Source organism: Sardina pilchardus, chromosome 19 (genome assembly GCF_963854185.1).
Source record: "Sardina pilchardus chromosome 19, fSarPil1.1, whole genome shotgun sequence".
Lineage (NCBI taxonomy): Eukaryota > Metazoa > Chordata > Actinopteri > Clupeiformes > Clupeidae > Sardina > Sardina pilchardus.
Genome location: NC_085012.1, coordinates 11,000,210 through 11,071,678, shown reverse-complemented (window position 1 = coordinate 11,071,678; position 71,469 = coordinate 11,000,210). Strand labels below are relative to the sequence as shown.

The 71,469-nt window shown below is 41.8% G+C and overlaps 4 protein-coding genes and 1 long non-coding RNA gene across 7 annotated transcripts in view; 3 read left to right on the top strand and 2 right to left on the bottom strand.

Annotated features, from left to right (window-relative positions):
• Window positions 1–9,323, top strand: part of ppp1r16a (protein phosphatase 1, regulatory subunit 16A) — a 17,366-nt gene extending 8,043 nt beyond the window's left edge. Inside the window, exons 3-11 of the mRNA XM_062521589.1 lie at window positions 1,300–1,370; window positions 2,851–2,996; window positions 3,496–3,599; window positions 3,755–3,879; window positions 3,985–4,110; window positions 4,397–4,472; window positions 5,315–5,444; window positions 6,175–6,337; window positions 6,597–9,323. Coding sequence (XP_062377573.1) covers window positions 1,300–1,370; window positions 2,851–2,996; window positions 3,496–3,599; window positions 3,755–3,879; window positions 3,985–4,110; window positions 4,397–4,472; window positions 5,315–5,444; window positions 6,175–6,337; window positions 6,597–7,097 — 1,442 coding nt within the window. The 3' untranslated portion in view covers window positions 7,098–9,323. The remainder of the gene's footprint in view (window positions 1–1,299; window positions 1,371–2,850; window positions 2,997–3,495; window positions 3,600–3,754; window positions 3,880–3,984; window positions 4,111–4,396; window positions 4,473–5,314; window positions 5,445–6,174; window positions 6,338–6,596) is intronic.
• A 1,539-nt stretch (window positions 9,324–10,862) lies between these two features.
• Window positions 10,863–23,954, top strand: si:ch211-217a12.1 (alanine aminotransferase 2-like). 2 transcript variants are annotated; one of them, XM_062521089.1, is made up of 12 exons: window positions 10,863–10,939; window positions 13,098–13,290; window positions 17,212–17,301; window positions 17,449–17,557; window positions 19,070–19,200; window positions 20,134–20,377; window positions 20,473–20,552; window positions 20,662–20,798; window positions 20,934–21,108; window positions 21,216–21,371; window positions 21,500–21,612; window positions 22,836–23,954. In XM_062521089.1, the coding sequence occupies exons 2-12, from the start codon at window positions 13,153–13,155 to the stop codon at window positions 22,924–22,926; spliced, it is 1,464 nt and encodes a 487-aa protein (XP_062377073.1). In that variant the 5' UTR covers window positions 10,863–10,939; window positions 13,098–13,152; the 3' UTR covers window positions 22,927–23,954. The 2 variants fall into 2 exon arrangements, with proteins under 2 accessions (XP_062377073.1, XP_062377072.1); XM_062521088.1 differs by lacking the exon at window positions 10,863–10,939 and adding an exon at window positions 12,412–12,538.
• A 23,578-nt stretch (window positions 23,955–47,532) lies between these two features.
• LOC134065899 (uncharacterized) lies at window positions 47,533–47,894 on the top strand. The gene is made up of 3 exons (XR_009936339.1): window positions 47,533–47,594; window positions 47,684–47,743; window positions 47,842–47,894. It is a non-coding gene; the product is annotated as an uncharacterized LOC134065899 (long non-coding RNA).
• A 2,850-nt stretch (window positions 47,895–50,744) lies between these two features.
• On the bottom strand, window positions 50,745–63,814 carry LOC134065898 (glycogenin-1-like). Of its 2 annotated transcripts, none has more exons than XM_062521015.1 (7): window positions 63,660–63,814; window positions 61,679–61,814; window positions 60,655–60,829; window positions 59,918–60,080; window positions 54,735–54,861; window positions 53,518–53,731; window positions 50,745–51,807 (listed from the first exon to the last, which is right to left on the bottom strand). In XM_062521015.1, the coding sequence occupies exons 1-7, from the start codon at window positions 63,664–63,666 to the stop codon at window positions 51,646–51,648; spliced, it is 984 nt and encodes a 327-aa protein (XP_062376999.1). In that variant the 5' UTR covers window positions 63,667–63,814; the 3' UTR covers window positions 50,745–51,645. The 2 variants fall into 2 exon arrangements, with proteins under 2 accessions (XP_062376999.1, XP_062377000.1); XM_062521016.1 differs by having other exon boundaries at window positions 50,745–51,780.
• A 3,431-nt stretch (window positions 63,815–67,245) lies between these two features.
• Window positions 67,246–71,469, bottom strand: part of LOC134065999 (carboxypeptidase B-like) — a 4,579-nt gene continuing 355 nt past the window's right edge. The window contains exons 3-11 of the mRNA XM_062521156.1: window positions 70,518–70,642; window positions 69,962–70,064; window positions 69,686–69,787; window positions 69,406–69,510; window positions 68,919–69,029; window positions 68,737–68,824; window positions 68,302–68,504; window positions 67,996–68,080; window positions 67,246–67,484 (exon numbers count right to left, since the gene is read on the bottom strand). Coding sequence (XP_062377140.1) covers window positions 67,297–67,484; window positions 67,996–68,080; window positions 68,302–68,504; window positions 68,737–68,824; window positions 68,919–69,029; window positions 69,406–69,510; window positions 69,686–69,787; window positions 69,962–70,064; window positions 70,518–70,642 — 1,110 coding nt within the window. The 3' untranslated portion in view covers window positions 67,246–67,296. The remainder of the gene's footprint in view (window positions 67,485–67,995; window positions 68,081–68,301; window positions 68,505–68,736; window positions 68,825–68,918; window positions 69,030–69,405; window positions 69,511–69,685; window positions 69,788–69,961; window positions 70,065–70,517; window positions 70,643–71,469) is intronic.

Below are 71,469 nucleotides of genomic sequence, written 5' to 3'. Positions count from 1 at the left end.
AATGTTGACCAAGAAAAATACTGTCAGTGGTACAGTTTAGGCGATTGTTAGTTCAGCTCTGAAGCCAATCAGATTACAGCCCTCCTCGCCATGCTCCAGAAGTATCATGTTGATTGGCTCGGATTGTTTATGGCCCAGTCAGACCATTGCTTATTTACAGAGAAGGTAGTCTAAGAACACTGTAAGAGGGTTTAGACTGTGAACACATGGAACTGCACAGCTAGAGGACCACAATGAGCCCGTTTGCTGAATTTGGCTGAATTTTGTACGGGATTATAATCCTAGAGCACACCTTTAATTGCAGTCCAAAATCCAAGGATGGAAACGGCCAATAAAATGTCATAAATGTAGCATTATTATCAATTTGATATGTTTGCTTTTTATATTAGCTTTATTCAAAAGTATATTAGTTTATATTAGTTTGCCTTTAAGGCCATTTTTGAGTTGATTCAACAGAGTGCTTTACTTTGGGAAAGAAATGCTATTTCAAACTCCCCCTCAGCTCTCTTCTGAGCCAGAATAGCCTCCCTAATACAGATCAGGGGGGTATCTCAAGTATGTGACTAAGTTAACCCAGAGGAAGTGGTAAACCTCCTAATAGAAGCTGTGACTCACCTAGCAAAAACAAGCCAAAATGCTCTACTTTTTTAGATGTTTAACTATGGTTTTACTACACTATGTACCCAGGTTTGTCACTATAGCACGTTCTTCAAATACCACCCAGTGCATCTGGACTTCAGACAAAACACTTGATAACAAACACACACGAAATAACAAACGTAGAAAGATACCGCTGAAAGGCATTCAAGGTCATGTCATTGAAATAAAACAAAAAGTTTAAACATTACACACATCTTGTTAAATGAGCAAGGAGCAGCAATAGAAAGATGGCATTTGACATGTATCTAATAAAAATGTTTTCATCATGACCTAGCAAAGCTCTGTGGAAGCAGAATCCAAGGTACATATCTGTTGAAGACTTTTTCATCGCCCTCCCACTGGTTGAACTATGAAAAGCCTTTGCTCTCCCTGACATTGGACATCTATCAAGCTTGGTGTTAACAACACACAGTCGTTTTATAAACAGGCTTCACACTGGAAGGAAATAACTCATATTTCAGGCTGCATAGTTTTTATATCTAATCAGGCCTGACCTACGTTCTCTATGGTTGTTCTAAAAAGCAGCTTAGTAGTAGAACATGATTCGCCATAATGGCAGAGCTAATGAATGTGATTAGCCGCTAATGATGGTTAATAATTACGTTTCTTTCTTTTCTTTCTCTTTTCTTTTTACCTCAGTGAGGGAACTGCTGAAAAATGGAGTCAGTCCAGACCTCGTCAATGAGGATGGACTCACCGCATTGCACCAGGTATGTGCATAAACACACTTATAATGTTACCGTTAACACACTGCACATAGCTTTACTATAGACCAAAGCACTTGCTTAGCAGCATACCACAGTAACTGTCTACACAGCATATGTTGTATACTGACTGTTTATACTGCACTACCTGTATACTGTTGTTCACATTGCATTTTGACTTAGTTTTCAGGGTTTTTTAGATGCCAACTGCATTTCGTTGTCTCTGTACTGTGCTGTATTCTGCACAATGACCATAAAGTTGAATCTAATCTAATCTAATCTAATCTGCACGCATACATACATGTTCTCTAAGAGTGCAAGACTTCTTCTGAAGTTACATATCCTTCCACTCTCTCATATGCTCTCTCATATCAGATAGTGTGTGGATATGCAGTTGCATTATGAAATTGCAACTGAGAGTTAGTGGTTTTCACAGCTTCAGATGAGAGCATCTCGGAAGAGCAGGTCTTATTCCTATTTGAGTCAGATGGTAGTCTACCTCTGGGGCCCCAGGCTGTGAGCTAGTCACTACTAGAGTACATGTAGGTCTGCACAGTAGTTTTCCCTGAAAGAACAACTGAGGTGATGGAAGAAGTGGAGTGAGAGGGCAGAGCAAAATGAACACTGGACATGTGAAAACTCCCACAGTGGCTTCTTTATTCACAGCTTCGCTCCCTCCCTTCCCTGTGCAGTCCAACATATGAGGGCTTACTGTACCTACACTGTTCCCCTCAAGAAATGTAATCATTCAGAAAGCACACCATTCATTTGCTTAAGTTTGTACAGCAGTCTCACACAAATATATACACATACCTCATCTTGGTATTGCGTCTGAGCTGCAAGTGGCCCTGTTCATGAAATGAAAACACTTGTGTTGACACACCCCTGTATACACACATAGCCTCTGTGTGTTGTGGCTAGCATAATGCTAACGCTTTATAATAAACAAAACTTGACTTACAAATCCCAAGTGGGAGTTCCTTTGAAGTGCGCTCACTCCTGTCTGTGTGGGTTTGTGTATGCTCTTTCTGTCCAGAAAAAAATGGACAGGGTGTTTACCTAGCTGAAGGGTGGGACCTATGCAAATACTATTTTTGATTTTACTCACGACTAGTACAACTGGATCTCCACATTGACTCGAAGGGATTATGTTTGTTTGGTTCTTAAGTTATTTGTAAACCAGACCAAGAAGCCAAAGGTATTAAAGAAATTGAATAGATTTGACTGCTTTGAGAATTCAGTTGGGAGTGACTTTACCGACAGGCTATTGCAAAAATAAACACGTAGGCTGAAAGCTTTGGAAGCTTTCTTTTTATCCCACGTGAATATCCCATTACACAGAATAATAGTTCTCGCATTTGCATTGGCATTATTTCATGACCACCAACTTTCTCAATCACAGTAATGCTGGTTGGAATGTCTTACAGTACCTGGGTAAAAAATACATTTCGTAATCGAAAACATGTTTGTCTGTATGTTTCTGCAGTGTTGCATAGATGACTTTGAGGACATTGTGCGCTGTCTGCTGGAGGCAGGCGCCACTGTGAACGCCTCTGACAGTGAGCTGTGGACCCCACTACACGCTGCTGCCACCTGTGGACACACTGGGCTGGTGCAGCTGCTAGTGCAGTCGTGAGTGACTCTTCTTCTTCCTCTCTCACTGTCTCTCTTTCTTTCTTTCTTTCTTTCTTTCTCTCTTTCTCACTCACTCACTCACTCACTCACACACTCACTCACTCACACACTCACACACTCACACACTCACACACTCTCTCTCTCTCTCTCTCTCTCTACTGGCTCTCCGTAATTTTCATTATTGCAGAGAAATTACAGAGAACAAACTGTATTATGGAAGAGGAACGTGGGCCCCTTTGCTTTACCAATTGCATACCCACATGTCTCTCTTAGGCATACTGGAGTCTCAGTCAGTATTTGGTGCACAGTTCCACAATCTAAATTTTTGTTCCTTCGAGATTTCACCTTCCCCACAGATGTGTTAGTGGCTTTCACTGTCCTTTTCTAAGTATTGACACTCTTTTGTGTGTGTGTGTGTGTGTGTGTGTGCGTCTATCTCACTGTGTGTGTGTGTGTGTGTGTGTGTGTGTGTGTGTGTGTGCCTGGCTTCTCTCAGTGGGGCGGATGTGCTGGCAGTGAATGCTGACGGCAATATGCCTTATGACCTCTGTGAGGATGAAGCCACGCTGGAACTCATAGAGATGGTCATGGCAGAGCAAGGCAAGTCCATTTTTTAAACGTACTTTAAGCTCTCGAGCTATATAACCAAATCAGTCTTTTGCCAGAAATGGCAGGGGTAAGATCATTCATCTTAAGCATGAGGTGGCTCACTTTTTGTTATTTGTGCTTTCTGTGCAACTGTTCCCTCTTCTCAGGCATCACACAGGAGCGAATAGATGAGTGCCGTGGGGCGAAGGAGAAGGAGATGCTGGTGGATGTCCAGGCTGTGATAGACGGCGGAGGAGATCGGACCTCAAGGGACGAGCATGGGGCCACACTGGTATGCCCTTTGACAGAATCGAGTGTGACATGACTTACTTCATTTGTAAAAGCGCTGGGTTTTCGGGAATGTGTTTTGCATTAATTATCCCTCCATGGTGTTTAGTTGCATATTGCAGCGGCCAATGGATATGTGTCTGTAGGGGAGCTTCTACTGGAGCACAGGTTCCCTATGGAGGAGAAGGACAACGACGGCTGGACGCCACTCCATGCTGCCGCCTGCTGGGGACAGGTGAGCATTGCAACACATTCCCACAATTCGGCATGTGTTGTCTATCTTCTATTTGTTTTAATTTGACTGAACATTGAATAAAACAAGATAACAACAATAATAATAATAATACATGTTATTTAAAGGCACCTTTCTTGGCACTCAAGGGCACCATACATACTGTACATAAAACATAAAATAAACAAAAACAAAGAACTGACAACTGAAGATGACACTCGATCTGCCATTATGTCATACGAATCATGAAACAGAAGTAAACTGTGATGTTCCCGTAATTGTGTTTCAGCTTCAGATGGTGGAGCTGCTAGTGGCTCACGGGGCCAACCTGAGCGCCAAATCGGTTCTGGAGGAGACGCCCATAGGTACGAGCATCTCAGTAGAGGAGCACAGATATTTGCTAAATGATTTATTATTATGCCCGGTGAAAACACAAACTATCCCTCCCTCTTATGCTCTATCTACTACAGAAAGCACGTTTTTCACAATGCTTAAAGCTTTCTAATCTATACAAGGTGTTTTCAAGCAAAACATTGTTTGAAGAAAATGCCTTGATTTTGTGGCTAACGCACACTTCCAGTTAGGGCAGTGTTACTCTCTCAAAATCATACCACATACGGTATTTGTTCCAACTGTTCACTAAAGCTTCTGATCCTAATTAGCACAACTATTTAGCGAGTAAATCAGCTGATCATTAATATCACTTGAACAGGCAGGAGGAATACAGTATATGGCAGAATTATAGAGTTTGCTCACTCAACTCTGTAGGGGAGAGGTTATGATAAGAGAACTCATTGCATCAGCAGCGCCCCTTTTATGTCATATTTGTTATTACCGTATGTTCAGAAATAGTTTTCTACAAGGAGTTTCCAAACAAATTTCCAGGCAGATTTTCATTTACAGGGTCTTTACCTGTCTACAGCACCTTCATGATTTATTTTTGCAGATTGGTTTTCTGTTGTAATGATTGGTATGTGTTTGTGGGCAGGTTTTGTATCATTTCATTAACGTGTTCATACAAGTTTAGCGTGAATAAGAATTGGTTGTTTAGTTTAGAGATGACTGGTTTGGCTCTGCAAGCATGTCTTGATTTATTTGATTGCCTGAGGAAAGGACTACGGGTGCGGTTAGGTTTAGATTTGCCTTTCAGATTTGTGGATGGCACTGTGTTCATGCCAACGATGTTTGTCTCTGCTATGCTATGCAGACGTTTGTGCAGACGAGGAGGTGAGGGCCAAGATGCTGGAGCTGAAGAACAAGCACGACGCCATCATGAAGAGTCAGGATCGACACAAGGGCACCCTGCAGAGACGGGCCTCCAGCGCCAGCAGCAGAGGGTAAGACAGCGGGGGTGCCTCTCATTCGGCCTTTTATACATCCTCCCTTCCTCCTCGGGCCTCGATCCTCACTGATCTACATAAAGAATGATGGGGCGGCAACAATGGGATAGTCTATGCAGTGTTAGTTATAGATCAGTGGGAACGCCCCTCGAGGATCGAGCATCGAGGATCGAGGAGAGTGTTTGAGAGCCACCCAGGGACAGGGCGAGAAGCAGCGGACATCCTGGGTTCAAAGTAAAAGTCCTGCCAAGTATTTGATCCAACCATTTAGTAAACAAGTTCATCCTGAATAGCAGCCAGGAAGATCAGATAATTAGTGATACCACCTGTGTTATGTGCACAGGTAGGAAGAATATATGTCAATACTTTTGCTTTCTGGAACCGCGATGTCTGCCTCTGGAGAGAAGCTACAACATGTATTTTTGTACAACCTGATATACATTATTTATTGCATACATGCCAATCAATTCCATAAGAGACCATGTTAATGTGCCTCCGTGTGAATGTATATATTATTTATGGGAATTTATATACAAGCTAATATTTTAGTTAAATTGTTGCATATGGCAAGCAATTCCATTGGAGACACTGTTATTGTGTCAGAGTGCCAGTGCTGTACATGTTTACAAACCTGCATGGTCTAGCCATGTCACCCATATGTGCAGTGCTTTATAAGTTGTCGTTTTCCTTTGCTCATTGGTTTGTTATTGTTTTTGTGTGGGAGCAGAAAGGTTGTGCGGCGCGTGAGCGTGAACGAGCGGTCAAGTCTGTACCGGCGGGAGCACCGTAAAGAGGCCATAGTGTGGCAGGAGAGGGGGCGGCAGCCCGAACCTCCAGACGACGACGAGGACAGACAGACCGACGCTGAGCTCAACATGCACCCAGCGATGGTGAGGCAAAAAAACACATACAGCTTTACTTAGAAACCAATTCGATACAGATTCAAGCATTTAGATACCGAAACACTTATTGTCTAACTGTAACAATATACACACACACACACACACACACACACACACACAGACAAACACACAGTCACACACAAACAACATCTACACACCTCTTCCAGTCCAATCATGGCCAGTGTGACACTATCCTAAGGGAATCTGTTCTCACTTTTTATGTGATCTCCGTGTGCTTCTGATCCAGGCCTCAAGTTCAGCTGCAGGCCAGGAAGTTAGCCAAGGGGACCGGCTTGTAGATCCCGGGGTGCTTGGGAACGGAGGAGCTGCCACCTCCCTGCTTGGGGAGTTCCGCGTAGGGGGCCGCATGGACCGCAGTGCGTCCTACCAGCTGACCCCGCCGTCGGCCGCCAGTCTGGCCGAGGGCGAGGGAGCGGACAGCATGACCCGGGAGAAGTCCCACCACACGCTGGCCGAACTCAAGCGGCAGCGGGCGGCCGCCAAGCTCCACAAACACCCCGCGCCGCCTCCGCCTTTGCTCCCGCCCGCCGAGGAGGAGCCCGCCAGCCCCGCCTCTCTCGACCCCACGACGCCAGACGCTCCGGAAGGCGCGGTGCCTCAGGACGAAGCGATCTCACCCAACACTGTGTACTTCACGCCGGCCAGCGGGGACCCACCCCTCCTCAAACTGCGAGCGCCGGAGGAGGAAGCGCCCAATACCAAGGAGCCCTGCTGCGGCCTCATGTAGAGAGAAGGGACATGAACGAGACCTCGGCACGCACGCACGCACACGTCCAGTGAAAGCTCTGGAACATTTTCGGTTAATTTTGTTAAATTGATGTGGCACTGTCGCGCAGCATCATGGACGCACAACACACACACACTTTACACTCCTCACGCGCAGCATGCCCACACATGCACTCGTGCCCAAATAAACATAGAGCATCACTACTGTAAAAGCAAAACCCATAATCCCATGGCAAACATGGACATATGCAGTGATGTCTTTTTTTTTTTTTTTTTTTTTTAAAGACACTTGCACAGCGTATGGAATATTGGAGGTGACAAATGAAGACTGTCTTTATGGGATTATACATGGGAAGCGCACTTGAAACAAAGGAAAGCTTACGAAACTGCATAGTTGCACGTCAGAGGTTGGGGAATAATGGAATTACATGGAGGATTTGTTTTCTTTTCATGCCATTTCAACTGTGTTGTTTGTTTTATGGGATTTTGATCCCAAAGTTCATCCAAGCCTTAAAGACTTTTATTCCCCAACATAAACCTTATTGAATGATGTTGATCACTCTAAAGGCTACAAGGCCCAGGGCAGCTTATGCAGGGCCAGCATACACCGTCTCACTACCAATTACATCAAGAGCCTAACAGTGAATCTAGCCTGAGGCTCGAGTCCAAGGGTCGCTCCAGATGAGTAAACCTACGGTATACGCCCTACGTGAACAGGAAATCCGAGATGTCAGAGATCCCAGAAAAACCTTCCACACAGGACACTGGAGACATTTTGCACTTTACTGTGTTAAATTGAAGAATGCTATGTTGCAGAATAGTGTTTTTAAATAATATTTTCCATGTGTGGCTTTAATTGCAAAACAGACAATCATATATTATTACACTTGGTTTGCTTGTGCACTTATGCACATGGCAAGGGGTCCTTTTTCAGTTGCTATTTTGATTTTGGTGATATAATTAATATGAGTGAAAATGTACAATTTATAGGGTTAAACGTGATCTTTAATTAATGGAAGGTTTTTTACTCACAATATTTCTCTGTATAAGTGCTTTCCAAGATTTTGGCCCAACCCAAAAGTTTGTCAAATGTTTTCCTATGTCTAGATTATTTCAAATGATTGGTAATGACTTGTATGTGTACAGCTGGTGAATTGATTTGGTAAAAATGTTGATTGTAATTTTTCTTTTTTTCTAAAATGAGATCATGCCTGATTTAAAAGCTCCGTTTATAATTTATTTATTTAATTTATTTAGAAGTGAAACTGAACACTCCAGTTGTAAGGTGGGCACAGAGCTATGAGGCATCACTGTACGCCTTACTCGTTTGAATTTACATTGCCATGTACTTGATGTGCTCAGATGATGTCATATGGACTGTATCTCTCCGCGTCTGGTTCCCTCTCGAACCAGGCGGCAAGAATGGGTCTCGGATTTCAGATATAAAATGCTATTTTGAGAACTCCACTTCAGATTGCATAGAGCACTGAAGCTACCTTTACAGGTAAATTGTACTTTTCATGAAGCATTGTGGTTATTGATAAAAGGAAATGATTTTCAAATGATTCTACCAATCCACTTGAGTTGGTGTAGCATTTGTGGTGTTCAAGAAAGTGAATCATACCCAGAAGGTACTAATCCCACCCTCTTATTCAGTTTTGGTTTACTGTAATTATTGGTATAGTCATATTGATATACATATCTACCATAACATATCTACAATATATCATTGTGAGCAAAAACACAATGGCCATATGGAATAACAGATCTATTGTTCAAAAAATGAAATGTGAAAATGCTTTTTCACATGTATTTTAGAAGTGTGCTTATAATTATGTGAGAAGTAGCATACAGTACGTCTTGAACATTTTCAATTTGATCATAACATTTCTTTAATGAGCACCAAGCGTCAACATTTCTAATAGCTTACCACAGTGACCTGCAGTACATGAACACAATAAAGGCTTGAGAAATTAATTTGATCATGTGTTTGTTTGCAGGTTAATATTTAGTTTTCTTTTATTAAAAAATGTAGTTTATGATCCCAATCTTTTTCGACCATGTAAACCATGGTGTGGTGAATCATGCCTTGACTCCATGGTATGATACCCGTGACAGAAGCCCATGGAACATTATGTGACCTTAAACCGCATAAATAACCCATTTTTTCAGATTTGTGAATATGCAGCCATACATCCTGTTCGACTCAGACACCTCCTTAAAACAAATCTCCTTAGGTTAATTGAACTTTTCTTGTAATTTTGGCATTAAAAAGCACTATTAGTGGAGATGTTGGTGGATGGATAAACCCTTTGTGTAAAGAGAATGGTTGCCATTTTTATGTATGTTTTTTTTTTTTTAATGGTTATTTGAAACACACTTCATGAGATGCACATTCCTCTGTTACCAAAGAGGTTGGAAACATAGATCCCTCTAGTGGGGACGTTAAGCAACTGTCATGCTCTAATTGGTACACTGCCAAGGTCTTATTGGAAATTATGAATTACACCTTCAACTTCACCTACAGTTACAGTTGAATAAGAAAAATATATAACCACTCCCTTACAATGTGTGAATTATAACTGGATCTATATTTGGAACCAGACAGATTTATACCTTGAACTTAATTTGAGACATCTGTTTGCAAGACGGAAAAAAAAAACACTTGACAGTCATGCAGTCACGTTATACTGTACTTAACACATATAACATTCTTTTTTGTTTGGCCAGCGTGTATTGAAGAACAGGACATTAAATACTTGTTATTTTTAGGTGCTCCCTCTGAAGGCTTATGTCCTCTATGACCTCTGCCCCTCCCTGGACTACAGTATGCTGATTATGAAAGGTCAGTTGTCCTCATGCTTGTAGAAACTGTTGAAACATGAATGAGAGACAGGGGCTTAGAGACTGAAGAATGACTTTACTAACTGTTATTATTAAATTTGTCATTACAACCTAAAAAGTGAAGTCCTATTTTTGTGTTTTTTAATTGTAATTATTTCACTTTTTTTTAAATGTACAGTAGCCTAGTAATTAGTAACAAGTATTAATAGAAATCAATCAATCAAAATCACTTTTGCACAATTGCAAATTATTTTTTATGCAACAGGAACCTGTCACGAGTCAACTGGCATTTGGACATTTTAGACAGACATGACGTGGAACAGCACAAGATGAACTGCGTAGGAAGCGGACTTGAGAACGCACATGACATGTTAAGGGTCCCCCTACATGGGCAAGGATCAGGTATCCCCCTCGAGTGTTCCCTCAAGGCACACTACTTTCCTTGGCCTTGTCCTCTCTGTCTGACTTCAGATGGCTGCCCAGATATCTCTTCCTTGACAAGCTAACACACTGGGTGCCTCTCATTTGGTCTTTTATACAACCTCCCTTCCTTCCTCGATCCTCGCCCTCACTGATATAGATAAAGAATGATGGGGCGGCAACAATGGGATGGTCTATCCAGTTATAGATCAGTGGGAACGAGCCTTGAGGACCGAGCAGCGAGGAGAGAGTTTGAGAGCCACCCAGTGTCTCAGGATCAGCTGCCAATTGAGTTCTACTGGTATGGACAGTGGCCAGAGTAGAATAACAGGTTGCTGAACCAACAGTCAAAGGGCACAAGGAGGGTTCACTCCCTGCTCCGAGACATATAGTTCAAAAGAAGAGGGGGGGCTGAGAAGTTGTGGCGTGGTGGAGTGATGCAACCAGTGCGCTCCTGGAATACCAAATACCGCATAACTGGGCTTCTTAAAACAGAGCAGTGAGTGACAGTGGTAGACTGTGAGAGGCAAAGACACAATCAGTAAGGACTCCGCTTCCATTATAATAACATCCTGGAAGGTAATGTCCTCTGCATTTATACTTTACAGACTGGTAAAGCTAGTTCACCCAGATTATTTACAAAAATGTTCCAGATTGGTGGTATTTTGTATAGTCTGCTATGTGTAGGCATGTAAGAACAGTGACACAACTGATGAAGCTATTAATTTAAAGCGATGCGTGTGACAAAAAGCTTGTAAAAGGGTTTAAGAATATGTATAACCACATGTATTGCAATGCTGTGGGCATTTGTGTGAGAATATTTACTATATTGAGATCTCAGCCAGTCTAAACCTGTTTTCCTGAAAGGGCTGTAGTGTCTTTTGGCTTTTTAGGGAGGGGGAGGGTGGTTGTGCAAGTGTGCTCTGACTGTAACCCTATCTGCCTCCACAGCTGAGGATAGACTAAATAGCCATGTTGTCCCCTTGGAAGATTCTATCTGATATATTTGTCAAAACTGAATTATAGACATTCTTATTCTGTGACCACTTCTCGAGGTGTTTCTTGAAGTTCTTGAAGCATTTTTGGACATTATCTACGGGACGATGCATGATGTGTAGAATCCCAAATTCTGAAAAAGGGAAAGTAGGCTAGCTATTGTCACTGTCATAGATTGGTATCCAGCTGATAGAATAACAATTTTGCAGTGCATGCTCTGAGTTGACACAAAGAATTTCTTCAAAAAGAATTTGTCAATGAAGTGGTTCTTTATGCTGTGATACAGCATTAGTATGAAGAGTAGGCCTAAAGCATTTTAGTAATAAACAAAACAGTTGCATGGTAGACTAGTTGTTTCTTATCAGGCTTATTTCAATATTTATATAAATGTGGACATAGGCAAGCTGGTGTATGGGCAGGCCACATATTATGTTTTTGAGTCCAACAATTTGTTAATGATGACGTCACATCTATCATGCTCTCTCTAGACACAGTTGATAGAGGAATATTTGAGGTTCAGTGTTAACTTAATTCTTAATACTGATTGCCTGCCAAGCAATTAATAAAGACATGACTTTCAGATATGCAGTATCTTCAAGGTAGGTATTTTCTTATGTTTTTATTTTTTTCTTGTGTGCAAATGATTGTGCAAATGTATGCTATTCAAAAGCAGTTGAACTAGCTTATTTTAGCGAGAGAGTTAACATTAGCTAGCATGTCTGCTGTTTGCCAGCATTTTCCAGTTTAGACAAGATAACGTTAGCCAGACATGATGGTAAGATGAACACAGTTGTTTCACTTTACTGTTAACTATATGGAAGTGACAAGTTACATGTATTTTGTCTATCTATCTATCTATCTTTCTTTCTTTCTTTCTTTCTTTCTTTCTTTTTAAAAGAAGTAACTATTGCTGTACAATTGTAGTAGTGACCTAATTTGACATAACATTAACGTTAGCATCTAGATGATGAACAAAAGTTACTAAGTGGGAGGGGCATCAGGACATTATCTGTCGTATGTTAGCCAGTGAGGGCAAGAGAGAGGAGAGGGGAAAGAAAAGTGAGCCAACTACAAGTTTTAGGACATAACAACAACAACATCGCCAAGAGCAGTGTGACTGTGTGCAGACATCCTGCAGTGGACCTGAGACAGCTGCGTGTAACCATCCTATAAAACATTTTGGTATGTTGTTCTCGTGATTCGGAATAAGAAGGAATAACGGTGGCATTAATAACTTAATCATTGGTATTGGTTTGTCTAACGTTAACGTTATTCAAACTATCATAGCTTGCTAACGTTACTTATTTGTTGTTAACAGCTAGTCCAATTTTAAGAGATCGTGTATCTTAACGTGACTTTACTTCACGTTATCTAGCTAACTAACTTTATTTAGCATCAGGCACTTTGTTGTCGCTGCTTTCATAAAGGCTGACTTACTGTAGAACTGCTTTTGCGATTCAATTTTGGCTAGTTCACGGAAACAAGTAGACTGTGGGTTCCTTACAGTAATGTTAACGTTCGCGCACGAGCAAATATCCTGAACAAATACCTACTAAACATGTTAAACTAAAGTTGAATCTGACATTATAAATGCTTTTGCAAAGCATTTGCAGGATACACGTGTGCATCATTGGTGTGTGTGGATACGAAAAGAGTACGCCTGGAGCTCATTGGCAGACCCACTTTTAACAGTAAAGTTAACTTTCTCTTCCCCCATTCCTTCCTTTTACACTTATTTTAGACTTTGGAGCACAGCCACGACTCTTTTAAAGCCACAAGATATTGTCACTCGGAAAATGACGGAGAACGGCATCTTGCACCCGGAGAGGGTGCTCACCCTGGACACCATGAATCCCAACGTGAAGCGGGTTGAATATGCAGTCCGGGGCCCCATTGTGCAGCGGGCTGTGCAGATTGAGAAGGAACTGAAAGAGGTAACTAAGCGTGGTGTTTTTGTGATATGGCATTATCATTGTGCTGGCTTCAGTGTATTAAGTTGTTAGTACACCTTGTGACTCTTGGAATTTGAGAGAGGACATGATGATTCATGTTGGACCTCCTGTCTTGAAATGTCCACAAACAACTAGACCTATCTCAGAGTAGCCTAATACACAAGCATGTCTTTCCAGATAACTGTACGGTCCATAAATCTTGAACTTGGTCCAGGAATATCCTGCCGCTATATGACTGGCACCCGATGCCTAGTTGCCTACTTCTTGTCTGACTCATATTATTCATTTGTTTTTCTGCTGTGACAATATTTGCTCACTCTCTCAGTTGATTTGTAGCTTCCCCAAATTTCCATGTTTTACTGTAACTAACTGCCACCAAGCAGAGAGTTGCAGAATACAACTATGTAGACTTTGAAGACACCGTTGCCGTATGAGCCACTGCAGACTCTCATAGTTCTGTCATGCTTCTGGCTGAACCACATGTCAGCTGTCAGCCAATCCATTCCTCTAGGCATCCAAGGCAGGTATTTACTTGTCATTGCTAGCCACTTCCATTCTCTCTCCCTCCAAGTAATTATCTTGGAAAATGATTGCTAACTTATTGTGCTTCACAGCTGACCTTACAAAATGCGTTTTTTTTGGTGAGTGATTCTAAAGGGACTCAACTGGGTCTCACAACTAGTGTTTTGACAGACCACGGCTGTAGTGGTAGCCTAATTATCCCTTACGACCAAACTGTTTTTCCTTTCCTGAAGAGGTAGAGACAGAAACCTGGTCAAGTTAGGATCATTCTTCCTCAGTATGATATAGTTGATCCTCTTCATTCATTTCAGTGCCGTCAGAGAAATTATATAATGATCATCAAAGTCATTTGTTTGAGAATGAAAGTGCGAGACGTGATAGCAGACAAATGCTTTTTAATACGGTTGAATGCAGTAGTTAAGTGCTGCTGAACAAGAGCAGACTCGACAATGGCAGCTTTTATAACCCAGGCCACGTTCCCCACTGTCTAACTGTTCTGCAGAAACTGAGCTGATGCAACACATGTTTCTGTTTGATAACGGGTGTGCCTCTGTAGTGTGCGCAGCTGAGTGTGTTTGTGTGTTTGCGCATGCATGTGTACCTTTCACACTCTGTATTACGTTGTTCTCTGTGATGTTCGACAAAGACTTCTCTGTTAGAAGAAGAACCCCAAGTCCTTTCTGACTGGCAGTGTTAGCCCCCCCCCCCCCCCCCCCCCCCCCCACACACACAGACACAGACACACACACACAGACGCACACCATGTTTTTCATAACGTACGCTATAGTTTGTGCTCTATGGCGTCTCTGAAGGGTTTGGTGCTCCTAAATGAGAGAAGCAGTAGCCTAGTAATTGCATTTCAGGTTACATAATCCAATAGAAGCAGCTTCAAAGGATCCCTTTGTCGTTGCTTGTCCTCTCCTCGCCTGCTGGGAACCCTGTCCTCTCTCCTATTAAGAGCCTTTTTGAGGCAGTTTGAGTGATAAACATGGCATCCCATAAGACAGGGACGAGCTGAATCTGTCCATAGGCCTGTGTACTTTAATCAATTCATTTGACTAATCATCAGTTATGACCGCCAATGATTATGAAAACGGCAATTGAAATGTAGCATTTTGTTGTGTTCCATTTGGTAACATTGCTTTCATGTTGTCTTGAGTTATATAAATCCTTGAATGCTTGGAAATAATTTTTGATATAGACTTGAGGTTTGAACAAAATCTGAGAGGGTGCAGCAACAACACTATCTGATTTAACACAGAATGACGCATTGCAATTCAGAGTATTGCATTTCTATTTAATTCACTGTTAAGTTAAGAAATTGGATCTCAGTATTGACCAAAATAATCATGATTAGGATTTTTGCCACAATCGAGCAGCCCTACCTGTCGACTTAAACAAGTGACACCATAGTAGATGGCATGCATTTTAGTTTTACCCTTGAAAGACAAACTCTAGTTGACTTCTGGCCTTATAAAAGTATGGTGCACTGGACATTTGAAGTGAGGCTGGAAGTTCATCTGATAAGTCATGTCATCAGTCTGTCATAACGCGGAGGTCGCGCTGGGTGAATTGGCAGCTGTGCCATGCAGGGGTGATTTGATTAAATTCCAGGCAGAACAGGCATGCCTGTGACTGTTGTGACCAAGACTGGGCAGATGGCACTATACCAAAACGGGATTTAATTTAGTTTGATATGAGACCTGCGTAGAAAATGGAAGTGTAGTGCAGTGGTAAGCAAGCAGAAAAACATCAGGGCTATCTGTAAGGATGCGTGTGTGCTCCGATTAAGACTGGCATTCGGCGAAACGTCAGTCTTTCTTTATGTTGGCACTTGAAATAAAATCAAATTTGAAGATTTATCATCTGTGTTACTCCGGTGAACTCCTCTCTCCCTTTCTTCCTCTCCCGTTGACGCACCAGGTAGTTTATCATAGAAGTGCGGAGGAACACTTTTCAATGCGTGAGTAATCTTTCAGCTATTAAAACTATTAGCACTGACCTTCTCTCTTAAGTCTGTCTCTATCCCTGTGTGTTGTCGTCTTACACAAATTGGTATTTAAATGCATCAGTGGTCACTGTGCTTAAATGTGGAGACTGTGGCCCTGTGCCAGGGCTACCAGTGTGTCCACATTTGAGCTTCTAGAGGCCAGGGGGACTGGGAGCACAATGCTGTTAATGAAAAGGGAGGCTGTGTGTGTGTGTGTGTGTGTGTGTGTGTGTGTGTGTGTGTGTGTGTGTGTGTGTGTGTGTGTGTGTGTGTGTGTGTGTGTGTGTGTGTGTGTGTGTGTGTGTGTGTGTGTGTGTGTGTGTGTGTGTGTGTGTGTGTGTGTGTGTGTGTGTGTGTGTGTGTGTGTGGATCATGCATGAACAGTACAAAATGAGATTGCCGATTCACCAGCCTCTCAAGTCATATTTGATTGTAGTAAGTTGTACGTTTTGATTGTAAGTCATATTTGATTTATCTTTGGCCTTGCTAAGATTAGATCTCGTTAAGACTATCAGCAGATGCTTCCTCTAGTGTGAATCAACACGAATCATCATAATATGAGCTGTGGTTGCTATAGCAGAGGACTCAGAGGTCAGAGAAGAAAGTTAAAGTTGTACCTCTCTATGACGCTGCTCAGTAGATGCGATGACATCCTAGCACAGCATACGCGTTTTGACTGGACAGTCTGCACACACCCCGGAGACATTGGCCAATGGTGGCACAGCAGAGAAGAGTCACTGTGGTCTGAGGGGCAAAAATGCGCTTGCTGTTTTGACAAATTGTGGGGAGAGAGGGATTAGATACTCACCTCATCTCCCTTTCCATAACATCCTGGGTTAGGAATTAACAGACCGTGTCTTGCATAGTGGTTGTACATTGTGAGGTTGATTAAAAGTGGTTATGTTGTTAAAGTTTATTGTTCTGTTAGTGTTTCACTATGGTCAGAATTTTTAACGGCACTACTGTCTGGAAATATAATGTACTGGTAATAATCACAGATAAACTGCTGAGTTATTGGGAGAATCTGTGAAAGTAGGCTACATCACTACATGCAAATGTGTAATGTAAAGCAAGAGGTTTGTCTTTACATTGTTTGCTTGGTGGCATTTGACTGGCCTGTTGGAATCTCTGCACACTGGGTAGATGGGAAAGAACTTCTGCTCAAAAATACATTTGGAGACCTAAAACGCCCCAATTCTGAACTGGGCTCTGGATCCTGAATCTCCCTCCAGTGCTAAATAGGCTGCAATGTTTGAAGATTGACGTGAAACCTGTTTTTTGTCCATTACTTCTGCCTTCCTTTTCTTATACTATTTCTGGTCAATAGTGCTTTGTTTTCCTTTGTATGGTAAACATGTGTCCGAGAGTATCTTGTCATAATTTGTCCTCAGGGAGTCAAGAAGCCATTTACGGAAGTGATCAGAGCCAACATCGGGGACTGCCATGCCATGGGTCAACGGCCAATCACTTTCCTTAGACAGGTGTGTGTGAACATCTAGGTACAATTCAAAAGCAGTCACACTGCTGTCATGCTCTTATGTATGCAAAATATTGTGTAAATAAATGTCATGCATGCAATATATACATTCTAGTCATGTTTACACTATGTTTTAACCCTATCTTGTCAGGTCTTAGCACTGTGCACGTATCCTGAACTTCTGGAGGATAACAAGTTCCCAGAGGATGTCAAAAGCAGGGCACAGCGCATTCTGCAAGCCTGTGGAGGGGGTAGCATAGGTGAGTTGGTCTCCTACTCTCTGACATCTGTATTTGCCCCATACATTTAACAGGATATCAGACATTGGGTGCGAGTTTAACGGTGTATTTTTGCATTCGCACTGTGGTCAGAGCGAAGTCAGACACACAAAGTGGGCAGAATCAGGCCTAAGTTAATCAATAACAGATAGATAGAAAGATCTAAATGTAACACTGGTTGCACGTGATTGATTTATTAAATTTCACTTCACCGTTTCAGAGTCCTCGCCTTGACAAAGCTTCCCACTACCTTTTGACTGTAATAAGACAGCCAGTCTGACATGGGTTAATTTTGCAGATCATTGCAGCATTTTTCAGAGTTAAGGCAGCGTTAAATGCCATCAATTCCACTCAGAAGGGCAGCAGAGGTGAAGTCGGTGCAACTCAAGTATCTGATACATGTGTACCCTCTGTTAACTAGGTCACGTTTATATAGCACATTATCATACAGTGGCCATTCAATGCGCTGATTGCTTGAAGGCTTTGCATGGTAACTGTCTACATGGTTCTACTAGCGTCTACTAACAGTAGTGGACACTAGTAGAAATGAGAGAGGTGATGAGTATATGAAATGGAAACATGATTCTCTCAAGTCTCAGGTCTTCCGTCAGCTCCAGAAATGACCCATTTCTTCTTTATGTTGCTGTTGTGCTAATGAGCACTGCTCCTTCGCTAATATAAGCAATGCAGTTTTGTCACACAGCAGGACTATCCACCAAAGCTATTGCATGTGCATTGTGCACACTGCAAAAAATGAAATCTAACCAAGTGTAATTATCTTATATCTTATATATCTATTTGGTATTGTTTTAAGTAGGAAAATACTTACCTAGCACTCTCTCAAAAGATAGTTTCACTTAATTTAAGAAGACTTTGACTTATTTTAAGGAGTCTTATCAAGATAAATTCACTTACTGCATGGACAGATAATTTTGCTTGCTTTAAGACAAATAAGACAAATTTACTCACTGCATGGACAGATCATTTTGCTTATTTTCAGGAAGAATTGACTTAAAATAAGTCAATTAAGTCAAATGATTTCAAAAGAAAGCACTAGGTAAGTGTATTTGTACTGAAAACAATACCAACTAGTTTATTTACCTTGGTATAAGATTAAAACACTTAGTTTGCTAGAAGCAGTTTTTTGCAGTGCACATAATGTAATGGTGAAATTGTCACCAACACCGACCAGATGTGAACCAACTAACCTCCATCTTTAAAATGTATATGTAAATCAGGTTTCTCGGCCAAGTATACTTCCGTATACAATGAATTTGGTCTCTGTTCACTAATTCACGGATGGGATAAATGCACACAGAGCACACAGTGAACACACACTCACCTCAACTCATGAAAAATGGGAACTAACGTAACATGTTGCGTTGATATTTTTGTTCCGTATATTTTAGTCTTTGCTGGTTTGGAAACCCCTGTGATAGACGGAGCTGTTTCCCCTTCAACTCATGGCTTATCTCTGCCGTGTCTGTGTTTTAGGTGCGTACAGTATGAGTCAGGGTATCGAGTTGGTCAGACAAGATGTGGCCCGCTACATTGAGCGACGCGACGGCATCCCTTCCAACCCTGACAACATTTACTTATCCTCTGGAGCCAGTGATGCCATCTCGGTGAGCAGAACCAGACACACAGTGGACTAATGTAGCGTAATTTCCCAACTATTAGCCGCGGCTTATACAGTACATTGATTTTGCAAAAATTCTTCCGCTATGAGATTAATTAATACACAGGGACAGTTAATATGGTATTAATATGGTTTTGTGTCTTTTAACTTGCATAAAACACTGTCCTGTGGCTTACACACAATGCGACTTATACACAGGAAATTACTGTATATGCCACAGAATGCTGTTCAGCCAGCAATTTATTTCCATTGTAACGGCATCTTCTGTTATATTCTGTTCCGTTTCTGTTTCGTGTTCACTTGGACACTAAAAATCTTGTCTATGCCAAACATGTCTATGGCAATTCTACTCAACGTTGACACACCCATAAATCCTTCAGCATCTTAACATGTTCATTCAATTGGTGTAACATCCAACTGGATCTGTGTAAATAGGTACAGTTACAGTACATTAAAAACAATAGACGCTACCAAACAGGCGACGCCCATCAGAAGTTTATGTGCTGACTGAAATGCCTTCCCAGAAGCATGTGGCATGTAGGCAATTAGGACTCAACGTCTGCTCCTTCCTTGTTATATTCTGATCTTCTTCCAATGTGCAAAAGAACTGCACTCACTCGTTCATTATAATGCTATTCTTTATTGTAGCACCATGCCTAAAAAACAAACGCGTTTCGGCGTCAAGCCGCCCTCACACTGAGGACGGCTTGACGCCGAAACGAATAGTATGATAATGAACGAGTGAGTGCGGTTCTTTTGCACATTGGAATAGAATATTTTTAACTCGCACCCAAAGAAGCAAGGACATATCTTGGAGTTTGAGCGCGCCTCTCTCTGCAAATATTCTGATCTTCCACGTCAGTTGTACTCCACTCTCACGGCCCCTCTTTCTCTTCTATTCCACGTGTTCTTCTCCCAGACCATGCTGAAGCTGCTGGTGTCTGGAGAGGGTCCTACCAGGACGGGCGTGATGATCTCTCTCCCCCAGTACCCTCTCTACTCTGCCGCCCTGGCCGACCTCGGGGCTGTGCAGATCAGCTACTACCTGGACGAAGGGAACAACTGGAGCATGGACATCAGCGAGCTGCGGCGGGCGCTAGCCGAGGCTAAGAAGCACTGCATACCAAGGGCCATCTGCGTCATCAACCCTGGCAATCCAACTGGTAAACCAACCACCTCTGCCAATGTCAATGATTTCCATGTTACAAAGCAATGTAAAAAAAAATAAACATACTATCATCACATCTTTTTCAAATAGGTCAGGTACAAAGCAGGCAGTGCATTGAAGATGTGATCCGATTCGCCGCTGAGGAGAACCTCTTCCTGATGGCTGATGAGGTATAATTTGGAGAGATTCATGTCTGGTTTGTGTCTCACAATCCTAGAATTACTTTCTTTACATGGGGATGTACTGAATTAGCTCTCCTATTCTCTTGCCCATCTTCAGGTATACCAGGATAATATCTATGCGGAGGGTTGTAAATTTAACTCTTTTAAGAAGGTACTGTTTGAAATGGGACCCAAATACTCGAACAAAGTGGAGCTGGCCTCCTTCCACTCGACATCCAAGTGCTACATGGGAGAGTGAGTATGATATGTCTTGCATTAACCTTACGTACTCCACAAAGAAATCTCAACTGAATAATGCAAACTGTTTGCACTCACTGCTAGTCATCCTCATCATCCTTTTCCAAGTGTGACTACTTGACTCTCCTTCAGGTGTGGATTCCGAGGGGGCTACATGGAGCTCATCAACCTCGACCCAGATGTGAAGCTCCAGCTCACAAAGTTGGTTTCAGTCCGACTTTGCCCTCCTGTGGCAGGGCAGGCCCTCCTTGACCTGGTGATGAACCCCCCTCAGCCTGACGAGCCCTCCTACCCACTTTATAAGAAGGTCAGATTCCTCGTGTGCTGTGCCACTCTTCTATTGCACTGGTGCACTAGTGCTCTGTATTGTTCTCCGTGATACTAATTGGGAAATAATGTGTTTCTCCACAACAGGAACGAACCGCTGTGCTCGATGCCCTGGCTGAAAAGGCAAAGATGACCGCAGATATATTTAACAAGGTCCCAGGGATCCACTGTAACACTGTGCAAGGCGCCATGTACGCCTTCCCCAGGATTGACATGCCACAGAAGGCCATAGAGGCCGCAAAGGTGCCTTCTGGGTCTCCACTCAAGCAATTTGAAATCAATCTTTAGTTTTTCTTCATTTGCGTGTTTTATTAACTTATTAACCACGCTCACTCCCTGTCTTGCTGTGTGCCCGTCTGTGTTGTCTGTAGGAGAAAGGCCAGGCCCCCGACATGTTCTACTGTATGATGCTGCTGGAAGAGATGGGGGTCTGTTTGGTGCCTGGAAGTGGTTTTGGCCAAAGAGAAGGAACATTTCACTTCAGGTCCGTATGTCAGAAATACTTCCTCAACCGTTATTATCTTTGTCTCTGTTTTACTCTACAAAAAGACTTCTGACATTTCTGATCTCTTAACTTTCTGATTATAGACCAGGGGCCTTAAAGGAGTATTCTGGCAATTTTTCACAGAGATTGAGGTCACTGAGTACTGTCAGTATGAAAAATCGGAAAAGGCTAAGGTTGCTTCAGCCAACAGCTCAGATTTTTTTGTACCAATAGTATTCTGTGACTTGAGAAATGGAGATCTATGTGAAAAACAGTTTTCCTTTAACTGACTGGACTGGACTTTGTCCCTTGATCCATTTCAGTTCGCTTACTGAGACAACAGGTCTGTTGAGGATGCAGTTTCCCTCTATCCTTATAACGTTTTACATCTAGAAGGGAAAGCTATAGAATGAATGTGTACTGTTTGTTTATTGTAGTTAATTTTTTAATCCCAGTGAGGCTGTATGACAAACTCCTTGGGTTGGGTGCGAAGAAGTCCATGTATGAATGGATAGCCAATGTCCAACAGCATCAGCGCCCCCTAGAGGGGATATCCCGTCTCCTCGCCTGTACTTATGTTATACTGATAAGTGCACCTGAGCCTAAACTTTTCCAAAACCAAGGAGATAAAACTAAAAATGTGTTCCAGCCTCTGGTCATCACTGACCAGAACTCAAACCGTAGAGAGAATTCCAAATTCCTGGGGACCAGTATCGCCTTCAACCTCAAACGGGATGTTAATGTCGGCCATATTGTAAAGACAGCACTGTGTTTGTTCTTTATGCACCAGTTAAAGAAATCGAAAGCGTCCAAGGATGTGGGACTTGTATAAAGCTGTGATGGAGAGTTCTCACATCACAGTCATCACAGTGTGGTTTGGAAACTGCCAACTACAAAGTGATGCTAAGTCGGGTTGTCAAGGAAGGATTCAAAATTATTGGGCAGGACTTTCCTGGCAGGAACCTGGCACTAGCACTTTTGTTTTATTTATGTGTTTGTTTCTTTATTTTATTATTTTAGTTATTGAATTATAGGGGTCCAGACTTTAGTATATGTTTTTATGGCATCTTGTATATTGTCTTGATGTTGTGTATGTTGTACTGTTTGTACTGTCAGACTGTATGTACCGTTTTGAGCCTTTAAACCAAATTCCATGCAATGTTTTATCATATTGGCGGTAAAGCATTTACTTGACTTTCTCCGCTCATCTTGCATCTGTACAGGATGACTATTCTTCCTCCTACGGAGAAACTGAAGCTAGTCTTGGACAAGGTGAAGGAATTCCACATGAGATTTATAAAACAGTACTCTTAATCCACACCCTGTTCACGTGACCATCAAGATGGCGTGTGGATTCCCAGGGAGAAGATGGAGGATCATCTTGTGCCTTAAGATGTCATAACAGTAGAGTTCACACTCTTGGAATCTTTTCTGTTTTTGTATTCCTGCTCTGGAACAGTTGGACGTCAGCCTATGGATTTGTTTTAAGTGCCTCTGAATTTTAGATGATTAACATCAGCACTTTTTAATTTAGCTACAAGTCCTCATATTGTAATTAATCTTAGCGTAATATCTTGACTCTGTGATACTGTGTGTTTTCTTGTCAATGTTGTAAACTGTCTGTTTATCGATGTAAAATGTTTAATAATAATGTTAGGGAATGGACCGTAATGTCATGTACAAAAGTGAGGACCCTCTTGGTCTGTGTCATCTCCAGGTTTACTCAGGGCCAGAACTTCAGAAGAATGGACACAGGGAATGAATGAGCATTTGACAGTATTGTGACTGTCAGATTTTTAAACAAAGGCTGCCTCATATTAGTTGGGCTATTAAAATATTGTCCCCTTAGAATTACATGGTACTGTCTGACAAGGTTACAAGGTTACTGACATATTCTTATTCTGTGACAAGTTTGTGAAGTGAGATGTTTCTTGAAGTTGTGTGCATTTTTGGTCGTCATAGTGTATCTAAAGAGGCGTGATCCACTTATCAATAAAACTCATTCTTAAACTTTCAAGTTCAATATCTCAGAAGTACTCAGTATGCAGTTAGAACCCTGTAATAGTAAGGGGACGATATAGGTCAGACAGCCTAGTCTGATTTTCTCTATAGGGACATCTGAGGCATTATGTTGTGTGTGATGAGATTATTGAAATACATGTGTCATTTGTGATTTAAGTGCCTCAATAATAAGATCGGACTTGGTGGGTGTGGCCTTTGCAAGGGAAGGGTACGTATTGGGAGTTTTGAATGTGGCGGGATGTTTTACAAACACTCGACATACGTTTTTATTACTCAAAATGTCAACACTAGTAATAAAGGATTAATATTTGTGAACCCTGGCTGTGTTTACACTCTCTTTGTATTTGGCTTTGTTTTGTTTTGTTTTGTGTTTATTTTAACAAATTAGTTGCCACTTTCACCACTAAAAAAATGAACCTCCTCCATCCACACTTTACAAGTTTACTAGCAACTTCTGATATTTTTGTTATGAGTTGATGGGAATTGGCAGAGGTCAACCAAGGAGTGAAACGAGGGAGTGGAGTGTAAGGGAGCAATGATATGGAAGTCTAGTGTGGCAAACATAATATGTTTTTTTTTATAAACACTAGGAATAAAGGATTACTGTAATATTTGCATTCTCTATTCTATGTGACTTAAGTTTTTTTGTTTTGTTTTCATTTTAAATATTTAGTTGGCACTTAAAAAATCCAACACATTCATTCACATGACTTTGATATTTTTTTATATTATAGGTGGAGGTAGTAGTGAAACTAAATTGAATGTACTGTATGTGGGAACATGATTTAGGAACGACAAATAGGCTACCATCAGGAAAAAATGCACAGGCTTGATAACGGTGTAGGCTACTTAATTTCATACATCGTTCGCTAGAGGGCAGAGATGCTCCAGAAATGTTTTGTCACCATCCAAGACAGGCCTGCCTGTAAGAGATTGACAGTTTGGCCTTGGAATAGGCCTAGAATAGCCTACTTGAACGATGTTCATTTACTTTTATTCAGACGCAGACGCATTTATCTAGACTATGTGTCGTTAATAGCCGTGATACATTCTTCAGCATTTATAGTGTGTTGGTTTCTCCTTTAAATGTTGATTTAACACAATTTCTATTATTATGCGTAGCCTACGCCTATAGCAATTTAACAATAATCACCACAGGTCAGAGTTTAATGAAAAATGACTTGAGAGATTTGATAAGGCTGGTGTGTGGGCTACTGGCCCTACGTGCATTTATGTAGGCTATGATATGCCGTGTTGCTTACAGTAGGTCTACACTAATTTATTAAGGCTGAATGGTTATGTGTCCCCGTGTAGGCCTACGCAGGCTACGCCGTTTGTTTTGGTGACGCAACGGCAACATTTTCGCCAGTGATTTTCGCCATTCATTACGCCAACATGTCATAATTGCATCGGTGACGTCATAGACATTAGAACCATGATTAGAACAATAGCAGAAATCTATAAGAAGCAAGAATTTCTTAAAACACCACATTTCGAAAAGCTTATGGTTGCATTTACTGCACTCTCTGTTCAATAACAGATAAATGGTAGTGTAAGCTCAGAGAAGTTGAAGCAATGTTAAAGAGAAGCTTGTCAGACCCATGTGGTCTAGCTATACGAGGCCTAGTCATAAAGCGCATGCTCCCAAATGGCGAGCAGAGCTTGACAAATCTTTCTGGCAGGATTAAACCAAGATTTCTGGTGGAGCATGACCATATTGTCTCTGGAAAAGTGGAGGACAATCATGGGAAAACTGAAGGTACAAGGCTTAAACAACTTACCTTTATATAATACAAAGTAAGTTGTTAATTGACCTATGTATGTATGTAAAGTCATTAATTTACATTTTATTTAGAAGCCACCAAGGATTATGATACTTTGCAGTTTGCAGAGGAAGACGAAATCTGGAACTCAGACTTGTGAGTGCAATGCAAAAAAATATAATCAGAAATGTATGTGAAACAAGATTGTATTTGTAAAATATTTCGTCATTTGTTTCTGTTAGGGATCCACGAGCAAAAAGAGTCATTGTAGATCTTCTGGATCACAAGAATCGGCTGATGAAAGCCAATGATGGAGTTCAGATGGCCCTGAACGCTTGTGAAGACTCCAAAATTGATCTGGAAAATGAGAACACTTCTCTTAAGATTCAAATGAAAAGGTAGGCTAAATATCTATGCTTATGTTTAAGATTCGCCTTTGTCCAGAGCAACTTAAAATGTCATTACCAAACATTGACATAAAATGGAACAGTTTGTATTAAAGTTATGGCCTTAATCAAATATATATTAATAATAGACAAGACATAGGCCTACAAGAAGCTGTATGGCATATTGTGTAAGATCTGGTCCTCCAAATATTTTATAGGATAAACCGACATGACTGACTGAGGCTATGTAGTCTGTAAATGCAGTCGGTCATCAATTCTGACACCCAGGTTACTTGCTAGGATCAGGGGTCTTTGCAGATGAGCTGAACTGCTGCTGATCTGTTGGGGAATACTGTAGCTGTATTAGCTGGGAATACCAGAAGTGTCAACATTCGGGGCCCTGTCTGACATTGCCAGAAACAAATTTGTTTCCTTATTGTCCCTAATTAATCCACAATAGTTTTAAAATCAGTTGTATTGTTGTATTGTGTGTTTGTTATAGTATGCAGAAGGCTATCCATGCCTCTGAGAAGCTTAGGGAGGAAATGGATGAGATCCAGGCAGCACTAGACGAGAGTAAGAAAAACAATAACTGCCTCAAGACATCCAATAACCAGCTGGTGAGTGAGTTACTGAAATGTGTATGAAATCAGTAAAAAGTGTATATGAAATGATCTGTTGTGATCATTATTCTGTTGTCAGAAGTGTAAGCATGTCCTGTTTGTGACTTTGTGTGCCCAGGAGAAGGAGGTGAAAACCTTAAGACATCAGATTGAGATTGTCACTGAAGAGGTAAAGTTACGGGGTGTACATTCTGTGCTCAACACCTTCATAGTATGTAATATATCATAACGTTTTCTGTTTCTAACATGTTGATATCTATTTGACTTCCTTTGACAGATGTCCGATATCTTGTCGGTGAGGGAAAAGGACAAGAAAAAGATGACAACTTTGACACAACATTTCCGTGCCTTAGAGGTGAGTCTGTTGTAGATGAGTAGATTATTAGATCATTAGTTATTTTTAAGGAGTGTAGTTCTGATAATCTGATGCTGAAGACTGAATTCAGGAGTTAAATTTCAATTATTTTAAGCTTAGAGGTTGGCAAATATTCACTAACATATTTGTTGTTTTCCATACAGCAACAAATGGAAGAGGCTAGAATGATCTTTGATGACAAGGATGGAGTCATTTCTAATGTGTGTATTATTTTATTTAGTATTGTTTTAAAGACAAGGTTGTATTTTTATAATTTTCTAACATACAGTGTTCTTAAACATTTTAGAAAGATGTGGTCATCAACCAGCAAACATCATCAATTGAAGAGCTGACTGCCATTGGACAGGTACATCATGATGTGCTATTTATGTTCTTTTTGTTTCACAGATTTTGTTTATTGATCAGACATTAATTTTCCTGCCTGCTCATTTTCTTTCCCTTAGCATCTGAGAGAGAAAGTTAAAGACCTGGAAGACCAACTAGATTTAGCAGTGGCGTGAGTATTTTTAATTTGCGTTCGTTCATTTTGTCTCAATTTGGATTTGTCTGGATATGCAGAAAATAGCTTATATGTGCTTCTGTGATTTTCAGTCATGTAGGGGGCAGTTTCCTGTACCCAGATGGCTCTTTGTCTGTGGTCACCGAGAATCGCTTCTCTCTGGCTGAAGAGCTCGGGCTGATCTCGGGCTGTCAAGTATGTTTTATAAACCTGATTTTAAGAAGTGTGGCCTGTAATGTTATAGTTGGTATGGTACTTTGATATTTTGCCTCAAGTCTTTCTGCTGTCCAATTTGTACAATTTGTTACAACAGAATTTTTCTTAATTCATCAGGAGGAATCTGAAGACGATGTGGAGGTTGATGACGTCCTAATCAGCTCTGGAGTCACTGCATCTGCATGGGACCTGAAACTAGGGGAGGTCGAAGAGGACAGCAGACTTCAGGAGATGGACATCAGCCCTGTGAAGGTCATTGAAGTAAATCCTGAGGAGCTGAGAGAAGTCATCAAGTCTGAGGAAGTAGTGAAGGAGGTCACTAGGAATGATGGAGAGAAGCTTGTCATCCATGTTGATGAGAGAGAAGGACTGAATTTCAGGCTTCAGGAGATGGACATCAGCCCTGTGAAGGTCATTAAAGTAAATCCTGAGGAGCTGAGAGAAGTCATCAAGTCTGAGGAAGTGGCGAAGGAGGTCACTGGGAATGAGGGAGAGAAGCTTGTCATCCATGTTGATGAAGGAGAAGGACTGAATTTCAGGCTTCAGGAGATGGACATCAGCCCTGTGAAGGCCATTAAAGTAAATCCTGAGGAGCTGAGAGAAGTCATCAAGTCTGAGGAAGTGGCGAAGGAGGTCACTAGGAATGAGGGAGAGAAGCTTGTCATCCATTTTGATGAGGGAGAAGGACTGAATTTCAGGCTTCAGGAGATGGACATCAGCCCTGTGAAGGTCATTAAAGTAAATCCTGAGGAGCTGAGAGAAGTCATCAAGTCTGAGGAAGTAGTGAAGGAGGTCACTAGGAATGAGGGAGAGAAGCTTGTCATCCATGTTGATGAGGGAGAAGGACTGAATTTCAGGCTTCAGGAGATGGACATCAGCCCTGTGAAGGTCATTAAAGTAAATCCTGAGGAGCTGAGAGAAGTCATCAAGTCTGAGGAAGTAGTGAAGGAGGTCACTAGGAATGAGGGAGAGAAGCTTGTCATCCATGTTGATGAGGGAGAAGGACTGAATTTCATGGAGACTGTTGAGCATGAGAACATCGTCAGTCTTGAGGAAGGGAATTTGACAGTCCGAATTGAGGAGGAGAAAGTTGTTCGACTTGAGCTGCAAGGAGAGTTCAGTGGACTTGAGGATATCAAGCGTGAGGAGGTGACGGACGTCATTAGACTCGTGGAGGAGAAAGATCTGATGAAGATGGAGGATTCCAGCAGTCTCCTAGCTGAGGAAGAAGCCTGTCATCACGAGGAGGTGAAGCCTGCCTTTGGACATCAGGAGGACAGAAACCTCCACCTGGAGGTGGAAATGTCCAAATGTGAGAGTGAGAAATTGGTCATCGCTCATCCTGAGAAGGCTCTTCAACATGGGGCGGCGAGAGAGGAAGTGACCCGCTTTATGGAGCTGGAAGCCATGGCAATAACCAATCAGGTTCAGACTGTGGAGGTAGAGCAGACACAGGCAGAGCAGAACAGGTAGGCCACACATTAGAACAACCAGATCAGTGTAGAACAACCATATCAGTGTAGAACAGCTACAATGTTTCTGGATTAGGCCCTATGTATCGCATTTTCTTAATGATGGTGAAATTGACTTATTTGCTCTCAGGGTGATTTTGTTTGACACAGAGGGATCAGTTTGTGATTAAAATATTCTTTCCTCTCTCTCTCTCTCTCTCTCTCTCTGTCTCTCTCTATCTCTCTCTGTCTGCCTCTCTTCCTTTCATTCTCCCTCTCTTCACCTGTCAATGAAGCGGCATGAGGCTGGATGAGAAGATCAAAAGAGGAGTCTTGATCACCGGAGCCATTGGCCTTGGTGTTTATCTTTTGTGGAAAATAAAGTCCTAAACAAACAGGAATGTGGTGAAATGTGTTAACACGTTTTATACCAAAAAAAGCCATTTAAGTGGACAACAAATGTAAGCTTTGAGGAATAATTCTGAATGCTAACCGACCTCCAACCGAGCCTCATTCTCAATTGAATGGAATTGACAAAATGAAATGGACTACTGTAATTCTGATTTTACTATACAAAACTGTAATTCTGTAATTCTATGCCACCTTTGTCACAGCCATAAACAGGGCAATGACATAATGTCACCACAAAGTGTACTTTAATGCTGTATAGCCTATCTACCAGATCGGCTAGATCACTGCCGGCTGAACTTCTGTCAGTGCCTGTAGGCCAGCCACAGCTGTAAGCTAGCATCTCACCTCTGCCATCAATACTTTATTTAAATGCGATACCAGCCATAAAGAAAAAAGTAGTCAAGCTAAAGCACTTGCACTGTAATGTCTTGTACAAAAGTGAGGACCGTCTTGGTATGTATCATCTCCAGGTTTACTCAGGGCCAGAACTTCAGAAGAATGGACACAGGGAATGAATGAGCATTTGACAGTATTGTGACTGTCACATTTTTAAACAAAGGCTGCCTCATATTAGTTGGGCTATTAAAATATTGTCCCCTTAGAATTACAAGGTACTGTACTGTCTGACAAGGTTACAAGGTTACTAACATATTCTTATTCTGAAACAAGTTTGTGAAGTGAGATGTTTCTTGAAGTTGTGTGCATTTTTTAAAGAGGCGTGATCCACTTTTCAATAAAACTCATTCTAAAACTTTCAAGTTCAATATCTCAGAAGTACTCAGTATGCAGTTAGAACCCTGTAATAGTGAGGGGACAATATAGGTCAGACAACCTAGTCTGATGTCCTAGGCCCATGTCGTGTGTGATGAGATTATTGAAATACATGTGTCATTTGTGATTGTGTGGCCTCATATTTGTGGACCCTCCCTGGCTGTGTTTACACTCTTTTTGTATTTGGCTTTGTTTTGTTTTGTTTTGTTTTGTTTTGTGTTTATTTTAACATATTAGTTGCCACTTTCACCACTAAAAAATGAACTACCTCCATCCACACTTTACAAGTTTACTAGCAACTTCTGATATTTTTGTTATGAGTTGATGGGAATTGGCAGAGGTCAACGAAGGAGTGAAGCGAGTTGCAATGTATGGGAGTGTAAGGGAGCAATAATATTTATGGGAGTGTAAGGGAGCAATGATATGGAAGTCTAGTGTGGCAAACATAGTATGTTTTTTATAAACACTAGGAATAAAGGATTACTGTAATATTTGCTTACCACCGCTGTGTTTGCATTCTTTATTATTATTTTGTGTTGTTTTCATTTTAAATATTTAGTTGGCACTTAAAAAATCCAACACGTTCATTCACATGACTTCTGATATTTTTTTATAGGCCTATTATAGGTGGAGGTAGTAGTGAAACTTAATGGAATGTAGCCTATGTGGGAATATTATTTAGGAACGACAAATAGGCTACTGTACCATCAGGAAAAAATGCACAGGCGTGTTAACTGTAGGTGTAGGCTACCTAATTTCATACATCGTTCGCTAGAGGGCAGAGATGCTCCAGAAGTGTTTTGTCACCATCCAAGACAGGCCTGCATGTAAGAGATTGACAGTTTCCTTGGAATACCGTATAGCCTACTTGAACGATGTTTACATTTATTCAGACGCAGACGCATTTATCTAGACGATGTGTCGTGTCGTTGATAGCCGTGATACATTCTTCAGCATTGATAGTGTGTTGGTTTCTCCTTTAAATGTTGATTTAACACATTTTCTATTATTGGGCGCCCAGCTAACAATTTCTGGTTAGGAGAACGTTTTTAGAACGTTTTTTTCCTGGTTAGGAAAACGTTGCCTGAAAGTTGCGAAAGTTGCCACAAGGTTCCCCAGGAAAGTTTTCTTGACGAAAATACTACGTTTTTTTCTGGTTGTTTATTTTGGTTAGCAGAACGTTCTCCTACCCTTTAGGGAACTTTACTATATTTGGTTGCATTAACGTTCCCCTAACCTCCCAGCAACAAAGTGTAAAGGGGGAAAAAATATGTAGTATTATCGTGACATCGAGGCATGGCTCCGCTGTACACTTGCCGTCTGCGGCGACAGCCTATCTGCATCCTGGGAGAGCGAACGTCTCTGATGACTAAGGCAATGATATTACAGGCTACCACACACATGCAAATTCACTTACCATTAGCTGCTTGCTGAACTGCGACGAATACGGCTTGTTATTACGATTAAGTGTCAGCTAAGTATTTAAATGCGGTTAGGGCTAATATTTTCTTGTCTACGGTGTCTTTTCCTATAATAAACGATTAGTCCGATCAAAACATAAGCAGAGCAGGCGCTAGCCTAACACACTGTTTCAACATTCAAAACAGGCTGTTTTTATTGCATCGTATGCCATTAAAAGTCCTCGGTTCAGAATTATGATGGATTTTGGTTTATTTTGTTTTAAATTGGGACTGGGAATTGTGGGATAGGCTGAGTGAACAGCACAGTAACATAGGCTATAACTTGGACTACGTGTTAATATAAAACAATTCTCCCCCAGGAACATTGTGCTGTTTAAGATGCAGTCTCAACGTTTGAGAAAGAATCCATTGGAGTCCTCATCATCATATTTTCATAACAAATAAAGCTTTAAAAACATGAATGCATTTCAGGTGCCACTCTAATCGATTATGGATTAATCCAAAACTATTCGTCAGATTAGTTAGCATGAAATCGTTGTGTGCCTGCCTGGGACTATGGCTAGCTAGCTCTTCCACCCGGTTTACCCTGTACAGTGTTTTTTAAAAGCCTGTTGGACTTAATGGAACAAGTGCATGGAGAACGATGTGAAGAATGTGATCGATACTATACAGCCAGCCTACGTGAGTAACTTTATCTCTGTGTTATCCAAATGTCTTAAAGTTAGCGAGGTTGAGTCTGCTAAAACACCAACACCCCAGAACTCACGGAGATGAAAGTTTCTCAACCTAGCTTCTCGCGCTGGTCCCTTTAGCTGACGGGCATGGCTTTGGTCGGCCGAATATCAATCCAACAGAGGGGGGAAGAATAGAATAGGGCTATATGTCGATTTTGCAACAAATTATTCCGACTTTGCAGTGTGGCTGCTGGCCGTGTTCAATTGGAAACTCATAGAAACTCTGGGGCGATTTTCATCAATCAACCCCACGCACATAATCAGAGAATACCGATATGGTTATACAAATAAGATACCTAAAAACAACTAAGTAGCAACGTTGTGTGAAAAGAGAAATGCAACCAGAATATAACGTTGTTTTCTTTAGTTGTAATAACGTTCGGGAAACTTTGATAACCTGGAGCTAACGTTCTCTCCAGGGTATTAGAAGGTTACTGATAAACTAACCACAGGAGAACCAGCGGCTAACGTTATTTGCTTGCTGGGATTCAACCAGAATATAACGTTTTTTTCTTTAGTTGTAAAAACGTTAGGGGAACGTTATTTGTTTTGACAACCTGGAGATAACGTTCTCTAAACGTTATTAGTAGGTTGCTGAAAAACGAACCATAGGGGAACCAAAAGCTAACGTTAGTGAAAGTTAGCACAACGTTAATTGTTTGCTGGGCGTAGGCCTATGACAATTTAACAATAATCACCACAGGTCAGTTGAATGAAAAATGACTTGACATATTTGGGAAGGCTGTGTGGGCTAGCCTACTGGCCCTGTAGGCCTACGCGTGCATTTCTGTACCTGGTAGGCTATAATATGCTGTTGCTTAGGTCTACAGTCATTTACTAAGGCTGAATGGTTAGGTGTCCGTGAAGGCCTATGCAGGTTAGGCCGTTTGTTTTGGTGACGCAACGGCAACATTTTCGCCATTCATTACGCCAACATGTCATAATTGCATCGGTGACGTCATAGACGTTAGAACAATTGCAGAAATCTATAGAAGCAAGAAATTCTTAAAACACCACATTTCGAAAAGCTTATGGTTGCATTTACTGCACTCTCTGTTCAATAACAGATAAATGGTAGTGTAAGCTCAGAGAAGTTGGAGCAATGTTAAAGAGAAGCTTGTCAGACCCAAGTGGTCTAGCTGTAGGAGGCCTAGTCATAAAGCGCATGCTCCCAAATGGCGAGCAGAGCTTGACAAATCTTTCTGGCAGGATTAAACCAAGATTTCTGGTGGAGCATGTCCATATTGTCCCCGGAAAAGTGGAGGACAATCATGGGAAAACTGAAGGTACAAGGCTTAAACAACTTTACCTTTATATATAATACAAAGTAAGTTGTATATTGACCTATGTATGTATGTATGTATGTATGTATGTATGTATGTATGTAAAGTAATTAATTTACATTTTATTTAGAAGCCACCAAGGATTATGATACTTTGCAGTTTGCTGAGGAGGAGGAAATCTGGAACTCAGACTTGTGAGTGCAATGGAAACAAATATAATCAGAAATGTATGTGAAACAAGATTGTTTTTGAAAAACATTTTGTCATTTGTTTCTGTTAGGGATCCACGAGCAAAAAGAGTCATTGTAGATCTTCTGGATCACAAGAATCGGCTGATGAAAGCCAATGATGGAGTTCAGATGGCCCTGAACGCTTGTGAAGACTCCAAAATTGATCTGGAAAATGAGAACACTTCTCTTAAGATTCAAATGAAAAGGTAAATATCTATGCTTATGTTTAAGAATCGCCTTTGTCCAGAGCAACTCAAAATGTCATTAGTAAACATTAACATAAAATTGAACAGTTTATATTAAAGTTATGGCCTTAATAAAATATATAATACTGTAATAGACTGAATAAAATGAAGAGAATAACAAAACATAGGCCTACAAGAAGCTGTATGGCATATTGTGTAAGATCTGGTCCTCCAAATATTTTGCAGGATAAACCGACATGACTGACTGAGGCTATGTAGTCTGTAAATGCAGTCAGTCATCAATTCTGACACCCAGGTTACTAGCTGGGGTCAGGGGTCTTTGCAGATGAGCTGAACTGCTGCTGATCTGTTGGGGAATACTGTAGCTGTATTAGCTGGGAATACCAGAAGTGTCAACATTTGGGGCCCTGTCTAACATTGCCAGAAACCAATTTGTTTCCTTATTGTCCCTAATTAATCCACAATCGTTTTAAAAATCAGTTGTATTGTTGTATTGTGTGTTTGTTATAGTATGCAGAAGGCTATCCATGCCTCTGAGAAGCTTAGGGAGGAAATGGATGAGATCCAGGCAGCACTAGACGAGAGTAAGAAAAACAATAACTGCCTCAAGACATCCAATAACCAACTGGTGAGTGAATTATAGTGAAATGTGTATGAAATCAGTAAAAAGTGTATATGAAATCAGTAAAAAGTGTATATGAAATCAGTAAAAAGTATATGAAATGATTTGTTGTAATCATTATTCAGTTGTCAGAAGTGTAAGCATGTCCTGTTTGTGACCTTGTGCCCACAGGAGAAAGAGGTGAAAACCTTAAGCCATCAGATTGAGATTGTCACTGAAGAGGTAAAGTTACGGGGTGTACATTCTAAGCTCAACACCTTCATAGTAATGTTATGTATTTCATAACGTTTTCTGTTATCTATTTGAATTCCTTTGACAGATGTCCGATATCTTGTCGGCGAGGGAAATGGACAAGAAAAAGATGACAACTTTGACACAACATTTCCGTGCCTTAGAGGTGAGTCTGTTGTAGATGAGTAGATTAGTTATTTTTAAAGAGTGTAGTTCTGATAATCTGATGCTGAAGACTGAATTCAGGAGTAAAATTTAAATTATTTTAAGCTTAAAGGTTGGCAAATATTCACTAACATATGTATTTGTTGTTTTCCATACAGCAACAACTGGAAGAGGCTAGAATGATCTTTGATGACAAGGATGGAGTCATTTCTAATGTGTGTATTATTTTATTCAGTTGTTTTAAAGACCAGGTTGTATAATTTATATCATTTTCTAACATACAGTCTTCTTAAACATTTTAGAAAGATGTGGTCATCAACCAGCAAACATCATCAATTGAGGAGCTGACTGCCATTGGACAGGTACAACATGATGTGCTATTTATGTTCTTTTTGTTCCACAGATTTTGTTTTTTGATCAGACATTAATTTTCCTGCCTCCTCATTTTCTTTCCCTTAGCATCTGAGAGAGAAAGTTAAAGACCTGGAAGACCAGCTAGATTTAGCAGTGGCGTAAGTATTTTTAATTTGCGTTTGTTCATTTTGTCTCAATTTGGATTTGTCTGGATATGCAGAAAATAGCTTATACGTGCTTCTGTGATTTTCAGTCATGGAGGGGGCAGTTTCCTGTACCCAGATGGCTCTTTGTCTGTGGTCACCGAGAATCGCTTCTCTCTGGCTGAAGAGCTCGGGCTGATCTCTGGTTGTCAAGTATGTTTTATAAACCTGATTTAAGAAGTGTGGCCTGTAATGTTATTGTTGGTATGATACTTTGATATTTTGCCTCAAGTCTTTCTGCTGTCCAATTTGTACAATTTGTTACAACGGAATTTTTCTTAATTCATTAGGAGGAATCTGAAGACGATGTGGAGGTTGATGACGTCCTAATCAGCTCTGGAGTCACTACATCTGCATGGGAGCTGAAACTAGGGGAGGTCGAAGAGGACAGCAGGCTTCAGGAGATGGACATCAGCCCTGTGAAGGTCATTAAAGTAAATCCTGAGGAGCTGAGAGAAGTCATCAAGTCTGAGGAAGTGGCGAAGGAGGTCACTGGGAATGAGGGAGAGAAGCTTGTCATCCATGTTGATGAAGGAGAAGGACTGAATTTCAGGCTTCAGGAGATGGACATCAGCCCTGTGAAGGCCATTAAAGTAAATCCTGAGGAGCTGAGAGAAGTCATCAAGTCTGAGGAAGTGGCGAAGGAGGTCACTAGGAATGAGGGAGAGAAGCTTGTCATCCATTTTGATGAGAGAGAAGGACTGAATTTCAGGCTTCAGGAGATGGACATCAGCCCTGTGAAGGTCATTAAAGTAAATCCTGAGGAGCTGAGAGAAGTCATCAAGTCTGAGGAAGTAGTGAAGGAGGTCACTAGGAATGAGGGAGAGAAGCTTGTCATCCATGTTGATGAGGGAGAAGGACTGAATTTCAGGCTTCAGGAGATGGACATCAGCCCTGTGAAGGTCATTAAAGTAAATCCTGAGGAGCTGAGAGAAGTCATCAAGTCTGAGGAAGTGGCGAAGGAGGTCACTAGGAATGAGGGAGAGAAGCTTGTCATCCATGTTGATGAGGGAGAAGAACTGAATTTCGGGCTTCAGGAGATGGACATCAGCCCTGTGAAGGTCATTAAAGTAAATCCTGAGGAGCTGAGAGAAGTCATCAAGTCTGAGGAAGTGGCGAAGGAGGTCACTAGGAATGAGGGAGAGAAGCTTGTCATACATGTTGATGAGGGAGAAGGACTGAATTTCATGGAGACTGTTGAGCATGAAAACATCGTCAGTCTTGAGGAAGGGAATATGACAGTCCGAATTGAGGAGGAGAAAGTTGTTCGACTTGAGCTGCAAGGAGAGTTCAGTGGACTTGAGGATATCAAGCGTGAGGAGGTGACGGACGTCATTAGACTCGTGGAGGAGAAAGATCTGATGAAGATGGAGGATTCCAGCAGTCTCCTAGCTGAGGAAGAAGCCTGTCATCACGAGGAGGTGAAGTCTGCCTTTGGACATCAGGAGGACAGAAACCTCCACCAGGAGGTGGAGATGTCCAAATGTGAGAGTGAGAAATTGGCCATCGCTCATCCTGAGAAGGTTCTTCAACACGGGGCGGCGAGAGAGGAAGTGACCCGCTTTATGGAACTGGAAGCCATGGCAGTAACCAATCAGGTTCAGACTGTGGAGGTAGAGCAGACACAGGCAGAGCAGAACAGGTAGGCCACACATTAGAACAACCAGATCAGTGTAGAACAACTACAATGTTTATGGATTAGGCCTTATGTATCGCATTTTCTTAATGATGGTGAGATTGACTTATTTGCTCTCAGGGTGATTTTGTTTGACACAGAGGGATCAGTTTGTGATTAAAATGTTCTTTCCTCTCTCTCTCTCTCTCTCTGTCTGCCTCTCTTCCTCTCATTCTCCCTCTCTTCACCTGTCAATGAAGCGGCATGAGGCTGGATGAGAAGATCAAAAGAGGAGTGCTGATCACCGGAGCCATTGGCCTTGGTGTTTATCTTTTATGGAAAATAAAGTCCTAAACAAACAGGAATGTGGTGAAATGTGTTAACTAGGTTTATAAAAAAAAGCCATTTAAGTGGACAACAAATGTAGGCTTTGAGGAATAATTTAGAATGCTAACCGACATCCAACAGCCTCATTCTCAATTGAATGGAATTGACAACATGAAATGGACTAGGCCTACTGTAATTCCGATTTTACTATACAAACTGTAATTCTGTAATTCTATGCCACCTTTGTCACAGCCATGAACAGGGCTATGACAGAATGTCACCACAAAGTGTACTTTAATGCTGTATAGCCTATCTTCCAGATCGGCTAGATTACTGCCTGCTGAACTTCTGTCAGTGCCTGCAGGCCAGCCACAGCTATAAGCTAGCATCTCACCTCTGCCATCAATACTTTATCTAAATACGATACCAGCCATAAAGAAAATAGTAGTCAAGCTAAAGCACTTGCACTGTAATGTCTTGTACAAAAGTGAGGACCGTCTTGGTCTGTGTCATCTCCAGGTTTACTCAGGGCCAGAACTTAAGAAGAATGGACACAGGGGATGAATGAGCATTTGTCAATATTGTGACTGTCACATTTTTAAACAAAGGCTGCCTCATATTAGTTGGGCTATTAAAATATTGTCCCCTTAGAATTACAAGGTACTGTCTGACAATGTTACAAGGTTACTGACATTCTTATTCTGTGACAAGTTTGTGAAGTGAGATGTTTCTTGAAGTTGTGTGCATTTTTTAAAGAGGCGTGATCCACTTATCAATACACTTTTAAGTTCAATATCTCAGAAGTACTCAGTATGCAGTTAGAACCCTGTAATAGTGAGGGGACGATATAGGTCAGACAACCTAGTCTGATTTTCTCTCTAGGGACATCTGAGGCATTAGGCCTATGTTGTGTGTGATGAGATTGTTGAAATACATGTGTCCTTTGTGATTTAAGTGCCTCAAGAGTAAGATCGGACTTGGTAGGTGTGGCCTTTGCAAGGGAAGGGTACGTATTGGGAGTTTTGAATGTGGCGGGATGTTTTACAAACACGCAACATAAGTTTTTAATACTCAAAATGTCAACACTATAATAAAGGATTCATATTTGTGAACCCTCCCTCGCTGTGTTTACAGTACACTCTTTTTGTATTTGGCTTTGTTTTGTTTGGTTTTGCTTTGTTTTGTTTTGCTTTGTTTTGTTTTGTTTTGTGTTTATTTTAACAAATTAGATGTCACTTTCACCACTAAAAAATAAACTACCTCCGTCCACACTTTACAAGTTTTCTAGCAACTTCTGATATTTTTGTTATGAGTTGATGGGAATTGGCAGAGGTCAACGAAGGAGTGAAGCGAGGTGCAATGTATGGGAGTGTAAGGGAGCAATGATATGTATGGGAGTGTAAGGGAGCAATGATATGGAAGTCTAGTGTGGCAAACATATAGTATGTTTTTTTATAAACACTAGGAATAAAGGATTACTGTAATATTTGCTTACCACCATGTGTTTGCATTCTTTATTCTATGTGACTTCAGTTTTTTGTGTTGTTTTCATTTTAAATATTTAGTTGCCACTTAAAAAATCCAACACATTCATTCACATGACTTCTGATATTTTTTTATATTATAGGTGGAGAGGTAGTAGTGAAACTTAATGGAATGTAGCCTATGTGGGAACATGATTTAGGAACGACAAATAGGCTACCATCAGGAAAAAATGCAAAGGCTTGCTAACTGTAGGTGTAGGCTACTTAATTTCATACATCGTTCGCTAGAGGGCAGAGATGCTCCAGAAATGTTTTGTCACCGTCCAAGACAGGCCTGCCTGTAAGAGATTGACAGTTTCCTTGGAACAGGCCTATTTGAACGATGTTTACTTTTATTCAGACGCAGACGCATTTATCTAGACGATGTGTCGTGTCGTTGATAGCTGTGATACATTCTTCAGCATTGATAGTGTGTTGGTTTCTCCTTTAAATGTCGATTTAACACATTTTCTATTATTGGGCGTAGGCCTATGACAATTTAGCCTAACAATAATCACCACAGGTCACAGTTGAATGAAAAATGACTTGACAGAATTGGGAAGGCTGGAGTGTGGGTTACTGGCCCTGTAGGCCTACGCGTGCATTTCTGTACCTGGTAGGCTATGATATGCTATGTTGCTTAGGTCTACAGTCATTTAGCCTACTAAGGCTGAATGGTTATGTGTCCGTGTAGGCCTACGCAGGCTACGCCGTTTGTTTTGGTGACGCAACGGCAACATTTTCGCCATTCATTACGCCAATATGTCATAATTGCATCGGTGACGTCATAGACATTAGAACAATCGCAGAAATCTATAAGAAGCAAGAATTTCTTAAAACACCACATTTCGAAAGGCTTATGGTTGCATTTACGGCACTCTCTGTTCAATAACAGATAAATGGTAGTGTAAGCTCAGATAAGTTGGAGAAATGTTAAAGAGAAGCTTGTCAGACCCATGTGGTCTAGCTGTAAGAGGCCTAGTCATTAAGCGCATGCTCCCAAATGGTGAGCAGAGCTTGACAAATCTTTCTGGCAGGATTAAACCAAGATTTCTGGTGGAGCATGACCATATTGTCCCTGGAAAAGTGAAGGACAATCATGGGAAAACTGAAGGTACAAGGCCTAAACAACTTACCTTAATATATAATACAAAGTAAGTTGTATATTGACCTATGTATGTATGTAGCCTATGTAAAGTAATTAATTTACATCTTATTTAAAAGCCACCAAGGATTATGATACTTTGCAGTTTGCAGAGGAGGAGGAAATCTGGAACTCAGACTTGTGAGTGCAATGCAACAAAAATATAATCAGAAATGTATGTGAAACAAGATTGTATTTGTAAAATATTTTGTCATTTGTTTCTGTTAGGGATCCACGAGCAAAAAGAGTCATTGTAGATCTTCTGGATCACAAGAATCGGCTGATGAAAGCCAATGATGGAGTTCAGATGGCCCTGAACGCTTGTGAAGACTCCAAAATTGATCTGGAAAATGAGAACACTTCTCTTAAGATTCAAATGAATAGGTAAATATCTATGCTTATGTTTAAGATTCGCCTTTGTCCAGAGCAACTTAAAACGTTATAAACATTAACATTAAATTGAACAGTTTATATTAAAGTTATGGCCTTAATAAAACATATATAAGACTGAATAAAATGAAGAGAATAACAAGACATAGGCCTACAAGAAGCTGTATGGCATATTGTGTAAGATCCGGTCCTCAAAATATTTTGTAGGATAAACCGACATGACTGACTGAGGCTATGTAGTCTGTAAATGCAGTCGGTCATCAATTCTGACACCCAGGTTAGTTGCTGGGGTCAGGGGCCTGTGCAGATGAGCTGAACTGCTGCTGATCTGTTGGAGAATAGCTGTATTAGCTGGGAATACCAGAAGTGTCAACATTTGGGGCCCTGTCTAACATTGCCAGAAACAAATTTGTTTCCTTATTGTCCCTATTAATCCACGATAGGTTTAAGATCAGTTGTATTGTTGTATTGTGTGTTTGTTATAGTATGCAGAAGGCTATCCATGCCTCTGAGAAGCTTAGGGAGGAAATGGATGAGATCCAGGCAGCACTAGACGAGAGCAAGAAAAACAATAACTGCCTCAAGACATCCAATAACCAACTGGTGAGTGAGTTAGTGAAATGTGTATGAAATCAGTAAAAAGTGTTTATGAAATGATTTGTTGTGATCATTATTCAGTTGTCAGAAGTGTAAGCATGTCTTGTTTGTGACCTTGTGTGCCCACAGGAGAAGGAGGTGAAAACCTTAAGCCATCAGATTGACGTCGTCACTGAAGAGGTGAAGTTATGGGGTGCACATTCTGTGCTCAACACCTTCATAGTACTGTATGTAATATATCATAACGTTTTCTGTTTCTAACATGTTGATATCTATTTGACTTCCTTTGACAGATGTCCGATATCTTGTCGGCGAGGGAAATGGACAAGAAAAAGATGACAACTTTGACACAGCATTTCCGCGCCTTAGAGGTGAGTCTGTTGTAGATGAGTTATTTTTAAAGAGTGTAGTTCTGATAATCTGATGCTGAAGACTGAATTCAGGAGTTAAATTTCAATTATTTTAAGATGAGAGGTTGGCAAATATTCACTAACATACGTTTTTGTTGTTTTCCATACAGCAACAACTGGAAGAGGCTAGAATGATCTTTGATGACAAGGATGGAGTCATTTCTAATGTGTGTATTATTTTATTTAGTATTGTTTTAAAGACAAGGTTGTATTATATAATTTTCTAACATACAGTCTTCTTAAACATTTTAGAAAGATGTGGTCATCAACCAGCAAACATCATCAATTGAGGAGCTGACTGCCATTGGACAGGTACATCATGATGTGCTATTTATGTTCTTTTTGTTTCACAGATTTTGTTTATTGATCAGACATTCATTTTCCTGCCTCCTCATTTTCTTTCCCTTAGCATCTGAGAGAGAAAGTTAAAGACCTGGAAGACCAGCTAGATTTAGCAGTGGCGTGAGTATTTTCAATTTGCGTTCGTTCATTTTGTCTCAATTTGGATTTGTCTGGATATGCAGAAAATAGCTTTTATGTGCTTCTGTGATTTTCAGTCATGTAGGGGGCAGTTTCCTGTACCCAGATGGCTCTTTGTCTGTGGTCACCGAGAATCGCTTCTCTCTGGCTGAAGAGCTCGGGCTGATCTCGGGCTGTCAAGTATGTTTTATAAACCTGATTTTAAGAAGTGTGGCCTGTCATGTTATAGTTGGTGTGGTACTTTGATATTTTGCCTCAAGTCTTTCTGCTGTCCAATTTGTACAATTTATTACAACGGAATTTTTCTTAATTCATTAGGAGGAATCTGAAGACGATGTGGAGGTTGATGACGTCCTAATCAGCTCTGGAGTCACTGCATCTGCATGGGAGCTGAAACTAGGGGCGGTCGAAGAGGACAGCAGGCTTCAGGAGATGGACATCAGCCCTGTGAAGGTCATTAAAGTAAATCCTGAGGAGCTGAGAGAAGTCATCAAGTCTGAGGAAGTAGTGAAGGAGGTCACTAGGAATGAGGGAGAGAAGCTTGTCATCCATGTTGATGAGGGAGAAGCACTGAATTTCAGGCTTCAGGAGATGGACATTAGCCCTGTGAAGGTCATTAAAGTAAATCCTGAGGAGCTGAGAGAAGTCATCAAGTCTGAGGAAGTAGTGAAGGAGGTCACTAGGAATGAGGGAGAGAAGCTTGTCATCCATGTTGATGAGGGAGAAGGACTGAATTTCATGGAGACTGTTGAGCATGAAAACATCGTCTGTCTTGAGGAGGAGACTGTGACAGTCCGAATTGAGGAGGAGAAGGTTGTTGGACTTGAGCTGCAAGGAGAGTTCAGTGGACTTGAGGATATCAAGCGTGAGGAGGTGACGGACGTCATTAGACTCGTGGAGGAGAAAGATCTGATGAAGATGGATGATTCCAGCAGTCTCCTAGCTGAGGAAGAAGCCTGTCATCACGAGGAGGTGAAGCCTGCCTTTGGACATCAGGAGGACAGAAACCTCCACCTGGAGGTGGAGATGTCCAAATGTGAGAGTGAGAAATTGGCCATTGCTCATCCTGAGAAGGTTCTTCAACACGGGGCGACGAGAGAGGAAGTGACCCGCTTTATGGAGCTGGAAGCCATGGCAATAACCAATCAGGTTCAGACTGTGGAGGTAGAGCAGACACAGGCAGAGCAGAACAGGTAGGCCACACATTAGAACAACCAGATCAGTGTAGAACAACAACAATGTTTCTGGATTAGGCCCTATGTATCGCATTTTCTTAATGATGGTGAGATTGACTTATTTGCTCTCAGGGTGATTTTGTTTGACACAGAGGGATCAGTTTGTGATTAAAATATTCTGTCCTCTCTCTCTCTCTCTCTCTCTCTCTCTCTCTGTCTGTCTCTCTTCCTCTCATTCTCCCTCTCTTCACCTGTCAATGAAGCGGCATGAGGCTGGATGAGAAGATCAAAAGAGGAGTCCTGATCACTGGAGCCATTGGCCTTGGTGTTTATCTTTTATGGAAAATAAAGTCCTAAACCAACAGGAATGTGGTGACATGTGTTAACTAGTTTTATTTTTTTTAAAAGCCATTTAAGTGGACAACAAATGTAGGCTTTGAGGAATAATTCAGAATGCTAACAGACCTCCAACGGCCTCATTCTCAATTGAATGGAATTGACAACATGAAATGGACTAGGCCTACTGTAATTCTGATTTTACTATACAAACTGTAATTCTGTAATTCTATGCCACCTTTGTCACAGCCATGAACAGGGCAATGACAGAATGTCACCACAAAGTGTACTTTAATGCTCTATAGCCTATCTTCCAGATCGGCTAGATTACTGCCTGCTGAACTTCTGTCAGTGCCTGCAGGCCAGCCACAGCTATAAGCTAGCATCTCACCTCTGCCATCAATACTTTATTTAAATACGATACCAGTGCAAAACAAAAGTGAGGACCGTCTTGGTCTGTATCATCTCCAGGTTTACTCAGGGCCAGAACTTCAGAAGAATGGACACAGGGAATGAATGAGCATTTGACAGTATTGTGACTGTCAAATTTTTAAACAAAGGCTGCCTCATATTAGCTGGGCTATTAAAATATTGTCCCCTTAGAATTACAAGGTACTGTACTGTCTGACAAGGTTACAAGGTTGAAGTTTTGTGCATTTTTAAAGAGACGTGATCCACTTATCACTAAAACTCATTCTAAAACGTTCAAATTCAATATCTCAGAAGTACTCAGTATGCAGTTAGAACCCTGTAATAGTACTAAGGGGACGATATAGGTCAGACAACCTAGTCTGATTTTCTCTCTAGGGACAGCTGAGGCATTAGACCTATGTCGTGTGTGATGAGATTATTGAAATACATGTGTCATTTGTGATTTAAGTGCCTCAATAGTAAGACCGGACTGGGTAGGTGTGGCCTTTGCAAGGGAAGGGTACGTATTGGGAGTTTTGAATGTGGCGGGATGTTTTACAAACACTCGACAAGTTTTTATTACTCAAAATGTCAACACTAGTAATAAATGATTGTGAACCTTACACTCTCTTTGTATTTGGCTTTGTTTTGTTTTGTTTTGTGTTTATTTTTAACAAATTAGTTGCCACTTTCACCACTAAAAATAAACCTCCTCCATTCACACTTTACAAGTTTGCTAGCAACTTCTGATATTTTTTTTATGAGTTGATGGGAATTGGCAGAGGTCAACGAAGTGAAACGAGATGCAATGTATGGGAGTGTAAGGGAGCAATGATATGGAAGTCTAGTGTGGCAAGCATAATATGCTTTTTATAAACACTAGCCTAGGAATAGGCTAAAGGATGACTGTAATATTTGCATTCTTTATTCTGACTTCAGTTTTTTTGTTTTGTTTTCATTTTAAATATTTAGTTGGCACTTCCAACACATTCATTCACATGACTTCTGATATTTTTTATATTATAGGTGGAGGTAGTAGTGAAACTAAATGGAATGTACTATATGTGGGAACATGATTTAGGAACGACAAATAGGCTACCATCAGGAAAAAATGCACAGGCTCGATAACTGTGGATGTAGGCTAATTAATTTCATACATCGTTCGCTAGAGGGCAGAGATGCTCCAGAAATGTTTTGTCACCATCCAAGACAGGCCTGCCTGTAAGAGATTGACAGTTTGGCCTTGGAATAGGCCTAGAATAGCCTACTTGAACGATGTTCATTTACTTTTATTCAGACGCAGACGCATTTATCTAGACGATGTGTCGTTAATAGCCGTGATACATTCTTCAGCATAGATAGTGTGTTGGTTTCTCCTTTAAATGTTGATTTAACACAATTTCTATTACCTATTATGCATAGCCCACGCCTATAGCAATTTAACAATAATCACCACAGGTCAGAGTTTAATGACAAATGACTTGACAGATTTGAGAAGGCTGGTGTGTGGGCTACTGGCCCTACGTGCATTTATGTAGGCTACCTGGTAGGCTATGATATGCTGTGTTGCTTATAGTAGGTCTACAGTAATTTATTAAGGCTGAATGGTTATGTGTCCGTGTAGGCCTACGCAGGCTACGCCGTTTGTTTTGGTGACGCAACGGCAACATTTTCGCCACGCCAACATGTCATAATTGCATCGGTGACGTCATAGACATTAGAACAATCGCAGAAATCTATAAGAAGCAAGAATTTCTTAAAACACCACATTTCGAAAGGCTTATGGTTGCATTTACGGCACTCTCTGTTCAATAACAGATAAATGGTAGTGTAAGCTCAGATAAGTTGGAGAAATGTTAAAGAGAAGCTTGTCAGACCCATGTGGTCTAGCTGTAAGAGGCCTAGTCATTAAGCGCATGCTCCCAAATGGTGAGCAGAGCTTGACAAATCTTTCTGGCAGGATTAAACCAACATTTCTGGTGGAGCATGACCATATTGTCCCTGGAAAAGTGAAGGATAATCATGGGAAAACTGAAGGTACAAGGCCTAAACAACTTACCTTTATATAATACAAAGTAAGTTGTATATGTATGTATGTAGCCTATAAAGTAATTAATTTACATTTTATTTAGAAGCCACCAAGGATCATGATAGGCCTACTTTGCAGTTTGCAGAGGAGGAGGAAATCTGGAACTCAGACTTGTGAGTGCAATACAAAAAAATATCAGAAATGTATGTGAAACAAGATTGTATTTGTAAAATATTTTGTCATTTGTTACTGTTAGGGATCCACGGGCAAAAAGAGTCATTGTAGATCTTCTGGATCACAAGAATCGGCTGATGAAAGCCAATGATGGAGTTCAGATGGCCCTGAACGCTTGTGAAGACTCCAAAATTGATCTGGAAAATGAGAACACTTCTCTTAAGATTCAAATGAATAGGTAAATATCTATGCTTATGTTTAAGATTCGCCTTTGTCCAGAGCAACTTAAAATGTCATTATAAACATTAACATAAAATTGAACAGTTTATAGCCTTACATGTAATAAAACATTATGTTAATAGACTGAAGAGAATGAAGAGAATAACAAGACATAGGCCTACAAGAAGCTGTGTGGCATATTGTGTAAGATCTGGTCCTCAAAATATTTTGTAGGATAAACCGACATGACTGACTGAGGCTATGTAGTCTGTAAATGCAGTCGGTCATCAATTCTGACACCCAGGTTACTTGCTGGGGTCAGGGGTCTCTACAGATGAGCTGAACTGCTGCTGATCTGTTGGGGAATAGCTGTATTAGCTGCGAATACCAGAAGTGTTCATTTGGGGCCCTGTCTAACATTGCCAAATCTGTTTCCTTATAGTCCCTAATTAATCCACAATAGTGTTAAGATCAGTTGTATTGTGTGTTTGTTAGTATGCAGAAGGCTATCCATGCCTCTGAGAAGCTTAGGGAGGAAATGGATGAGATCCAGGCAGCACTAGACGAGAGTAAGAAAAACAATAACTGCCTCAAGACATCCAATAACCAACTGGTGAGTGAGTTAGTGAAATGTGTATGAAATCAGTAAATAGTATATGAAATGATTTGTTGTAATCATTATTCAGTTGTCAGAAGTGTAAGCATGTCCTGTTTGTGACCTTGTGTACCCACAGGAGAAGGAGGTGAAAACCTTAAGCCATCAGATTGACGTCGTCACTGAAGAGGTAAAGTTACGGGGTGTACATTCTATGCTCAACACCTTCATAGTATGTAATATATCATAACGTTTTCTGTTTCTAACATGTTGATATCTATTTGACTTGCTTTGACAGATGTCCGATATCTTGTCGGCGAAGGAAATGGACAAGAAAAAGATGACAACTTTGACACAGCATTTCCGTGCCTTAGAGGTGAGTCTGCTGTAGATGAGTAGATGAGTTATTTCTAAAGATTGTAGTCCTGATAATCTGATGCTGAAGACTGAGTTCTGGAGTTAAATTTCAATTATTTTAAGCTGAGAGGTTGGCAAATATTCACTAACATATGCATTTGTTGTTTTCCATACAGCAACAACTGGAAGAGGCTAGAATGATCTTTGATGACAAGGATGGAGTCATTTCTAATGTGTGTATTATTTATTTAGTATTGTTTTAAAGACAAGGTTGTATTATATATGGTCATTTTCTAACATACAGTCTTCTTAAACATTTTAGAAAGATGTGGTCATCAACCAGCAAACATCATCAATTGAGGAGCTGACTGCCATTGGACAGGTACAACATGATGTGCTTTTTATGTTCTTTTTGTTCCACAGATTTAGTTTTTTTAATCAGACATTCATTTTCCTGCCTTCTCATTTTCTTTCCCTTAGCATCTGAGAGAGAAAGTTAAAGACCTGGAAGACCAGCTAGATTTAGCAGTGGCGTGAGTATTTTTAATTTGCGTTCATTCATTTTGTCTTAGATCCAATCAATTTGGATTTGTCTGGCAGAAAATAGCTTATATGTGCTTCTGTGATTTTCAGTCATGGAGGGGGCAGTTTCCTGTACCCAGATGGCTCTTTGTCTGTGGTCACCGAGAATCGCTTCTCTCTGGCTGAAGAGCTCGGGCTGATCTCGGGCTGTCAAGTATGTTTTATAAACCTGATTTAAGAAGTGTGGCCTGTAATGTTATTGTTGGTATGGTACTTTGACATTTTGCCTGAAGTCTTTCTGCTGTCCAAATTGTACAATTTATTACAACGGATTTTTTCTTAATTCATTAGGAGGAATCTGAAGACGATGTGGAGGTTGATGACGTCCTAATCAGCTCTGGAGTCACTACATCTGCATGGCTGAAACTAGGGGCGGTCGAAGAGGACAGCAGGCTTCAGGAGATGGACATCAGCCCTGTGAAGGTCATTAAAGTAAATCCTGAGGAGCTGAGAGAAGTCATCAAGTCTGAGGAAGTGGCGAAGGAGGTCACTAGGAATGAGGGAGAGAAGCTTGTCATCCATGTTGATGAGGGAGAAGAACTGAATTTCAGGCTTCAGGAGATGGACATCAGCCCTGTGAAGGTCATTAAAGTAAATCCTGAGGAGCTGAGAGAAGTCATCAAGTCTGAGGAAGTGGCGAAGGAGGTCACTAGGAATGAGGGAGAGAAGCTTGTCATACATGTTGATGAGGGAGAAAGACTGAATTTCATGGAGACTGTTGAGCATGAAAACATCGTCAGTCTTGAGGAAGGGAATGTGACCGTCCGAATTGAGGAGGAGAAAGTTGTTGGACTTGAGCTGCAAGGAGAGTTCAGTGGACTTGAGGATATCAAGGGTGAGGAGGTGACGGACGTCATTAGACTCGTGGAGGAGAAAGATCTGATGAAGATGGATGATTCCAGTCTCCTAGCTGAGGAAGAAGCCTGTCATCACGAGGAGGTGAAGTCTGCCTTTGGACATCAGGAGGACAGAAACCTCCACCTGGAGGTGGAGATGTCCAAATGTGAGAGTGAGAAATTGGCCATCGCTCATCCTGAGAAGGTTCTTCAACACGGGGCGGCGAGAGAGGAAGTGACCCGCTTTATGGAGCTGGAAGCCATGGCAGTAACCAATCAGGTTCAGACTGTGGAGGTAGAGCAGACACAGGCAGAGCAGAACAGGTAGGCCACACATTAGAACAACCAGATCAGTGTAGAACAACCAGATCAGTGTAGAACAGCTACAATGTTCTGGATTATGTATCGCGTTTTCTTAATGATGGTGAGATTGACTTATTTGCTCTCAGGGTGATTTTTTTTGACACAGAGGGATCAGTTTGTGATTAAAATATTCTTTCCTCTCTCTCTCTCTCTCTGTCTGCCTCTCTTCCTTTCATTCTCCCTCTCTTCACCTGTCAATGAAGCGGCATGAGGCTGGATGAGAAGATCAAAAGAGGAGTGCTGATCACCGGAGCCATTGGCCTTGGTGTTTATCTTTTCTGGAAAATAAAGTCCTAAACCAACAGGAATGTGGTGAAATGTGTTAACTAGTTTTATTTTTTTAAAAAGCCATTTAACTGGACAACAAATGTAGGCTTTGAGGAATAATTCAGAATGCTAACCGACCTCCAACGGCCTCATTCTCAATTGAATGAAATTGAGAAAATGAAATGGACTACTGTAATTCTGATTCATATGCCACCTTTGCCACAGCCACGAACAGGGCTATGAAAGAATGTCACCACAAAGTCTACTTTAACTACCAGATTGTCTAGATTACTGTCTGCTGAACTTCTGTCAGTGCCTAAAGGCCAGCCACAGCTATAAGCTAGCATCTCACCTCTGCTATCAATACTTTATTTAAATACCAGCCATAAAGGAAAAATTAGTCAAGCTAAAACGCTCGTCACCTTCTTCGCATTCTGCAGCCAATTCAGTATGCTGCCCTTGGCCTCAGAGCTATTCTTTAGATGGCTTAATGTCATTTAAACACATTTAAGCCCTCATGACATTAACTTGCCATGGCCTAATCAAATGCTCTTCGTCACTGGTATCCTGTGTTATACACATTGTTTGAGGTTTTTGGATATTCTTTTTTTAAACCAAAGGTAGCCACAACTAGTCTGTAACCCATGTCTGTGGGAACTATTAAAAGGACTGTGTTGCTGTGACAGGACAGTCCATGTGATCATGCCATTTTAAGCCTAATACATTTGAACAATTCAAAATGAAAGACACTACTAGTTTTGTTTCAAACAAGAGCCACCCTAAACAGGCGACCTCTGAAGCAGATCTCAAACCACTGCAGGGGAAATAGCAGAATTCCTTGTGATCGCATGGCCACAGGGCCATACAACACATCTCAAGCTTCCCCATGCAGTGCTCGAGGCGGCCCTGTCGACTTCATCTACACATAATGTATCAGTCTGTGTATAATATGCCACTCATAATCATACACAGATCACACTCACCGCTATGTGTGCTTACATAAATCAGAAAAGACTTAACTGTAGACTAATTGTAGGACAGCTTTATGTACCTATAATGTTCATTTGTCTTTGTAATGGCATATGTGTAACGGTAGGATGATTTGTAGTTGTAAAACAGATCTCTACCCGTAGAATATATATTTGTAAGTGTAGCGCATATTTGTAATATTGACTGTAATTACTTGTACAAATAATGTTCACAGTTACAAATAATGTATACAGTTCTGTGACAGACACAGACACAGACACAGACACAGACACAGACACAGACACAGACGACACAGACTCTCCATAATCAAACTGCAGTACATCAAGGAGAAAAAAGGCACAACTCTTAAGAATCTCATCTAGCTTTTATTTGGCAGGTGACAGGGAACTGGCACAGGCACCAATGAGTGAAAAAGGCTGATGTAAAAAAAAAAAAAAAACATAGGCACACATTCGGAGGTAAACCTTCACGGAGTGTAACAGCCACTCAAAAAGTTTAGTAGTGAAAGGCACAGAGAACAGAGCTTTGAGGGAGCCACAAGCTTCAAGAATGAGTAGGACAGTAGGTGCAAAGGAGAGCTGTAAACAACACAACAAAGAAGGCAGCAGGGCTTGTCCCTCTGTGAAAAAGGGGAACCTAAAACCAATTATCAGTGATCATTCTTTTCCCAAGATATTTTTTATATTATACGATCCACAAATTATTCCACTCAGTTGGGAAATAATGTCACACAGGTGGAGTAACAGTTTTCTGTGTTACATAGTAACCTTTTGAGGACACAAAATACAGCAAGAGGCCGCTAACGCCTCCTTGGAAGTCAGTGCTACATAGTACCCTGTGCTTAAGTACTTAAGTACCCCATGAAAAACTAGGGACCTTCAAATACAAGCACCATCAATTAGGTTATGAAGTAGTGACCACTTGCCATCAACATGGAGATTTTTTCCCCCCTATATTGGACATTGGCCACTTTTGCTTATTCACATTTTGGCAGGGAGCCTTTGAAAAGGAACAAAAACACGATGTGAACATAAAGGCTTGTTTCACAGTGTGCAACAGTCTTAAGGAGAAGGTGAAATCAGCATACTGTCCCATGACAGCATTGTTTAGCTGGTGAAAAATAGCACAACACTCATAATGTGCTCCAATTACATTGTTTGAGTGCATCTATTGCTCTACTTTCAAAACTTTCAATCTGTAAAATGACGAGTAAACTTAGAAAACACATTCATCTTTCCCCACGTTTTCACTTCAGGAAAGAATCAAGCTTTTTCTGAATATTGTCAAAAGAGTCCATTCCCATGTAGTCTGCCTGGCCCTGTTCCCATTTGTGTTTCCTCTCCAGGGAAGACAAGGAGGCTGCACCAGATATATCTTCACCCTGGGAAATGGAAAGATGGACAGAGGACTAAGCAAGATCGATGAGAAGAGAAAGAGATGGACATGTGGAGACAGTGAGGAGAGGAGAGAGATAACATACAAGGTTATGGTTATGCTTATGCTTATGGTTATGCTGTTTGGAAGACACCTTTGTCCAAAGCAACATACAAATTAATTATTGTATTGTTTTTTTTTTAATTATTATTATAATAAAAAAACAATACAATAATTAACTTAACAGTGAACAAATTCAAATGCAAGCAAACCTAATGAAAATAAGCCATTAAAGCAGAACTATGCAAGATTGTTTACTGTAGCTTAATTTGCCTTAACTAATCAGCTTCGGAGTCATTGGAATGGTTATTTGACTGGGGTTGAATGACAGCTGTCACGCTTCCCCTTAGCGCCTGTGAGCGGAAAAACCACGCATGCAAGTTTTGTGCCACCGCCTCGGTGGCACTTCCGGCACTCCGTAACAGAAAGTCTCCAGGCTCGCGATCATGCTCATGAAAGACAGACCGATTGGGGAGTTTTGTAAAAATACACACGCTAAAGCTGTTGGGGAAGCTCTGCAGAGCAAGCTGCAAGCATAAAACGAGCGAAAGCGAAACCGGCAATGAAATCGCCAAACCTGCATAGTTTCCCTTTAATATATGGGAGAATAACAAATAAACAATACAGTCAATCATATAACAACAATAACTATGGCATGTTAAGCTATAATAAAAAACAAGGTCAATTCAATGGCCTAATGAAAACAAAGCGACACTATATTATACAAACCATAATCATAAGAAGCGCTAAATAGACTAATATTGAACAGATATGCCTTAAGACCCCTCTTGAACAAGCACAATGACCATAATGACCATTTAATAATATGTGGTCGTCAATCCAATATCTAAATGTATTAATTTTTGCGCTTTTGCTTCTCCTACACTTTACATTACAGCATTCTACCATGTCCAAGACCAGTTGAACGCATTGACTGCATCAAGTTACTAGTCATTACGCATCCTCTCTGACCCACATAATCCATGAAAGTCAGGCAAAATTTATATTGGATGTTATGATTAAATTGTATAATGATGTATAAACTAAACTACTCCCTGGGTGGCTAACAGGAAGCTATAGAATAGATGGTACTTCTACCTCTCCTCGACACTAGATGGTGTTTTGATACTCTTGCCTCACCAGCATAAAGAGTGGCATCCTTTTTTCAACTGCCCGATGGCTGTTGATCTCAGCATGTTGTTTTGTTTACTGTATATTGCTGACATGATGAAAGAAAGAAATTGGTCTCGCGTAATCTACACCTTGTTGACTGCCTGGCTCAGCCTTGTACTCACCGTCCCGAACTCAAACTCATATATTGCAAAACCTCGGATCAGGAGTCTAGCTTGGAGTCTGCTAAACGCTCAGGCTGCTAGCCCTCTCTCACTAGCACATCTCTTAAAGGCGTCGGGAGGGAGGTTTAACATTAACCTGCATAACGTACATACGGACAGTAGGTGCCTCTCAACATGCCTCCTCGATCCTCGATGCTCGATCCTCGAGGGGCGTTCCCACTGATCTATAACTAACACTGGATAGACTATCCCATTGTTTTCCCCCAATCATTCTTTATGTAGATCAGTGAGGATCGAGGCATCGAGGAGCGAGGGAGGACGTATAAACGCTGCATGAGAGGCACCCCCATATGGACCAGCTGGCTTCCTATCCACTCGCCCCTGCTCACCTCACAGCCCGAGTGGAAGGGCGTGTCTCCGTACTCCTGCTTCATCATGGGCAACACCGAGGTGGCGAACAGGAGCCACCACTCCAGCATGAAGCTAGGGTGTGAGGAGGCCCCCTCGACATCTCCCTGGACTCTCCGTGCGGTGGTGTCAAAGGTCAAGCTCCACGGCTTCATGCTGCCCAGGAAGTGTACCACCTTTGCTTTGCTACCAAACCTGTAACACAGAAATTAGCACGTCAGGCCACATATGACTCCATGAATCAGGAACTAAAATAACCTTGTTACCAGTACTGGATTAATGGTATTTCCAATGTGCAATAATTAAATATGGACCAGCCTTGGTAACGTAATATAAGCATGCTTCTCAAATTTCTTAATTTTATTTCCAGATGTAATCTCTTGGTCAACAGAGACCAATTCAAACCCACATGTGTGTACAATGTTTATGATATGAAAGGAGGCAGTTGAGAAGGCGTCAGCTTGTGACAAGAAATGTTTCATGACCATGTAGATCACTTTAAAAATGGCTTCTAATTAGGGGGTTCATAGTCAGCTCAATGTGTGCCAAAGCATGCCATCGACTGGCATCATCCCTCAGATACAGCTAACTGCCACGGAGGGGCTTCTCAACTGGCAGGAATGCTCCCCACGCACCTGACATGCTGGCAACTAATGGCAAACAAATATCATGCCATCCCATTCAGTTCTCTGATCATGATGTCTGGCCCTGGGGATGCCATTACCCTGACACGACCCCCTGGGCTTGTCAAACACTAATGAGTTTTCCTCCATGGCAAGAAAACAAAAAGAAACAAACACACTTTTGTCTGTACACAGCAGCATCCACTTGACAAGATCGGGTCTTTAAATAAGCAAGTCTATTTCAGGAGCTTGTAGTCAGCTGCCAGTGCCCATGATTGATATCCTAGCTCAGCCTCTGAGGCCGCCGTTGGGGTGGGGGGGTTGGGTGGGGTGTGGTTGGATGGGAGGTTGAGCGAAGAGGTTTTGCAGAGTTGCCGCCTGCTCTCACCCTGCTCCCTTGATGGTAATTTGATGTCACTGCGTGATCTAGCCTTCATGTGATTTCTGTCTGCGTACGTACAGTGTCTGCTTACGCATTTGCAATTTGGAAATACTACAAGGCCATAAAACCACTCTCTCCCTCTCCCATACACACACATCTCTCTGAGCTCCTTAAAGAAAGAGACTGAACCCACTGTTTGAACGCCGGCGCGTAGGTGTAGAGTGCCACGCTGCTGAGATTGTAGATGAAGGGAAGGTGCTTGCTGATGTCCGTTGTTGCCCAGTCACCGAAGTAGGCGTTCAGAACTCCCTGGTCCCCACCTGCATCAGAACACACACGAAAACATGCCATAAGACACTATCTATGACCGAATCACAACATTTATACCGTATTTACCAGACTATTAGCCGTGGCTTATACATTGATTATAGATTTCTCCAAGGGGACGGTTAATATGGTATGGATATGGGTTTGTTTCTTTTAACTTGCATAAAACACTGCTCTGCGGCTTATACAAAATATGGCTTATACACGGGAAATTACTGTATGACCAAATCACAGCATTTATAGTTTGCGGAGTTCATTAGGGGGGTTAATTGGGGGGGTTCATTGGAGGGGCAGCCGTGGCCTACTGGTTAGGGCTTCGGGCTTGTAACCTGAGGGTTGCCGGTTCGATCCCCGACCAGTCCACGGCTGAAGTGCCCTTGAGCAAGGCACTGCTCCCCGAGCGCCGCTGGTTGGGCAGGCAGCTCACTGCTCTGGGTTGTGTGATTCACCTCACTGTGTGTTCACTGTGTGCTGTGTGTTCACTAATTCGGTTAAATTGGGTGAAATGCAGAGAACTGAATTTCCCTATATTCTATTCTATTCTTCTTTTGTGCATAGACCAGCATGGGTAATTGAATAATTTCTGATATGACTGATACTTCATACATCTGACAACTCTTGCACAGCACAGGCCACTAGTCGGATGTCTGATAACATTGGACCGGTCGATGAGCATCTGTGGTTCGAATTGTGTGTGGTGTGAGGGGCACCACCACCACAGACAAACCTTTGTCTGCTCATTTGCAGTCGATTCAACATGTGGCCTTGGGGCCATAGGAAAAAGGGTTACCCTGATTGCTTCTAAACTACCAGCTGGCAAGCTAAGCAACGACAGTGTAATCATCAGATATTCTCATGAGGGGATACAATCCTGGCAGTTAGCCTTTTGCCACTGGATGACTGAATCTAATACCACTGTTTCAGCATTTTTTTCTACTCCGCTCCACTTTCTTCCACAACTCAAAGACCTACGAATGACAATACCAGTGTCATTGGCCACATATTAAACATGTTTTTGATTAGAAGCAAATTATGTCTAGCCTTTGTTGAGCAAGTAGTGTGGAAATGGTAGCCAGCCCTGCTTTGTTTACATTTTGTTTACCTACAGTATAGCCATACAAAGTAATACGTTGTACTTGACTGTGGGCAGTCTTTGCTGTGTGGGCAGTGTGGGCAGTGAATCTTTTTTATTACCCAAAAGGTAACAAGGCGACTACAAGGCCCTTGTATTACTGATTGTAACTATAAGAGACAAAATTCACCGTGAATGAAAATAAGCTTTGACAAGTTTTTTCTTTAGGTTAGGACACACGGGGCAAGTGTGTCCTAACCTAAAGTCGACAAGTTGACTCATCTACTGCAAGAGGAATAATGTATGTTACTAGACACAATCTTCATGGGACACACGGGACAATCAGGGTAGGGTGAGAGGGATTAATCTCAGTGGAAGGAAGAGCAGATAACTGGTTCCCATGTCAGACACACCTAAAGTAATCAACACAGACAAGAGCCTCTGGCAAAAGGAATAGCGATGCAATAGTTGGGCCGGTGTACTACACAGCAAACAAGATTGCAAATTAATGATTGCCGAATGTTTATTTAAACACGATGCCCATTTCAGTCATCAAGTTACATGACACTGCTTTTCAGACGACTCAATTTGTCTCTTCACATGAACCAAATGGACTTCACATGAATGAAAAGAATCCCAAGGTCTACCTGTGTCTTCAAAGGTCATATTCTTTGAAAGAGTCTGCCACAGGGACACAGAATGCACACATGGAGTACATGACACCAGTTGCTAGGCTGTGCTCAGCGGTGAAGTAATGTAGGGCCATACTGCATGTAATGGAGACGAGGTCACTAACGTAAAGATCACACCCCACCCCACTCCACCCCATAAGACCTCCACACACATATGACATATCAGGCGAGCTTCACTCAGACCCCACCCCCCCCTCACTCATCTTCCGGTGCTACTACTTCTGTCTGCGCCGGGACCGTGTTTATATAATAAGTCAAAACGATCCAGGCCATTGTATACTTTTGGAAATACTACAAATGCCACAGATAGTTGAAAAGCCCCACAGCTCTGTGGCTGGACAAGACCCTGTGCAGGCTGCGGACAGAGTGGGAGAGAGAGACACAATGTACAGAACATGCAGTCCAATCTCTTTCCTCCACTGTAGGAGGCCGCTGCATTCTACTCACAGACACACACGGCCACACAAACTACACACTATAGCCATGGGTCAGCTTGGTATTTATAGACAATACATCACAGTGGAGTCATTTGGTGAAGACAGACTGTTCCTAGTGTTGATCTTTGCAGTGCAGAACGTATACTGCGATCCACTCACTATCTAGCAGCAGGCTGGAAATTTTCCATGGTTGTGGGACACAGAGCGGGGGGGGGGGGGGGGGGGCAAGTCATAACATATTTGTGCAGGACTTGACATGTGCTTAACAGAGATGATACTGCAATCCAAAAGACTCCGGACTGGTGTGTCATCACACACCATCTCCTTTTGCAGGGACCCCGTTTGTCCTTGACCCCTGATAGGCACCAGTTCAGACAGACCCAAAACATGCTCAGCCCATGATCACAGAAAATGCTACTGGAGCTCAAACTGCAGTGGAGATTTCCACTCTGGCCAGGGGAAACATGCACACCATGAAAGGAAATTACACAATACCATTTACCTGAGGGCAAACATTCATCCACTAGAGAGAGGGAATAGGGGAGAGAGGGGGGAGAGAGAGAAAGAGAGAGAGAGAATGAGAGAGAGAGAGAGAGAGAGAGAGAGAGAGAGAAAGAGAAGAGAGGCGAAAGCAAGAGAGAAGGAGAAGGAGAAGGGGAGAGAAAGAGAGAGACAGACAGGAGAGAGGGAGAGAGAGAGAGAGAGAGAGAGACATCATAGGACACCTATGATTGAGCACTCCTTGGGGTCACATATATGTTAAATGTCTGATGTCCACATATGGCACTGTCCCAGTGCTTTATCAGGAAATAACCTTTCGTTGTCGGGCACTTAACCGCACACATGAGCCTAAGCGCACACATGTTGCTGCGCATAGAGGGCTGCCATGTCCCAGGGCCGGTGAGATCGCTGGGCTCTGTGGTTTAAAATAGGCACGCCATTGCTCAGCGCTCCTCCATACAAGAAGCCAAGTCCCCCAGGGCTTTCCTCATGCGAGCGGCTCCAAGGGCTTTAATATGGGCCTCGGTCTCTTCATTTGGAAGGGATAAGGGAGGCTCCGTTGAGAATGCTCCACCACTCCCCATCAACCATTTATCTTGGCAGGACATGAAATGGAGGCACCACGTGGCCACTGTAAAGCCTCAGGACTTCAACCCACCAATAACAGTCAAGGGAGGATGTACCTCCAATCTTCTTCCATTTAATTTCATGGGGCTCGATGTTTACACTTGTTGAGATCCTATCAGTGTGAGCGTTGCTGGGGGGTGGGGGGGTGGTTTGAGACCAGCCTGTTAAACTGGATGTGTTAAAGGTCACAGTTCAACAGCGAGTCACAGCCATCCATCCTGGCTGTGGAAAGACAATCCCTGCTAAAAATACATCTTGATTACTAATTATCGTGCCTGTTGGACGTTAATGCGTCATTCAGAGCTGTGAAGTCCCTCTGCTGCAGGTCACCATCCAGGGCCTGTTTGTTGAGGAGGATGCATGGGCTTGCCTTTAGTGGAAATGGCAACAGTTGTAGATCCTCATTAGTGCAAATGCCAAAGAGCTGTCTGCAGTTGAATAAAAAGTCCAGTCATCGAAACAGAGCAGTCTGACTTCATTTTCTATACCGGAACCTTCAAAAGCCCTTCCCAAACTAATTGGATCAGGGACTGTGCCATTGAAATCCCTTCATGCACGCAGAAAAATACAGTAGATTCATTGTCTCATCCTTGTCTGTGCTGAAGCTCCTTCTTCACTCAATGTAAATGGCAAATCAAATCCAGATAAATGCATCAATTATCTTTCACTTTTGTAGCGGTTTAGTTATTCAAGTTCTGGCACACTAATGCTCTATAGGTCTGCAGAGAGCACACTGCCTGAATCCAACGTGAACAGTGTAGTGAGGTGTTGGCGCCTCTAAAAAGTAAGACCACAAACTAATTTATGAGGCACTTCGACAGAAAACAGGCTCACACCACTTAAACATGGCTGCAACAAAAGGCCCTTTCATAACATGGCTTTCTCTGCCAGGGCCTTGCTGCCAAATTCCCCATGTTGTTCTAGCTAAAACTGTGGACTGGAGGGGTACAGCTCGGCGCTAGGATGCCGCCTGCTTTCGGATACACCCACACACTTGATTACAGGTCTTAGGGGCTGTGTGGACAACTGCCCGTGGTGTCAACAGGAGGCAGCTTGTGGTCACTACAGCCCGTCCCCCCCCAGTCTCGACTGAGGAGAGAATGATACACCACCCCCTCAGAGCATCCCTGGAGTTTTAGACTATGTTTCCTTGGCATAGTCAGAGTCTTCTGTTTTGGTCTGTCCTGTTAGGCTGACCACAAAGACCAGAATAACTCAGCAAAGAGAGTGTGGAGAGGCAGGACTCGGGACAGGAGACTCCTTGTGTAGAAATATAACGCCGTCTGATCAAGACAATTTTTAGATGGCAGGTCGACATGTGGGTTAGTGGCAACGCAAATACCCTAGTAGTCTAATGAGCCATTCAAAAATGGCCATAGTGCTCAAGATATACGAGATTAACATCAGCAGACTAAATGACTAAAATAAGTAAATACCAAACATGCCTCAGAGAGACAGAGAGTGAGGCCCAGTTTCAACTTCCTCAAAAAGCACATTCAGGAAAGGTCAACCCTTTCTTTACATTGTGAAATTGGGAGGGAAAAGATCTTTACGTCTAATGAGATAGAGGTTATCATCATATAGCATTATTCATTTAAAAAATAATAAAAAAAACACCTTCAGCTCCTTTCAATTACACATAAATACTGTCCCTCCAAAACATCATCCAATCTAAATCACACATTCTTGAAAACTTAAAACACTTAAAAGAGTGACTTGCCATCAAAGCTGCCGTGCTCTGTGCAGAACTGAAGAAGTTTGCCGTGGGTTTCCTTGGAGGGGCGGAACACGAATACGCCGGAGTTGAAGCAGTCGGGCCAGCCTGGGTCGGGGGCGGCCGACAGCTCCTCACGGTCAAACAGCTCATCCACGTTTGATACCACCTGCAGGAGGAATCACACCATCAATTGACCTCTTATCCAAAGGAGACATACAGGAAAAACATGCATTTCCTGCTCTGAACCTTACAAGGTATAGGTCACCACTCACTCAGAGTATTGCCAATAAGCCTCATGAGTTTATATTACCGTTTCTGGCTACAAACCATACAGATGCCTTAGGACAATACACCTGTTAAACGACCAGCTTGAGCTCAGAGAGGATTATGTTTAAGAGGCAGATGCTTACAGCAGGATCATAGAGTTATCCAAGAAACTACCATAAAAATGGAACTACAAGTTTACCTTTTTTTTTTTTTAAATCAAGATATAAATCAGGGTTTGGAGAAGATTCAGGTTCACATACCTACCATCAAGCATAAAACCCACACTTCATGATACACCGCATTCTCAAGCACTGTTGTGTAACACACAATAATGTGGTTTGGCTGAAGCATGTCAAGACCAAGCACCACAGCAATCCTTTCTGTCTAACCTTGTTAATATAATGTGACCAAATACCAGACAATACATGCACCATCAGGCCCTCCCCGCCACCTGACCGACGATAGAAACTCACCAACGTGTCTGCGTCCATGAAGACACATTTGGAGTAGTGTGTGAGTGTCCAGCAGTGGAGTTTTGTGAAAGTGACCCCAAGGTCAGGCCTCTTCAACATGGCCAGGTTTGCACTGTCTCCGCTGTCCAACACGTCCACCAGCCTGACCTCGTCATAGATCCGGCGAAGCACTGCTCTGTAATGCAGCCACAGTCCCAACAGCATGAGCAGTGAGCACACAGTGGAGTATACCCACACAGTAAAATATATCATTTAAAGGAGAATTCCAGCAATTTTTCACATAATCCTCCATTTCTTGAGGTGAGCGAGTACTGTACAGTCGGTGTGAAAAACAAAACAAAACCAATACAATTAATTCTACTGTACCTAGCTCCTCGAGTTGCTGCTGCCAACAGCTAAAGCTACCAGGCAGCTAAAGTGCTACACTCTGGGGGCATGTTCATGAGCCCCCATGTTCATGTTGCCAGAGTGTAGCCCTGTAGCTGCCTGCCAATGTCTCTAATGTTGCAGCATCTACAGCTCATATACTCATGGAAGTATAGTTCTATCTATGTTCAGTGTAGTTCTAAGATATTGAGTGTCAAAGTTCTAGGATTTCATAGAGTTATACTGATAAGCGGAACAAACCTTTTTAAATGTCCAAGAATGCATAGAACTACAAGAATCACCTCATCTCACCTCGGCTTACTTTCTTAAAGGAGAAATCCTACGAGTTTTCACATAGATCTCTGTTTCAGGAGGTCACAGAGTACTATCGAATGTACTATGGAAACTGCCCCAACAGTGTTAACGCTGTAGCTGTGTTAGCTGCTGACTGTAGCGGTTTTTTTTTGTGTGTACCAACAGTACTTGGTGAAGTCCAGAAACGGAGATCTATGTGACAACTCGCCTGATTTCCCCTTTAAGTTGCCACAGAATAAGAATGTCAATAACTTAATTTTTGACAAAAATGTCAGATAGAACCTAATTCTACGGGAACTAATACTGATACGGCCATGCATGAATTACTGTCTGGAGAGCCTACCTTGATGGGTCTGATACATGGGGTCCGATCATGACCACAAGTTTCCTAGAGGTTTTATGGTTCTTCAGGGACTGCCCCAAAACCATGGCCCCTTTTGCATAGCTGTCATTTGTGGCTAAGGTGACAAATGCCTGATCTGAAAAAAAGGGGGAAAAGTTTTAAGCCGTTGAACAGTTAAAGACACAGTAATGGAGCAAATGTTTGTGTCTGATGTCCAACCCCCCTCCCTTCTACATAGGCTATACAATAAACAATTTGTGGGAAAACTAAGGGACCCTTACAAAAAAAAAATGCATTATTTCAAGTGTCAAAACTACAATTTTGGAGGAAATATTTGCTGGTCACAAAAAAATGCACTGTACTGCACTTTACTGCAGAAATGCTGCAGTATTTTGGACACTAACATGGGCCTACTACTACACTGCACTGTAGCATAGCCTACCTGCACTGGACTTCAAAAATCAGATATTTTTTGTTGTCTCATATACCATCAAAAAATTCAAGCAGTTAAAACATGGCATGCTCTCAGCAATCATGGATTTCGGGTGCATTACAATATCCTGGCCTAACATTCAGGTACATAATGTCCAAAGAACAAACTGTACTAAAATGATGTCAGAATTGCTATGCTAGTGGTTTAGGCCTAGCTTTTGCCCTAGTGTTTGACAGGTTCCTCAGAATGTATAACTGACAGTATGAGGTCTAAAGATTACAATAATCTGTATTCATACTTTGCATAGGCTACTTTGGATTCAGTGCTTTGGATAGGCAGCACAAAGTTGCCATAGAACAATTGGAATAGTCTACAGAACACTGGCACCTCCACTTTAGTTTTTACAATGAAGTTACTCTACAGTGGTGGAGAGGGGGGCGGGGTGATGACTAAACATGTTAACAGTAATCTTGGGAATACAACTCGGCAACCTGAGAGCTAATGGAAGAACACAATCAAGCATTTATACTCCATTTTGTTTTCTCCTACTGCATACAGACCCTGGCAGGGATCAAGCAGGGGAAATGGACACACCCTCCAATCTGATGAAGCCCCTTTTGCCATTAGCAATTCGATGTCTATGAAACTATGCCGCATAAGTGGGTCAGCAGCGCACTTTCTGTGACTGTCTACTTAGAAGTCTGCTGTTAGAATATTGTTCAACTTCTGACTATATAATAATGTAAGGCGACACACCCCTTCCCTATAGGACTCGCCATTCCGACGTCTGCAAAGTTGCAAATGCCAGAGGGCAATGCATAATGTCAATGGTAACTGAATGCAGCCTACATAGACTAACAATTTATTTGACATGATTCATAAACTTTTCAGAGCTTCGATGCAAATAATTTCACAACTTGAGTGCACAGACTTAACATGCACACTCCATTGACAGTGATATGTAGCATAGCCTAGAAGTAGGCTAATTAATATTTCAACATCAGCGCCCTAAATTCCAAAGTTGTTACATCTGACTTCTTGCATGAAAGTAACGTGGAGGTAGCTACAGTAGCCTAGGCTACAGTGTATCAGAGCAGGCTACAGTGTGAGGCTACGTGCAGGACTGGCTGTTCCCTCAGCCCATTTCCGTTTTCATCTTGTCTTAATTATCTATTTATCAAATAAGTCAGAAAGTCTCTATGGATTCCACTGATTAACAAACCATGCTCTAATAAGCACATCATGACGGAAAACATGACACTGTGATTATCTGGAAACTGCCTCGGTGATGTTAAGTTGGCTTCGACTGACTTCCTGTTTAATCTTTGACAAGATAACCTACAGTAGGTGGCTACAACAAATCTTCTGCATAAAACACTACTTCAGGATCACGACAGGATCATCACTGCTTTTCTTTTCAACTTTTAGAATCAAGACACACTCGACGTTACAATGAATTATTACGGCAAAGTGTAGGCTATGCCTATATGGCTATGGCTATGGCTATGGCTATGGCTAAGAATGAAGCTCTCTAAAACTTTTACTCACCTGCCATGCTGAATGTGAAGGTGAAAGCTACGATGCTGTAGCTTGGACTCCGGCGAACAGCTGCTCTAGGCTACTTGCAAAGGAACTAGCTAAGTTAGAGATGGTGGATTTATACCACCATGGCGAGTCATTCTTTATACTGCGAGTCACGTGATTACTAGTTCTGTCAGAGCGCAGCGCACACACCCACTGCTGCATTCACTGACACATTTAACTTTCAGTTGCTCTGTGCATGTTAAGCCTTAAGCCATCCTTACACCAGAAGACTTTGACAAGATTTGGGATATATTCTTGAAAGATCGTAATCTTTCTAGTAAAACTTGAATGGGGGCCATCAAGACTCCCAGATCTTGTCACTCGTTTGATGTGTGGGTAGCCTATACTGTAACTGTTCGGTTACATTGTTTCCTTGACTCGTTCTATGTTGGGGTAGGGGTCTGCCATCCGCAGTGTTATAATGTTGCTTGCAGATTACTATCAGCGTTTAGACTGAAAGCCTCTTCTGCTGAAGCATTCATAAACTCAGAATGGCAATAAGAACATTTTGTTCAATGTGACTTTCAGCCCATTACCACTTAGCCTAGACTGGGTTAAAATGTTAAGTTGCCTAAACATCAACAGACCGCGAACATGTGTGGCAAGAAGTTGCAAATAACTCAACTCTGTTTGTCTCCGTGATGCATGATTTGTGACATGAAACTCAACAGAGAAGTAATACTGTATGATGCAATGAGCACAACAGTGCAGTTAAGGAATGCATTTGGTAAGGTTAATTTTTTGGGGGGAGGATCCTCATCTTTAAACTGTAGGCCTAGTCTCCCCACTGAGAGCTGCATGCAATAATTTAGTAAGGAGTGTACAAAGATATTTATACATCAGCCATCTCATAGGTGACTTTCACATATCATAGCTACATTTTGTGAGATTGGAGTCACTCCACTGTCCTAGAAAACTTTGGAGTTGGCCTACACGTATTTGATTAACAACATGTGATGAATCAGTATACCACATCAGTTCTAATTTTATGCAACCTAGCTGAGAATTGTATTAGTCAGCTTGCACGGTGAATGCAGACACTTGGACTGAACTGCAAGATTCCCACCCAGTGGCCAAATACTGTATTACACCATGCACACCGTGTGTGTGTGTGTGTGTGTGTGTGTGTGTGTGTGTGTGTGTGTGTGTGTGTGTGTGTGTGTGTGTGTGTGTCCACCACAATCATCATTGCATGATTCAGTTGATTTCTTTCAACGCATTTTTTACATGAAATATCATGGTTTCATTGTTGTTTCAGTATGTCCCAGAAACATGTACTGAGTTGTAAGAGCTGTGAGGAACAAGATAACACAAACACACACACGCACGCACGCACGCACGCACGCACGCACGCACGCACGCACACACACACGCACGCACGCACGCACACACACACACACACACACACACACACACACACACGTTCCCCTACCTCCTCTCTTTATACACATGCACATGCATTTACACACACACACACACACACACACACACACACACACACACACACACACACACACACACACACACATGAATGACCTTTGTTTAATCACTAAACAAGTGCCTATAGTTAGCATTCTCACCAGTACCTCAGAGATCTGTGCATTAACTTCAGCCCTCTCCCCCTATGGTGGCTGCATGCTTGGCAGGGTAAACATGCTCCCATGGAATCTGTAAAGTAATGCATACCCCCCCCCCCCTCCTTTGTCTCTGGCTTACACACCCACTCAGACATGCGTGTGCTATGGCACACACACACAAAGAGAGAGAGAGAGAGAGAGAGAGAGTGAGAGACGCAATGGAACTGAGCCATAGCTCTTGGGTGTCACTGTCCACATGAAATCATTAGCTAGACTCCTACAGCTTAGTTAAAGAGAATCTACCACAAGCATTCTATGTATATACTGCCATCTATTCACTACCAAAAAATACATATCTGTCCTTTATTTCTTTAAGAAGGGTGTATTTACAGATTAAATATAGGCTACAGTATTCTTTTTTGAAGCCGCTCAACAAACTTTGACTTTTGAAATCTTTTTATCGTTAAATAAACAATATAGATTAAGCATGTTACTGGCAGAGTTACGTTTCATACTATGGGGCCGATCAGACAGGACGTGCTTTGCCACTTAGAAAACGCAAGGGGCACTATGTTTTCATAAAAACACGAGCGCCTTTCCGCTTTGAGTTGAACTTTTCTCATTCCGAGGCACTCAGCGCACCTCCGCAAGAATGTGAGGCCCATAGGTGCACAAAACAGGAGGGGGTCTGGGCGCAAAATGCTTAATGCCAATACAAAACAGTATTTTAAAAAGCGCAACCACAACCACATTCTGACTGATCACCCCCTTAATGTCCCTTATTGTCAGAACTCCAGGGGTGCCTCTCAACTTCTCTCCTCGATCCTCCAGGCGCGTTCCCACTGATCTATAACTAACACTGGATATAGACTATCCCATTGTTGCCGCCCCATCATTCTTTATGTAGATCAATGAGGACGAGGACCGAGGAAGGAAGGGAGGATGTATAAAAGACTAAATGAGAGGCACCCCAGGTCATAGGTCGTGCCCTCAGTCAGGAATGGCACATACAAAAGGCACGTGATAAGAAATATGAAGCATTTACTGCATTTCGTTGCCTTTGTACTATACAATAAAGTTGAATCTACTGTAATAATCTAATCGAATTGATAAGACTGATACAATCTTTAAATGAATACAGTGAGAAAGACTGAGTATCTCAGATAGTGTTCAATGGAAGTATCAAAAGCAACAGGGCACAGCCTCTTCGGAAGTGACTACTACCGCTTTCCCTTGACATTTCTGTAAATCAACCTTTCATAATGGACAAAGTTTGTGTCATCAGATAAAGATTTATAATCTAATCTCACTACACTGTGTGCCATCTGCCATTAAATTGACTGCAATGCACTTACTGTACATGCTCTTGATCTTGCTCTGTCTGCAACTTCTTTTTTTATTGCCTTACAACCAACATGTGTATTGCTGCTTTTGTCTAACTTTATACAGCGCAGTCTATTTGACCTCTATTACAGTAAGTGGGTCTAATTTGGCAGAAAACAGAATTGTAGAGAAATACACGGTAATGGTTTGTACGTGACTGGCCTAATACTTATGTGTAGGCCAACCCTTTCAAATTATGAATGGGACAAAATCCTCATATTTCAAAAATGATCAAAACTGATTAATTCAACCGAGTGAAATTGCATTATCTGACATATTTGCTTACATTAAACATTCTTTCCTGTTGGCAGTCAGCAACTATTGAAATATCCACATATCTGCTAAATATCTCAACCTGGCTAATGCCAATGGAATGACTTGAGAGAAAATATAATGACATTCACCACTGAGAAGTACATTTTGATGTTCAGGTAAAAGCTTTCATTCCTTTGGAGTTCCCTACAGATAAAGGGTTGGCAGTTGCTTTACATAGGAGAAAAACTAGTTTCTGGCAAGTGTTTATTTGTTCTGGATATCCATATTGCTATTCACATATACAAGAATGATGACTAATGGATAAAACAGGACAGATGATGCTGGAGTGGAGACACTCTTCAATGCCCTCCTAAGATGCGGTCTGTTTAGTAGGGGTTCTTCTGCACGTAGTCAGCGATGTGCTTAACAGCCAACATGGTCTCCTCACAAGTGGGCTTGATCTGGGACTCGGGGAGCAGGAAACCATGGGTACCATCGTCACGCAGCTCAAAGGTGAAGGAGTACTTCACACCCAGGTCATAGGCCCAGTCATCAGAGCCCCCAGCACAAGGGTCTGGGAGAACACACACACACACACACACATCAATCATATACGGCTTTCAATCAGTAACATGACACAAAAGACATTGTTATTGTTAATTAACAATAATCTGTTAAATCTTTCTTTCTTGAAGATGCCCCATTCAGGGAACTCACAATGCTGTCATATTTTTCATAATAGCAGATCAAAGATGCAGTATTCAATTCTGGCAACATGTTGTTGATATTTGAGTTCAACAGACAATCTTATTAAATAATACATAGTAAAGCACATTGAATGACCTAAAGCACATTGAATGACCTCTATGTATGAAATGCGCTATATAAATAGACTTGACTTGACTTGACTTGACTAGTATAATACAATATTTGTATTACTCTCCCTTCTGTGCTACAATGAGTTGAATGGCTGGAAGTATTCATGGCTCAGACTAAGCCCCCTCTGCTTGTTCATTTGTGGTATTTATTTCCCAAAAAGTGCAAGATAAACTAATTTTCTCCTCTTTGTCAAATAAGGAACTCACAGATGGTGGCAGCGCCGGGGCCGGCGGTGTACTTGGTGCCGTACATGCCGGTCAGGGCAGTGCAGGCTCCTTGAGCAACACTCATCTAAAGAGGAGAGACCAACAAGATTTAACACAGAGACCTCAACTGAAGATATGAATCCAGCCGGGATAGAGGAACATACAACTTCCCAGCTGTGCATTGTAGTACTACAGTGTCAGAGTACCTGCAGTTCAACAAGTTCAACATTTTGAGTGGGGGCTAGTGTTGTGTATCACTGTGGCATTACTCATGTCAGGTGTAGGATTACTGTAATGCGACTGTACCAGCTCAGCGTGGTCAGCAGCCAGGTCGTAGGTGTAGGAGTAGGGGAAGAGGAGCAGCTGGGAGTAGGAGTGGACGGTGAGGTAGGCCTTGATGGTGGACTTGTTCCTGCGGATGAAGTCGGCCACATTCTTGGTCTCGATCTCAGACTCGGCCTTGGAGCCGCAGTAGGTGTCGCTGCAGGGGTTGCGGGAGGCCCCAATGACTGTGACCACAAACGAGACACAAGAGAGTTAGAACGAGACTGGGAAACAGCACCTCCTGTTGACCACTTTGGGAAGTAAAAATGAGACCATCCATGTTTTCCTTTATTTTGTGTTAATGAGAAGGTATCTGAAGTTGATGTTTGCTTCTTTCAAATATGTTTTTTGTTTGTTTGTTTGTTTGTTTGTTTGTTTGTTTGAAAGAGGCACGCATCTAAAAGATCCTCTACTCACTGCACCATCCAGCATCAAAGTTTCTGTTGAGGTCAGTGCCGACACAGCTAGAGCTGCTAGGCTTACGAGTCTTCCTCCACATCCTGTTCTGTAAGTCCAAAAGACAAGGGCCAGTTCACATGGAGGATCACAGATGCCTGTGGCTTTGCATTAAGAGGAACATTCAAACGTAGGTGACATACGCTCTTCCAGGTGTAATCATAGCCGTCAACGTTTAAGACAGGCAGAACGTAGACATCCATCTGGTCCAGCAGGCTGGTCATCGCAGAATCAGTTCCATAGGTGGACACGGCCTGCAAGCGACACACAGGTCAGTTTCCAATGAGCAGAAAATCAGAGTAAATACAATGGAATTAAAAGATTAAACATCATTATGGGGAGGCTGCGCTTTGTTTCTACTGTATAAGAGGCGTGATCAATGGGCATCGTTCAAATGACTCTGTACGCTTGGATAATCCTTCAACCAATCAGACCAACGACACAGTGAGTCTTTTGGATAAGCTAGTATCTGATTGGAGCCAAAGGTTCTGGCAGGGAACAGAGGAGATACTGTAGATGTGCAGGTTTCCAGCCTGAGCTGTCAGGCGAAATCCAAATTCGCTTGAAGTTCAGGCAGGGTTCACCCAGCCTAATGGAATGCTGTTACTGTCTCTAACTGGTGGGTTGTACCTCCTTGACGAACCACTGGCAGAAAGCAGGGGAGATCCACTCTCTGGCATGGATACCACAGTCCAGGAAGATGGCGGGCTTGGTGGTGCCAGTCTGCTTGCCAATCTGTGAGCAAAGAGCAAATGTATGTCGTTTACTAGGGCTAAGGGTTTCCATATTCACAGCAGCATGTTAGCACACTGTGTTAGAGTGCCCTTTTAACAGTGAGTTAAGAGTATGCACCGCCACCTGTAATGGTGTGATTAGGAGAAGAGTGACACCTAGTGGACAGTGTCTGTACCTTCAGCAAGTGCATGGGACGGCCCTCGTAGGTGTTTCCGATCACCTGTCTGCTCATCAGAGCAGAGTTGGCAGAAGTGATGGAGACCATCCAGGCCTCGATCTGTGGAGATGGACAGGGGAAGAGGTTAGCCACCCAGCAGATGCAGAAGATGATGGGAAGATGAGGCAAATGGCGTTGGTAAAAAGCAAGATGGTAGAAGAGTAGATGTAGTAAGGCATTACAAAATAAAGGATGAAATGGACACAGAACACAAATGCTCAAGGAAATGCTTACCTTGTTCCAGCTGTTGTACTTGGTGTAGGTGTGGGACCTGGGGCTGACCTTAGGTCCGTCCATCTGAGCCTCAATCTGGGCCTGGAGATCCTCAATCATTATCCTGCAGGGAAGCATGAACTTTCTCTGTGTACTAGGCCTAACTGTAGTCTCAGTGAATACAACTTCTGTGCAGTTTACTGTTGTTTACTATTCAGATTTGTCATTTGAACTGTCTGCCACTACGGGTGCACCTCAACAAATTAGAATATAATCGAAAAGTTACATTTGTTAATTCAGTTAATTTTGTTTCCATTATTTTGAAATCGGCAAGCGGCCACATCTGTGGAAGAAACGTCATCAATCGTGAAACATCATCGCCGCAGCAAGTTAACATGGAAAGCAGTTGACATGTAACACCAACAGTGGTTTCCTCAGCCTTTAATCTCTCAGTCTAGGCAGGGCAGTGGTCTTTTCCATGATATTTTGAGGTGCACCTGTACATTGTGCAATAAGACTAATTGAACTCCACAATCAGGAATGATCAGGAAGTCTAGAATGAACAGGATTGCCTTACTCGTGTTCCATGTCACTCTGGTTCAGGATGGTGTAGACCATGGAGGTGTGGGCGACGGGAATGTGGATGTCCACGTTAATGTCGATGGTCACCAGCTCAGCACTCTCGGGGCTCCAGAAGTCCACCTGCAGAGGGCGCCAGACTCAAACTCTTACAAAAACACATTCCAAGGTGAACCTCACCTGAACATATGCTTCTCTCCCACACTGGCGCAGGCACACACACACACACGTTATCTTGCAGAGACACAAACAGACTTATACAGATACACACACTTCGAATAGCACAGACATTACACAAAATCCTGAGTCAAGTCTCTGATATGGCCGAGCAGGTGTGTTCAGATTATATCTATGCATAAATCAAATAATAAAAAAATAAACACATATTCAACCATAATCCATAACAAGAAAGACAAACATACAAGCATACACAGACATTTATGGAGAATAGTTTAGCACATTTTAAAAAGAGATTCATTCAGGCTGAACCATATGCAAGCATACACACCAAATACATTACAAACAATAACAAATATACATGATCAAATCCGAAAACCGAAAATGTCTGTAATTATGCTGTAGGATATTGACAAGCTGAGGACATTAGTTTTAGTAGATGTTTAGTGTTTTACTAGATGAGATACTACAATAAATGCTTCTTAATCTGTTAGGCCTCATTCCTAATTCTTTAGTGAACTGACTCCTTTGTGTGAATTGACCCATTTTCCAATACAACTAATTATATTCTGGTGGGTAACGTTGTCACACCTCATATCTGTTATTGTACAAATACATTTTATACATACATTTTATACATACATTTAAATACATTTACTAGCCTGAAGAGAATCACTTTTTTTTTTAAATGGGTGACATACTCCATTGTTTGTTAAGGAATTATCTTCCTTATGTAGGAGATAAATGTTCCCTAAAAAAGGAAAGGTGAACAT

Bases quoted from the DNA above. Each gene is read 5' to 3' on its own strand.
- si:ch211-217a12.1 (XM_062521089.1), top strand. From the start codon at position 13,153: ATGACGGAGAACGGCATCTTGCACCCGGAGAGGGTGCTCACCCTGGAC. The intron at 13,291-17,211 runs GTAACTAAGCGT...ATTTGTCCTCAG, and splicing joins TTGAGAAGGAACTGAAAGAG to GGAGTCAAGAAGCCATTTAC. The intron at 21,109-21,215 runs GTCAGATTCCTC...TCTCCACAACAG, and splicing joins CCTACCCACTTTATAAGAAG to GAACGAACCGCTGTGCTCGA.
- LOC134065898 (XM_062521015.1), bottom strand. The intron at 60,830-61,678 runs GTAGGCTCTCCA...GCTGCATTACAG, and splicing joins CATGTATCAGACCCATCAAG to AGCAGTGCTTCGCCGGATCT. The intron at 54,862-59,917 runs GCAAGTCACTCT...GTTCTGATGCAG, and splicing joins AGAGCACGGCAGCTTTGATG to GTGGGGACCAGGGAGTTCTG.